Below are 71,744 nucleotides of genomic sequence, written 5' to 3' on the forward strand. Positions count from 1 at the left end.
ATTTAGTGGATTATGAGAGAAGGATGAAATGAAACACCACATTTTTAGACCACAGTAGGGTAAAAAAAAAGAGAGAGAGAGAGGGAGGAAAAAATTACAAAAGGTGGCAGAGGTAACGATCTATTTCTGGAGCAACTGAAGCCGTGCTTCCATTAAGAGAATTATAAATCAATTCTGTTTTGTCTGGGGGCATATACGCGCCGTGTGTGCTAAATTAAAAAGCTTAACATGTCAGCGCAGTTCCTTCTGAGGGCTCCGTGGAACAACGCCGACGGAGGCATTGGGGCCCGAGAGGGGCATGGCGGGGAGCGAGGGGGCGTCGGGGGTGTTCGAGCCCTGCCCCTGAGTCAGGCCGGGCAGGGCACAGGCCGTCCGCAGCACCGACGTCAACAGACAATGCGGCCGAGCCTCGATTCACTGGAACCTGCCCTTAAACTGGAAGGTGGCCCGAGCGGCAGGGCCCCCCTCAATGGTGCCAGTCAGCTATATCGTCACCAATGTGTGCGTGCATTTCCACCCCAAAGCCAGTGCGATTATTCCCCCCTCTCCTAAAAAGCAGCTTCCAACGTTAGCTTTTGTGCTGATCATTTATTCAGTCTAATGTCCCTCACTTCATACCCACTCGTGAACAAGGACAAGGCCTTCAGAAACAATGATCCTGAAATCATGCAAAATCCCAATAAATCCAGAGAGATTTGGTCCCATTCGTCGTAATCCACTTACCCTGGCAGGAAAGGAAAAGGGCACAATTGATAAAGGTCTTGGTAACAGTGCTGGAACCATAAAAACCTCTTTTTCTGCTTAACTCCCAAGTCAGGAGGAAATTCGGAAATCTGGACTTGCCCATTCCTTGGGGCGAAACGGAGGCAGGAGCAGGTCCCGTGCCTGGCTTGCTGTTCTTTCCCCAGGCAGGCCTGGCCCCAAGGTGCTGACCCTCCACACACAGAGTCACCAGTGTGGGGAAGGCAAGAAGCTATGCCAAGTCTCAACCTTGCTTCCCCAATGTTCGGATTCTGTGGCGTGCCCACAAATATCTAAACTTGCCACGCCTCACACAGGGACTCAATAGGGTAGGGAAAACACGAGGCGGGCCGGAAGCTTGCTCAACCACGGTAGGCCCGTGACACGCGTCATTTGGCCGTGCCAAGAGAGGAGAAAAGGACAGGGTAGGGTGTCGGGGGAGGGTGTCGGGGGAGGGTGGCAGGGTAGGGTGGTGGGGCGTGGGGCAGGTGGGAGTCGGTCTGGCAGGCCCGTGGGAGAGGGCATCTGAGGGGCTGGGCGGGCACAGGGCGAGGGAGGGAGCTGGGCTGGAAGTCTGAGTTCAGGGGGGCACTGGGTACCAAGGCCATGTTCAGGGAGCCCTTCCTAAGAATGCACCGTGAGTGCCCCTAGGTGGATTAGAACCTGGGTGTAGACTGAGTTGGATTCACTCGTGAGCCACCGTGGCTCTCACAGGGAACCAGGGCAAAGAAGGAAGGCTGGTTCCCGAGAGCCTGCCTGTGCCGGCGCTGGGCCCCTCGAGGGAGGTACCACGATCTCCACTGGCAGATGACGAAATGGGGGCTCACGGCTTGGAAGTGGATGATCTAGACCTGCACTCAGGACTACCCGCGTGTCCAGGGCTGTGCTTCCGGGCACGTCTCTGCCTTCAGACTCAGGAGCTTGTGTGTGTGTGTGTGTGTGCATGTGCGTGTGTGTGTATGAGTGTGAGAGTATATCTTTGTGTGTGAGAGTGTATGTGAATATGAGTGTGAGTTTGTGTGTATGTGTGCGTGTGTGTGAATGTGTGAGTGTGTGTGAGAGTGTGTGTGAATGTGAGTTTGTGTGTGTGTGAATGTGAGTGCGTGTGAGTTTGTATGTGTGTGAGTTTGTGTGTGTGCGCGTGGGTGAATGTGAGTGTGTGTGAGAGAGTTTGTGTGTATGTGTGCGTGTGTGTATGAGTGGAAGAGTGTGTGTATGTGAATGTGAGTGTGAGTGCACGTGAGAGTGTGTGTGAATGTGAGTCTGAGTATGTGTGAGAGCTTGTGTGTATGTGTGCATGTGAATGTGAGTGTATCAGTGTGAGAGTGTGTATGAGTGTGAGTGTGTCTGTGTATGAGTGTGAGTGTACGTGAGTGTGAGTGTGTGAGAATGTGAGTTTGTGTGTGTGAATGTGTGTGTTTGTATGTGCGTGTGTGTGAATGTGTGTATGAGTGTGAGAGTGTCTATGCATGAGTGTGTATGTGAATGTGAGTGTGTGTGTGTGAGTTTGTGTGATGCATGCATGTGACAGTGTGAGAGTGTGTCTATGCATGAGTGTGTATGTGAATGTGAGTGAGTGTGTGTGTGAGTTTGTGTGTATGCGTGCATGTGACAGTGTGAGTGTGTCTGTGCATGAGTGTAAGAGTGTGTATGTGAATGTGAGTGTGTGTGTTCGTATGTGTGCGTGTGTGTGAATGTGAGTGTATGAGTGTGAGAGTGTGTCTGTGCATGAGTGTATGTGAATGTGAGTGTGTGTGAATGTGTGTGTGAGTTTGTGTGTGTGAATATGACTATATGAGTGTGAGAGTATGTGTGTGAGTGTGAGTGTGTATGAGTGTGAGTGTGTGAGTTTGTGTGTATGTGTGCGTGTGACAGTGTGAGAGTGTGTCTGTGCATCAGTGTGAGAGTGTGTGTGTGAGTGTGAGTGTATGTGTATACGTGCGTGTGACAGTGTGTATGTGTGCACGTGCGCATGTGTGTTGGGGGGGCAATGGGGTCACCCATCGGATCGGCGCGTCCCCCACGCTCTCGAGACCCGAGCGGAGGGGGGAGGACGTCATGCTGCTGTGAGGAAAGGACCGGCTCGGAACGCAGAAGACAAGCTTGGGCCGGCTGTGTGACCTTGGGCAAGAGACTGCCCCTTGGTGGCCCCTCTGTCCTCGGTCAGCTGAGAGGCAGCCGCTGGCAGCCCAGGTGCCCCATCTGAACAGCAGCCCCCAGAAGAGGACTGCGTGACCACCTCCCCAACCCTGCCCAGGACGGGGCGGGACCGGTGCGGCTCTGGGAGCACAAGAGAAAGTCCACCCGCTGCGTGCAGCAGGTGCCTCGGCGCGAGGGCTGCCACCGCCCCTGAAGGAGGACCAGGGGCCTCTGAGGCCCTTTGGCTCAGGCGTGGGGAGCCGGCTGGGGAGGCGTGTGCCCACTGCAGGAGCTGGCTGCAGATGAGCACGCCATCTCAGTGCACGATGTCCTCTGTGTGTATGGGCCTCGTGTCACCCCTTGGCTAACTGCCGTGTCTGAATGAGCCGACCTTGCCTCTGCTGTGCCCTGAGCGACCAAGGAGAGGCTGGGGAGAGGCCCCTGGGCCAGAGAAGCCCCACTCTTCGCTCCCCATTAGGCGGGTGGGGGCAGCAATCCTGGCAAGAGACCTGCACGGGAAAGGCGGGGCTGGGGTCAGCAAGTGAGCACGTGACCCCTGCTCCTCTGCCCTCGGAGGAGGGGGGTATTTTCTCACGGGAGGGGCCGGCTGCCCAGCAAGGTGGAGCAGTGGTCTGTGCCCAGCAGTAAGCAGGGCCGACCCCGACTCCAGACCCCATCCGGAAAACACTCCGATACCTTAAAAAGTGAGAGCACTCCTGGCCCCTCTTAATCTTAAGCTTGGAGCCCCCGAGATGTTGGGATGTGTCCCCAGGCGATGACGAAGGGGCCGGTGGAATTCTGCAGCCGCCTCTGCACGGCTCTCAAAAGACATCCGCCTCAGCAGTAGCCGTGGCAACATCTCTGCATCAAAAAGGACATATCTAGACAGAACAGGCGCCTGCCAGACTCTGGATCGTTCCACAAAGTGGAGAGGAGGATAAAATCACCCCGAGGGAGGAAGGCAGAGGAGACATTTGTTTCAAGCCAATTTCACCCACTGTGGAGCAATCGCTAAAGCCAAATGGGGGAGCCGTGTGTATGTGTATGTACGTCGCAGCGTAGAAATGTGGGAAGAGTGAGTGAGCCGGCGTGACCGCCAGCCTGGCACAGCTGCTAGGGAGGCCCTGCGAGGAGACAGAACGTGCTGACGAGGCTGTCCTTGGCCTCCAAGGGTGGCCTGAGCTGAGCACCCAGCCATGGGCCGGGAGAGACAGGCCAGGGACAGAGAAACCCAGAACAGGGTCTCATGCCCCAGGTCTGCCAATAATTAGCTGCGTGGCCCTAAACGAGTCACTAACCCCTCTCTGGGCTGTCTCCTGAAAAGCAGGAGCTAGAATCACTTCTCAGGTGGACAGTGTCGCCTGAGGAGAGGGCATGGGCTTGAAGGCCTGGGTGCGAGTGCTCCAGCAGCACCCACCAGCCGTGGGACCATCGGAAGAAACTTAACGGCTTCTCTGGGCCTTATTGTCCCCATTTATAAAAGGAGGTTAAGTGACAGTCCTGCAAGTGGAGAGCCAAATTTGGACCCTAGCTAACTAAGCTCCCTTGCGGCTCTAGAAAGTTCTACAGTGATTCACTGCAGCCAGAGCAGAATCGAGAGAAGAGGGGTTTCCCTCCCAGTGCGCTCAGCACCTGCCTCAGCGCCAGATGTCTGTACACATTTGATAACTGGCCTGTGACTGGATCAGAGAACTAATGCACAGGCTCTTGGTTCTGCATGAGAGAACTGAAGGTAGGGGAAGGGACTGGCTGTCTGAGCTGACCCCAAATCCAGTGCCCACCCCACCCCACCATGCCACCGAGAAACGGAGGGGAGGCCCCGGCAGTACCTCCCCCGGGGTGGGCAAGGCCACGGCAGCTGGGGACGGGGCATGGTGAGCCCCAGGGGCATGCAGGATTCGGGCACCTTCAGTCGACCAAGCCCTGAGTCCCCTGTCTTTCCAGCACGTCCACAAAGCCCTTGTCCCAGAGGGCACTTCCTCAGGTGCAAAGGTCTGCCCAGCAGCTAGCCAGGGTCTCTTTCCTGCAGGTATATATTGTCCTCCTTCTAAGATGTGCACAGGTGAGGGCTCAGGCCAGGGGCTGTGGCTTGGATGGGGTGGGAGGGTGGGGGACCCCTTCTACACAGGATACCTAGCCCCCACCCCCAGCACCTATACTACGCCAGTGTGCCCACCTTGGCTGCACGTTGCAATCACCTGAGGAGCACATTGGAACTACTGATGCTTGTGACCTCATTCACAGCCAAGCAGAGCCCAACGTCTGCAGATGGAGCCTGGGCATCTGTAGTTTTTGAAGCACCCCTGGTGATTACAGGGCTGAGAACCACCCACAGGAGCCCCCTGAGGGCAGGGCATCAAGATGAAAGCCCACCAAAAAGATGCCATTGTCCTTTGTCTCTTTGTGCCTTCTCACATCAAAACACAGGTATCCAGCACAGGTACCCCCTTCCTGCCAATGTCCCGGCTCTGTCCTGGAATCTCAGGGCTCCCCTGCCCCATCCAAGTGTCACAGGGTGGCAGAAATGGGGGTCTGCTAAGCTACTAGAGAAGTTGCCTGCCACCTCCAAGAAGCCAGCCAGGCCCAGGAAAAAGGAGAAGGCAAAGTCACTCCGATAGAAACGCCTGCTGACCCTCCCCATAGCAACTATATGGCAACAGACACGGGGCAGAGAGGCTGGGAGCTCCCTGCCCACCCCAAGGCTGGTACAGGCGCCCCAGGTGCCGATCAACACCACCTGAGCCCAACCATAGACGGCCAGTGAGCAAACCCTGCCAGCGGGTGCCCTAGCATCCGCGGCTGTCCCATCTGTGGGGACAACCTGTTCATTCTCCTCTCCACCCATCCATCTACCCAACATCACCTGCAGACCCCTGTGATAGGCCAGGCACGGAGGGTACAGCAGTGAACAAAGCAGACACCGTCTCCCCCAAAGAGCTTATCCACGTAGTGGGCACTCTAAGTCCCACCATGCAGCTGAGGGGATTGGGGCTCAAAGAAGGGGGATGACGGGCCGGGGCTGGACCAGAATTCAAACCCAGGTCCTCTGGCACAGAGATGCCTGCTGTACCACCGCCAGATGCCTCTCCCCCAGCCCACAGTGAAAAGCATCCTGCCCGGATGGGAAAGCAGAGCTCACCTAGCCGAGGCCGGAGCCAAGAGCAGGCCCAGGTCCAAGAGCCCGGAGGTCCCCACGTCTGACTGTGTCTGTCCTCCCCCTACTCCCTCGCCTGCTGATAACTCTGTGAGCTGCAATGCAATTCACCCTAATAAGCGCTCATTAGAAATATGCTAATGGGAGGAAGCTGATATCATATGCCCTGAAACCCAAAGGGAAAAAGAGGCAAAAAAAATTCAATATTGAGTTTTGTCTCATTGCAAAGCCACTTTCAAAGTGGCCATAAATCTTCCATGTGACGTGACACAAGGAGCTGCCAGCGGCTTGGACATTAATAGTTAGCAGTTGCCAGGTGACTCTGGAGTCCCTACGACCAGGAGGGAGGGAAGGTGCAAAGTAGGCCCGATGGGTGGGTGCCATCCCCATCCGTTCACCCTGCCCCCTGGGGGAGGGGACCCGGGCAGAGCTCGTGGCTGCAGAATGTGCCAGAAGGGCCAGGCTCGAAAGCCAGCGAGGCTCACTAGGTGTGTGGCTCTGGGACAAGTGTCCTAACATGGCCAAGCCTCTGCTTCTGTCTGCGGGGTGGGGAGAGCACGGAGCTGCGTGGGGGAGGCAGCCGGCTCCCGGCGAAGGGTTAAGAAAACACACCCTGGCACCCGTGCTGGCCTAGATCAAGAACCAGCTCTGCCAATTAGCAGCTGAGCGACTTCGGACAAATGACTTCATCTTGCTGAGGCCCTGTTTCCTCACTTGCAAATGGAGATAGCAATTGTATCCATTGTGGAAATTAAATGAGATAATTACACGTGGTCTCTGGAACACTGTAAAAACTCACCGAATACAGCTGCCCTCACGCTCGGGCCCACAGTAAAGAGTGGCTACTATTTGTGCTGCTGTCTCCGCAGGTCCCCTCACTCCTCTCTTCCCAGCCACTCACCAAAACCCCTGGGTGTTGTCTCATACCCTTTTATGTTTTTAACTTGCTGGGCAATTTTGGGAAATCGACTTAACTTCTCTGATCTTTAACTGTCTCTTCTACAAAATGAGGATGAGAATTCCTCCTCTGATCTACCTCTAGGGTAGCTGCACAGATCAAAAAAGCAACACAAGTGAAAGTGCTTTGAAATGTACACTGAATGGCACATGGCTGGGGACTGTCCCTGCTCACCGCCGTCGGGAAGGCTGCTCCAGAGGCCAGGGCTTGCCTCCCTCCCTGGCAGGACGGGACCGTCTCTCTCGAGACCTCGCAGGGAGAGGCTCCGTTCTTCCAGACAACGGCAAACCACAGCTTCAGTCCCTGCAGATGTCTTCTTGCTCTCCCCCCGGGGGAGACAGAGACAAGCCGAAGGCTACCATTTGGATGGGAGGGCCTCGTCCTCTAGAACAGTCGGGTTTCAATTTCCATCGAGACGCGGCCCGGGGTGCGTCCTGCTGCTCACGGCTTCACTCGGCCTGCCCCGTGGGACTCGCCACTCGCGCCAATGCCTCCCACAGGGGTCTCCACCCCGATCGACGAGAGGAATCCACTGGCCACACGCTGCTGTCCAGTCCCTAAGCGCTCTCTCCGCTTCTGCACGAGTCTCACTGCAGCCCGACAGCCGTGGGCTGGCGCCCGTCCGTGTCACACGCTCCGAGTGGCCACAGGAGTGGGAGCAGAGGGACCAGTGGGGTCCTCGCCCCGGCCCTGCACTGTTTGCAAAGCTGAGCAGCTCCTCATGGCAGTGGCTGATCTCCTCGCCCTGTGCCCTCCTTGCCCAGCTCCTCCGCCCGTTCGTCTGACCTCTGCCCACGGGTTCCCATAAGCCCCCACTCGCACACTCAGGCCCCTCCCGAAGCCACTCTTTCGAGGCAGGCACACTGTGGACACCCTTCCCCACCTGGCACTGGGGACGGATGGTGGCCCGATCGTAGCTGCTAGGTCCCTGGTTTGTCCCCTGAGTCTCCTCAGCTGCCACCAAGACCCAAAGGTGAACCTCAGGCATCTTACATGTTCTAAAGCCTCGGCCTAACTTGGTCCTCTCCAAACCCCTGCCACCCACGGAGGCTCTGTCCTCATCAGTCTGGCTTCGCCCCGGTTCCTGGTCCTAAATTCTGACTCAGTACCCCTCTCGACTGGCACCTTACATGGTGGCCCAGCCCAGGACCCTCACCGGCCTCCCAGGGACTAAAGCTTTGGCCTTCCTCCAACAATTCACTCAAGACAGAGGCACCTGCTAAGTACCAGACATCGGGCAAGGCCCTGGACACATAACGCACCCAATCACATTCTAACGGGAGCCAGAATAACATGTGACCGGGAAACCTCAGCACCCGTGGGAAGACCTAGACTCCAAGGCCATTGCCAAGGGAGCCGGGAGGAGACATTGGCCAGAAAAAGGGGCTCATATGCTGAGACCTGAAGCAGCCAGACAAACTGACCAGGTAGGGCGGGAGCGCTCAGGGCAGAGCGAGTGCACAGGCCGGGAGGCGAGAAGGAGCAGGTGCCGTGAGGAAGGGAAGGTGGCTTGTTCTGGCTGCAGCGGAGTGTGGGCTGGAGGGGCCGTCAGCCCCAGGACACAGCACGCCCGTGAGCCAGGCCTCTCCTGAGCTAGACCGGCGGCCACTGCAAGGTGTTAAGTAAGGGACTGATCTGACCAGAGTTGTGTTTTCAAAAGATCCTTTACTGATTAAAAAAAAATTAAGTGGAGGGGGGGAGTGAATGCTCATTAAGAGAGGAATAATTTTTCAGTGATGGACGTCCACACTGTAGAATATTTGGCAGCCACTAAAAAGAACAGACGAAAGCAACAGTGGCTGACTTGGAGGGATGCCAGGAGGTACTGAGGAAGGAAAAATGACAGGGCTGATACAGAATCATTGTTTCTATAAAGCAAACAATTGCCTATAAGTGTGTGTGTGTGCGTGTGTGTGTGTGTGTGTGTGTGTGTCTAGTTATATGATATGGAAGGCAGGACTCCCCGAGTGGCAGGGAGTCTTTCCTTCCACATCTGTCCTGTCCCAGCTGTTGACAAGGCAGGACTGGGGGTGGAGAAGGAGTGGGCAGGTCTAGTGTCCGGTCTCTGGTCACCTTCCCTCCCTGCCAGGTCCTGGGGCCTGACACCCCTGTTGGAGCAGCAGTTGCTTAAGGCAGGAACCCTCTCTCCCTCTGCCTGGCAGCCCCACCGCGCCAGGGCACTCAAACCGTGGCTGGTTCTGGACGTGGCTCTGCCGTGGCGTAGCAGGAAGACCTCGGTGAAGCCGCCTCCCCATGAGTTCAGGGCCTCGGCCCCCAGAGCTGCAAGGAGAAGCCGAAAGAGCCGACAAGGAGGGGAGGATGCCCAGGACAGGACAGGGTCAAGGGTCCGTGCCTGGCAGGAGGCACCACTCCAGCCCCCTCCTCACCCTCTGCCCTCGGCTCCCGCTCACCAATGCTTTCCTGCACGTCCGCGGGCAAGATACCCCGGAGCTCCACCGACAGGGAACCTGTGATTAGCAGCATCATAAACTCTCCAGAAATGTCCCAAAAGCCACGTAGGAAAAACCTTCCAAGGCATAGCAAGTCATAATGCCAAACAGTCTAGACGGGCTCTATTTCTGATTCTGCCTTGCCGTGTGTGACCCTGACAATCACTTACTCTCTCCAATCCTCAGCTTCCCCATCTGCAAAGTGGGGACATTAACAGAATCTACTTCAAGGAGTTGTTGGGAGGCCTGAATGAATCAAGGCACCTAATCAGCCCAGCCAGGGGAAGAGTGTTTTTAATGACTGTTGGTGGTGGTGGCCGTGGATCCCTTGAGGCTAAGCCTGTCCTTCCACTCCTGCACCCCACCCCCCACCAGCCACCTGCCTGAGCCCTACAGACCCACTCTTCCCCGGGCCCCACCAGCCTCACTCAGGACACAGCCCCGCCCGCTGGGGTTCAGACAAAACTTAGAGTGGGAAGCTGACTGTCACGCAATTACAAAGGTTAATTGCGGGATTCAACAACAAGAGGGAGGGAACGGGGCCCACTCGTAAATACAGCCGATTAAGAAACAAGCATCACTCAGTAATCACCCCACTGATAGAAACACACCGGCCCACCTGGCAGCTTTACAGCCTGGTAGGGAGGTCCACCTGAGACGCTCCCGATGGTGGCCTCGACAGGACATCACCCGGCACCGGGCTCTTCCAAAGCAGCAAGTGGCGGCGGGCCCAGAAGAACGCCCACCCCGCTGCTCCCCTGAGGCAGTGCCTGCTGGAGCCCCCAAGAAGTCAATTAACAGCAACTGGCTAATTAAGGCGAGATGTTGCATTTCACTCCACCACTCAGCTGGAGCTGTGGGGGGAGCCTGGGAGAAGCAGCCCCCACGTCCCAGCCCGTTCCCCCTTTCATGTGGCTCCGGGGAGACAAAGCTTCTCTGATCCCTTTGAAAGCTGTGGTCCCACCAGCCCCAGGGCAGGGGGCTGGGCCACCCGGGGGGAAGACAGCAGTTCAAAGCCAGCCCGGAGGGCATGGTGGGGTCCGGTTGGGATCAGGAATAATTAGGGCATTCCAGACCATAAGAATCAATAACATAATTAACAAATATTGTGCTATTCCTCAGAATCTTGCTACGAATTATGCTGTCTTTGATCATACAATGTTCCCTGACTGTTAATGACATGTATTATTAATTACCGGAGAAAGGAACTACTCAGAATGAAGACTTCCTTGGAGAATAATTAATATTCTTTGAGGACTCACAGAGCCAGTGAGGGGGCTTCCCCACCCCCAACTGTGATGACACTGGTGCAGTAAGCCCACCCTCCCTGTCCCCTAAGAAGAGTGTGACTTACACATAGTTAGGCGTGCTTCAAAGACTTGCTAGCTAAAGGCAAGAAGGATGAATGAATGAAGTTCCCCTGGGAATCTGTTAGCATCCTAGGATATGAGGGCAATAACTGTCTTTGAATCATAATCTAGTCCAGCCACTCCTTTTTTCAAATGGGGAAACTGAGGCCTAAAGAGAGGAAGGAACTTTCCAAAGACACACCCTTTGTCAGTGACTAAGTCAGGATGAAAACTCATTCTCAGACCATCGTCCCATCCCCTTTCCCACCATCACCCCGCTGAGCTCTTGGGCAGAAGCTGGGAAAGATTCAAGGGACAAGCAAGGAACATCCCGGCGGTTGGGGAGGTACCATGTCTGCCTTGGAAAGCACTGGAAAGCACAGGTGGGGAATGTCCAGCTTCACACTGCTGACCTACTGGGAATTCCCTGGGCAGGAAAGGGTTGTCCTGATCAGCTGAGACACTTCCCTAAACCACAGGCTGCATGCTGGGAACCACAGGGCCCTGACCAAAGTCCCCAGAGGAAGGCCTCCTGCCCCTCAGGCTCCTGCCCAGACCAGAGGGAGGATGGAGAGCAAAGAGAGGAGCCAGCACCAGCCTCCTCCTCTATGTGTGTGTGTGGCACCTGCAGCCCATCACTGCCTTCTTCCTGCACCAACGAGGGTGAGTCCCCTGGGGGGATCTGGGCCGTGCTCCACCAGAGGGAAGGTAGGGACATGGGGAAGAGAGCCCTGGACCGGGCGTCAGGACGCTGGCTCCAAGTCCTGCTCTGCCACTAGGCATGGACAGATCCCTCCCCACCCCAGATAATCACTGCATCTCCTTCCAGGCTGCTATCCCTGGCTTCTGAAAGGAGGGAGAAAACCCAGTCTCCTGGTCTTCTGAGGAGTCCTCAGTTTCCCTTCCTGTTTCCCCAGGTTCCTTATTTCCTACAGCTAATGCCTCTCCCAGGCAGAACAGGTCATTAGGTCTGGTTGACTCCTGTTTCCAGCAGACATGAGCTCATAGTAGCTGCGGAAGTCATCCAGGGAGCCCCAGTCCCCTTACCCCTTCTCCTTGGGGACCAGGAGCAGAGCTTCCTGCTCCATTCACCGCAGGGCAGAGAGCAGGGTCTGGGAGGGTAGTTCTCGAGGGGAACAAGAGCTGGCTGCCTCTCCACCCCATTGCAGCCCAGATGCTCCCAGTCAGTGCCTGGCTCCCAGCCCGAGAGCAATCACAGGCATTGATTGGCACAATGGCCTGCCTGGGGGCGGGGGAGGGGCAAGCAGGCAGATGCTGCTGCCCAGCACCCCTCACCACTCCCACCTGCCCAGCTCTGGGTTCCAAGGCCCCAGCTGTGCAGTCCCCACCCCATTCCCAACCCCAACCCCACCACCTCCTGGATTTTTGTTCCAGAAGTCTCAGCTCTGCAGCACCACCCTGCCGAGCTTGGGCACTGCCAGGTCCCCAGGAAACATGGGGAGGACCTGTCACCAGGGAGGGGGATGTAGTGACTGGTGAGCACGTTCCTATGCTCAACCTCCCCGTTCCATCAATACAAACCCACTTTGGATCCAAGCCTCACCTTTCCCTTCAAAACACTCTTAGTGCCCTCAGGGCATAGGAAGGACATGAAAGAGGGTCCCTGGTTTTCAGAGACAAAGATAAAGAGTGTGACCCCTGACATCTGAGGGGCCTTGCCTAGGGTCCCCAAACCCTCGCTCCTCAGCCCAGAAGAGACAGGACCACGCTTCTCTCTGGACCGTTGCTGCGTTTGAAATCTTCGCAGAGAGAAGCACTGGTCTCCAAACGGCCCCTCCCCAGACAGGGGGACGCGCACTGCCACTAGGGTGCCCACCTGTCCTCCCACAGGTCAGACTGCTGCCTCCGCAGTCCTCCGGGGGACGACCTCTGATGGACACACGGACTGTCCTTGACACTCGGTCCTTGTTGCTTCCCAGCCAGCCCTAAACCCCTCGCACGGGGCCTGGTGTGTGCGGCTCCCACATCCCACACAGATCAGAGCCAAACGGCGACCGATACCAGCTCTTCAGCGGATGGGCTGATGGAAAGAATGAGGCAGGCTCTCCCGGGCTCACCCACTGCCCGTGACAAAGCAGCCCTGACTCGAGGTGTGATCCAAAGAAGCACTTCCTGCTCCCTTTGACCACTGTCTCTGCACCCAGGTGCTCCCAGGCACAGAGGAGCCACTTCTCCCCAGGAGGCACCTGGAGTCTAGTTCCCTGCTCTGCTTCCCGGGTACTCTGCTTCTCTCGAAGCCCCCCATCACCTCACCTGGCAGGGCAGCAGGCGGCGTGACATGGGCTCGTGCATATTAAGTGCCTGGGCCCACGGTGGGTGCTCCCAGGTGCTAGCTGCCCTCATCCTCCCACCGGCTGGCTCTGGGTTCCAATCCCAGCCCAGGTGACAGGTATCAACAGCTCAGGGCAGGGACACACAGGGCTTCCGGGATGACCAAAAGACAGCTGCCAGCGAGCAGCTCTGCATGAGACAGGAAGCCGGGTGGCACTGGCTGCGTGGCCAGAGTAAATGATAGTGTAACCCTTGCTCCCCGAGACAACAACATCATAACTGTCAGAGCAATTTTCCACACCAGTAGTTTAACACCTGAACTGTCGCTGCTCGCCCTCCTCCCCCCGCCCCCACGCTCTCCCTCTTGCTGCACGGGAGCCGGCCTGGCTCCGAGCCATCTCTTCTGGGATCAGTGGCAAACAGTTCTCGCCCCCAAGAGCCAAGGGGCTGCAGAATTAATCAGCACAGCAGATTCTCCAGAGGGGGGCGGGAAGGAAAAACCCAGGGGCTCGAATACCCGACCCGGCATCTGTCAATATCTGGGTTATAAATAATCCAGGGATTTAACAGCGATGCCAGCGTTGGATGCCTCTGACTCCCCTTCGTAAAGATGCAGTTATTAACCTTTATTTACTGGGATTGTATTTGTTTTCCCAGAATGAGAGGCAAAGTGCTGGAGAGACGGAGGATACGGAGGAACGTCTAAGAGGCTGCCCGCCTGCTGCCCGAGAAAGACACGCACGCCTGGGGGCACGGTCGGTCAAAATCTTTAACCACCGGCAGGGCAGAGGAACTGCCCAGTCACCCTCCTGTGGGGCCAGGAGGTAGCCCTTTGCAGTGACCAATCTCGATGTGGTGGTCTCTGGGCGTGGGTCCCAGGAAAGGGCCGCGTGGCGGGGAGGCGGCTATGTACCAACCGACAGGCAAGTATCCACTATTTTAACAACCTCGACACACACGCCATCCTGCCCTGCTTCCCCGGCGGAAACTCCTGCCCCGTCTGTCCCCAGGGAACCACCTGGCTCCCTGACAGCTGACAAGATCCCCCTCGGGGGAAACCGAGGGCCCACTTAGAGTCCCAGAGTCGGGATGTTAGAGCGGGAAGGACGGTTCCAACCATCTTGGCCAACTCTTCAGTTGAGCAACGTGGAAGCTGAAGCCGCTCAAATTCGCCCGGTGACTTACGAGCAGGGCCCGAAGGGGACGGTGGCCCCTGGCTGCACACAAGGTTCGCTGTGCTGGCTCTGCCTGGAGCTCGGCCCAGGGGCGAGGTCACCCCGCTGTGCCACGGTCAGGTTGGGGGAGCAGTCACGGTGACGCCGCCTCTCTTGAGTGAGAGCGCAGGGGCAAGGCACGTGGGGCGGCCCGGCCAGACAAGGTGCCCCGTCTGCCGCAGGGCGAGGGCGGGGAGTGGGGAAGGTGAGCGGTGGGTGGACCCTGAGACTCCAGGCTCTGTGAGCTCGGGAAGAAAACATCCCGAACTCAGGACGTTGATGCAAACACTTACCCAGGGTCAGGGCCGGGTCTTCGCTCCCCTCCTGATTTCCTCCAGTCTCAGGGCCCCAAACAGCCTCTAGGGTTGAGGGACGGCACCCACACCTGGCATTCAGGCGGGTTTTGTGCATGAACTCCACACCCGTGTTTCCACCTTCCCCCTCATCTCTCCACGGGGATGTCTAATAGAAACCTCGACTGGAACACACCCCAAACCCGGTCTCCCCCAAAGCCTGCCCCTCTCCCAACCTCCCACAGTTCACGACTCAGGCCCAGAAACTTAGAGTCACCCTTGATCCTTCTCTCTCTCATCCCCCATCCCAGCCCTCAGAAGTTCTGCTGGCTCTTCCTAGGAAATGACAGAGCCCCCATCTGGGCCCTTCTTCCCACCTCCACAGCTCCCGCCCTGCGCCAACCAACCTGCCATCTGCTCCCACCTGGACTGCCGCCGGGCCTCCTCACAGCCTCTTCGCCGTCACCCTTGTCCCTGACTCATGACTCCTTTCATGGTGATCACAACTCTTCCAAGCAAAGGGTGGACAAGGGAGGTGGTGACCCAGGGTGGCACCAACCACCGAGCCCAAGACCTGCTGGACCTGGGGACCCCGTGGTGCAGCTGCCGGGCCAGTCTTCAAGGAAGGACGTGTGGATGGATCGAAGGGTCTTGATGGCTACGCCTGCCCTTGGGGACACATCTCACGCCCTCAGTGAATGTGGCCTGGACTCCCAGGGTCTCCGTCTTGGAAGGGCCAAATCTCTGCCCAGCACGTGGGGCCTCTCCCAGCAGCTCTGGAAGTGACCCTCCAGCTGCATCAGACACCCCCACTGCTGGCCCTCCGTGCCCCTGGCTGGTTCCGGTTGCTCCCAGCACCTTCCCACACACTGGTTCTACCGTACTCCATGGAATGTTCATGATTAAATACCAGTCCCCCTCTCACAAGCGCAGCCTCCACAGAGGGCTTCAAATTGCAGAATCAGAGCTGCCAGCACCTTGTGAGTCACTGGTCCCACCTGCCCCTCCGTGGAGCCTTGCCTTGCACGTCCCAGCCTGTTCTTGGAGACAGACACAGCTGGGAGTCCAGCGGTGGCCGTGTGCTCTGCCACCTCTCCCCGTGTCAGACTGGGGCAGAGCCAGCCCCCGAGAGGAGGGAGAAGACGCCGCTCCCTGCACAAGGCCCTGCCAGCTCCTCTGGGGCCCGCTGGCCTCAAGGACTGTGCACCCCGTCCCTGTCCCCTTCCAGTTCCCTCGGCCCTCGTTAAACACCACGATAGACTAAAGCAGGAAGTTCAAGTCCAGTGAGCTCACAGAGGACCCGTACCACCTCTGTCCAAGTGGGCGGTGTCCAAGCTGGGACGACCTCACCATCACAGTCCAATTCCCTCTGTCCCAAGAGAGCAGAGTGCAGCCAGACAATGCAGCTCAGATCACAGAGCCCGGCGGAAACCCCTAGACCCCAGCCCCTGTCCCCTCCCACAGGGCCTCAGAGCCCCAAGTCAGAAGCTTCCAGCATGAAGCACCTGCTTCAGGGCTCTCTCTTCTCCACCTGCCACACTTTGGGGGAAAGCCCGGACTCTGAGCCAGACCCTAACTCTTCCTGGACCCTAAGCCTTACGGCTCTCCACCTGTACAAATGGGACCAACACCTCCCTCACAGGTGTCAGAGGCCAGTACACAGGACCAAAGCTGTACCAGCGGCTAGCAGCTCCTGGACCAGACATGTGCAGTATTTATACCCCACACGTAGACAATGGCACCTAGGTCGTATGTAGCGACACCTCCACGGGCAAAGGCGGCCAGCCTCCCTCCTCCCTCCTGCGGGAGCCATCCCATCTGTTGCCCACTTTCCTGATCACACCCGGCAGGAGGCTACTAATCTTTTAATAAGAAAAAAATCAACGCTGTTCTAATTGGACAAAGTGCGCGAGGAAGCACAGGAGTCCTGACCTGCCAACATCACCAGACAGCCCCATGTCACGGCAGCTACACGATCCCACCACTGGATCACACAGGAAACCAGATCCAGGGGGGAGCAGGTGCGTGTACCATGTGCAAAACGTCGCGCCAGGTATCCTCTGCAGCAGCCCTGGGTCCAGAATCTCCTACCATCTTTGTCCCTGTCTCCTGCACTAATGTCACTAAGAGAGGACATTGTTGGAGGCGCTTAAGCAGGACTCCCAGCCCCCTAGCACCTGTCCTGCAGATGCCTGACGGAGGAAGATAAATATATTTATAATGGACAGCAAAGGGAATTACAAAGAGTTTATACAGTTGTTTATGACAAAGCTGACAAGCCAGGGCCGGCGCTTTAATCAGTTCCCAGCTGCGCCCAGGAAATCTACAGGAGCACAGCTCTGACCTTTTGGGCCAATTTCTAAAGGGAAGGTTAAAGTTTTGCTGCAAAGTATTTTTTTTTTTTTAATTTTAAATGAAAGAGGGGGGTGAGGTTGTATATACACGCCAGCCTCCAAGGTGGTAATAGGAACACAGGAACAGGATTTTATTTTAAATTAATCCACGGATGCACCTCCCACCTCGGCCCCTCTGAAATGTTCTGTTCTCTGGGTGAGAGCCGGCATGAAATGCTCGCGTGAGTGACTTGCAAATGGGCTGAAAACGCACGTGGCTGCAGATTCCAAAGATTCAGTTTTGATAAAAAAAAAAAAAAAAAAAAAAAAACATTGCTGGGAAAGGGACTAACTATTTAAAATGTCCCTTTTAAGCTCTGCATCACTTTAACCCCCTAACCAGAAGGACTGCTGGGGACATCCACGCGTCCCGGGTTGGTGTCACCCACAGGCCTTCCTCTTCCTGTGCTCACAGTCAATAGTCAGAAGCTTTGGGTGGAAAGTTAACGCAACCTGGTTCAACAAGAGTCGATCGTGGAAAAGATCTCCCGAGCAAAAGGCAGGCTTCACGCAAACACACACAGCCCCTCTTCCCATCAGACGGAACAGCCTCAGCGCAGCTTCCTCGGAGCTTGCCCGCTCTGCCCCTCGAGCTGGGGACAGTACTGGGGTGCCAGGTCCTGGCAAGAGCTGCTTGCGTAGGGCACTGACAGCCCTTTGCACCTCACCTTTGGATCAGGGTCCCAAACCTGGGGACATGCAGGGGACATGCAGGCTCCTGGGGCCCAGGAAGCGGGGGGTTTGAAAGTTTCTCCAGGCTCCTAATGAGTCCCCAGGCCTGGGAAGCATAGGCCCATCAGCCCTGACAAGGTGAACAGCAGAAAAATCACTGGCTTTAATTTTTCCTTCGCCTTAAGAGGTCTGTTTCCATAGCGCCCACATGAACCCACATTTGAAAACAGGCCAACCAGCCTCTACTGAAACTTCTCCATGCTGAGGAGTCTGAACTCCCCGACTACAGACAAGCCAAATCACACCTCTTCTAAAATGTCCTTACTCTTAAAGGGACAGCACTTTAATCTATTGTGTCCACACAAGTCTGAATGAGAGTTGATCTTGCAGACCTTCCGCACGCCCGAACCGAGCTTCAGTAATAATGATCTGAAATCTGTCAGGTTTACGAAATGTTCTTACAACCACGATCTCATTTGATTTTGAACAATCCTCTCACAGTTGGCGCTGCCTCCACTTTCTAGATGAGAAAACTGAGGCCCAGAGAGCTTCAGGGATTTGCTCCAAGCCTGTGGAAATAGAACTCAGGCTGTGGGCCCGGCAGCCCTGTGCTCTTTACCGTTCCCCACTAGGTACATGACCTGCCCTGCTGCAGTCCAGCCCAGAGCTTGCAGAGTCTCTGCTTGCACATCTCCAGGGACGGGGAGCTCATTAGTTCTGGGGCTGGTCTCACCCTCCTGCTCTCAGGTGGCAGGAGACAGGCAGGGAGCCCAGGAAAGCATTAGCTCTGCGGTGGTGGTGACGGGGACACCGGGGACTAATGCATTAGTGACTCACATAATGCCCAGAGGGTCCTGTCTTCTACCTGATGGCCGGCGTCAGGCTGTGGTGGCACCCGCCGTGCCCATCCTGAAACACCCTCCTTCCCACCCTCCACCCAGACCTGTGTCCAGGGGCCTCAGAGCCCAGGGAGAGACCAAAAACCCCCAGAAAGAGGATGGACACGCTTGAAGCTCTGACTCAGGTGGGGCAAAGGCAATGTATGTAACCGAAACACTTGTACCCCCGTGATATGCTGGAATTAAAAAAAAAAAAAATGAATGACCCATCCCCAGTCCTGAGTTCGGGGGCCATTTCAGATGCTTTGAGCCCATCATTTTGGAGTTTGGAGGGGAGAACCCTTAAGGTTTTTCCGAACCCTGACTTGGTCCACGACAGTTGTCACTCCAGACACACCCTCTGCACAGCCCAGCCCACCACCCCCCGCCACGCAGGACGCTCGGGGACCTCCTGGCATGTGACAGGGGTGAGATTCAGGCGTGAGCACTGAGGCTAGAGAGGCCACGATGGCACTTTCTCCAGACCATGGGGACAGATCTGGGGACACGTTTGGGGACACAGTCCCAGTCTGACAGTGCCCTCTGGGGACCTTTTGGGGAAGGGGAGGTGCTGAGATGGGAGAAGAGCTTGGCAGGAAGGATTGCCAGGCCCTCGCACCTGGGCTGGATTCCAGAAGGGTCAGTTGAGGGAAGCCAGGGAGGCCCTAGAGGAGGGTACATGGTCACCAGGACCTGACACGGGCCCCCCATGGACAAGGCGAGTCAAACTACCCACAAGCCTGCCAGACTAGGAAATGCAGACAACAGCATAAGAGATCTTCTGAAAGACTTTGCGATCTCTCATGGTGCAGTCGTTTCCTCTCCCTCTTTCTCTTTGCTAATGAAACTCCAATTCGTTCTTATGACGAATTGATGGAGCAGCACCAGCCCCAAAGGATGAGTTAAGATTAGAGATCTCATCCTCCCTGGGTAAAGACTGGTATAAGGGTGGTCACGTGTCCCTGTTCTGGTAATAAAGTGTAGGGAGAAGTAGACTAGGATGGGCTTTCTTTCCTAAATAAAGGGACAAAGCCTCCTGAGGAAATGCTCTCCCCCTCTCTCCCACTTTCTGCATGGAACACGAACGTGATATCTGAGGATGCAGCAGCTATCTTGTGACCATGAGGCAACAAGCCAACATGCAAAGGATGGTAGAATCAAAGGACATAAAAAGCCTAGTTCCTCAATGACATGGTGGAACCACCTCACTAGCATCAGAGACTCAACCCCCAGAAATCTTGCAGTGTGAGTAATAAATACCTATATTTCTTTTTTTGGTTTTTTTCTGAGACAGAGTCTCGCTTTGTTGCCCAGGCTAGAGTGAGTGCCGTGGCGTCAGCCTAGCTCACAGCAACCTCAAACTCCTGGGCTCAAGCGATCCTCCTGCCTCAGCCTCCCGAGTAGCTGGGACTGCAGGCATGCGCCACCATGCCCAGCTAATTTTTTCTATATATATTAATTGGCCAATTAATTTCTTTCTATTTATAGTAGAGATGGGGTCTCACTCTTGCTCAGGCTGGTTTTGAACTCCTGACCTCGAGCAATCCGCCCGCCTTGGCCTCCCGGAGTGCTAGGATTACAGGCGTGAGCCACCGCGCCTGGCCTAATACCTATATTTGTTTTAAAATACTCTAGTTGGTGAAGGGTTTTTTTCTCTTGACCTACAGCTGAACTCTGTGCTAACAGATATAATATCCATGTAGGTAAGTTAGAAGTATAAGTTCTAACGTGATCCATTCATTCAATAAGTCTTTGTTGAATGCCTGCTATATGCCAGGCACTGTTCTAGGCACTACAAGAGAATTTATTCCTTCCCTCCTGCACTATTCTAGTGGGGAGGAAGAGGAGATTAAGAAAATAAGCAAGTCAATGATGTATATATTATGTGGTGATAAATGCTATGGAAAAAATTAAGCAGGCAAGGGAACAGGGGATGCCAGAGCTAGGAGAGAGGGTTGCAACCTAGCTAGAGTGGTCTGGAAGGCCTCACTGAGCAGGTGATATGTGAGCACAAGGCGGGGAGGGCAAGCCATGCAGGTGTCAGGGGAGAAGTGTCCCAGGCAGAGGACTGGAACAGTCCAGGTGTGCTGATAAGGACAGCACAGCCATCCTGGAGGCAGGTGTGTGGCTTGTGGCATGTGGTCACAGGGCTTGCCCTCCGCCCTGGGTTCTCCAACTTATTTCTCAAAGACTTGGACAAAAGTCTAGAGTACAGGCTCAAAAGATGCTCAAATATATGGAAGCAGATGGGATTGGACGAGGATCTCAAAACATCCTGGAGCAATGGGCGGACTGGAGTAGACGAAAAGTAGCTCAGGAGTGCTCCAAGGCAGGAAACTCAACAGAAGCACGCGCTGGCTTGGAAAGCTAACAGTGCCGTCTCCACCGGCATCTCCACGAACGCATTTTAACCCTTTGCACTCCCTTGCTTCCTTCTCACTATCCACTCAACATTATCCACACTCGACATCCGAGTGCAAAGGGTTAAGTGGGGAGCGTGTCAGCCCCTCTCTCCCTGCATGGGCCGGACCAGGTGCTGCTGCAGGAAAGAGTCCCACCCGCAGGGACACAGACGATCTGGAATCCGGCTGGGGGTGCAAGGCCAGGCTGTGTGGCCCCGAGACGGCCCCTGAGGAAGGACAGAGGGAGCCGGAGGAGTGGGCCCTAGGAAGGACACACGTCCGTTCTCGTACGTGCAGGTCCTCAGAGAGCACCTACTAGGTGCTAATCATGGCTGATGTTCTGGCAATAGAGAAGTCCCCTCGCAGGCCATCGGGCCAGCAGTGACCCCACCAGGGCCTTGCAAGTCTCTGAAAACGACCTGCACTAAGAAGTAGGCTTTGCGTCATGACCCATCGACAGGGAACGGACGTGCGTGTCTGCGTGGCACTGAGACCCGCGCCCCACAAAGCTCTGTGTCCCACGTGGGAGGCAATCTAATACTGTCTGTTTTCGTAAGGTGAGTCGAGACCCACGGCATCGATTCTATGACCCGTTTATGGCAAAGTGAAAAACACTAAAGAACATGTGACAGGTGCCACAGTATGGGACAAACAGGTGCTGGGGGCCAGAGACAGGGGTCAGGGTCGAGCACCCTGAGAAGTAAGGCCCAGGCTAAGACCAGAGGAAGGACCAGGGGACAACCAGGCAATTTTTTAAAGAGCGTTGGCCAACGGCGGCCACAGTTGTACAACAATGTGAGCGTGCTCACCACCGCTCAACTGTATACTCACAAACGGTCAAGATGGTGCATTTTGTGTTATGTATACTTTCCCACAATAAAACCTTTGTTCGGGTTTTTAAAAAAGAGGGAGAAAAGCCCACGATCACTGCCTTTAGAAAGTGTAGTTGTGTCGCCTTAGGAACACCATGCAACACCGCAAAAGAAGGAACTACCGCAACAACGCGACATTATGACAAGTGCAAGAAGCCAGACACAAAAGAGACTGTGCGATTCCACTCCACTCACGTGAGCTTCGAGAACAGGCAGGACTAACACCCGGCAACAGAAACAAAAAACCCTCGAGCTCGGTGGGATTCACATAGGTGCATCGACTTATAAAAATTCATCAAGCTGTACACTTAAGACTTGTGCACTTCACTGCTTATAAGTTATTCCTCCATAGGAAAGGAAAAAAAATATTTTTTGAAAAGAAAAGCACAGGAAAAGAAAAGAAATGTCATTGAATTACTCCTCGGGTGGAGGTTAAGTTCCAAAGTCAGGGAGACATTGCATAGAGTCAAAATTACCCTTGCAAATCTCTTAGAATCACCCACAGAGATCCGTATGCACGGGTATAATCAACCCTGCGGCACACTGCTTCCGTACTCTGAAGTTTGAAAACCCCAAGATTTGGCCAAAGATGAGAACAAAGGGGGCGTGGGGGCCCAGGTGCCAGGGCCTACAAGCGCCACCTTGGCAGGAAGCGCCACGTCCCTGTTGGGAAGCAGGAGTCGGAGGAGTGTCTGGAGGCTCCTGCCCACCCATGCACGCCTGCTGCACGCTGCTTTGATCTTATAGTAAGCCACTGCGACGTGCCTCGTTATACATACTTGTCTGTTGTAGTGAGAATTAAATGAGCAGGGTTCTAAAACTAGCAGAGAAGCCACACATACTCATCATCCTATCTTTAGGCTCCTTCTATTTGGCTCCAAGGAGAAGAAATGAGATGGACACACACCAGGAGGACGGATTTCAGCTGAGACCAGAAAGAGCTTGGGGACTGAAGTGGGGGAGCTCTCCAAAGATGGACTGGGCTGGTAGATAGTGAGTTCCCCGTCAGCAGGGGGAATGCGCAGGCCGAATATTTGTCCGACCAGGTGCCCTTTATGGGCCCTTTCCCATCTGGAACTCCCGAGCTGGCCAAACCTCCTGCTCCCTGTCCTGGGCATGCCTCCTCGGCTCACAGCTGCCTGGACAGTGACACGCGGAGCTGGAGAGAGGGACCTGCCAGGAACTCCAGGTGTCTGTCCTAGCAGAGGATTGCTCTGTCACCCCTGAGGATTTACGGCCTCCCTCCTGAGTTATGGGAAGGCGGGCGGAGCCTATAAAACGGAGCCGTCCTGGCTGTGCGGCCACCAGGGCATCAATCAGCGACAGCCTGCCCACTGGAGCAGGGTGAAGATCAGTCTGCTGTCCTCACCTATAAATCCTCCCTGCCTGCACAGGAGGAGCAGATGTGTCACATTTAGGAAGAGCTCATGCCATGGTTTTAATTCCAGGGAGGTGGGGGGTGCAGGGGAGAGTAAGGAGAAAGTAGCCCCAAATGTGGCCTTCAGCTGGACTCAACTCTCACTCAAGCTCGCAAACCCACCCCCCTCCGGTCCCATCCCTAAGCAAATGGTGCTGAGCAGATGAGAAAGGCTTGTCCTCCTGGGGGCAGGGCTTTTGGACTGGGGTGGGGGGTGTAACGTGGCCAGAACTAAGCTATAAACAGAGGTGGAGTTGTCACACCTACTTCTGGTACAACTTCTATTGTAGCGGCAGGAAAGGCTGATGGTAAGAGTGCAATGGATGGACAGAGAAGGGCCAGACTACCCTGGACTCGGCGTTGTTGCACTGCACACCTCTGGGAGCAGCTTTCTCATCGCCACCAATGTGAATGGAGTTGTGCAGTGCACGACACAGATAGCTGTACATGGCAGCCCTGCAGGATCTACGTAAGAATTCTTTCTTCTGGAGAGTGGAGAAAACATTAAACCAAGAGTTAGGGGACCTGAGCTCAAGTTCTGGCTTCATCTCTGACTAGCCAAGGACCTTGAGCAAGTACATTACTTCTCTGAGCCTTGTTTTACTTGCCTGGAGAATGGGGTCGATAATTCCTGTCCCACTGGACCTTTCTCACCAGGTCTGGCATGTCTCCTTGTGGGCCCTGTGGAGTTTTGGACAGAGGGCAGCTTCTTCGGTAGATGACCCCTCCAGGGTCCACTCAGACCCCAGTCCCAGTCCTTAACCAGCCTCTGCACATGACCACCCTGCCTCTCTAGGGGCCGCCCCTTTCTAGGACAGAACCGACAAGAGCTGACAGGATTTACAGCCACGCATAAGGTGCTCCATAATTTCTGAACTAAAAAGCAGTACATTTGTCTGACAACCAGAGAACACTGGAAATTGGAACTGTCCCAGAAACGCAGAGCCATCTGTTTGCCGATCCCAGGCAGGTGACTGCAGCTGCCAACAGCTGTGCCCACCGAGGAGGGGCTCCAGGGGCAGGGGGTGCCACAGGGCACAGGCACAGTTTCTGGGGGGGACTGTCCCTAGCTGGCTTGGGGACTCCAGGAGAGCAGCTTGCCCTCTCCCAGCACACCGGGCTCACCCTGCCAAACTAGGGCCACACCCATGGCCTTCCCCTTGCAATGTGTTAGAAACAGTATTTTTAAAAAATAGTCACAATTTTTTAAGAGTTTGGGTTTGGCTGCCGAGAGAAATGAGCCACAAAGAGGGTGGCGTGGCACCGGGGCTTGGACCCGGCCTCTGGGGGACATGGGTTTGAGTCCTACCTCCACCACCCAAGGGCCCCGTGACCTTGGGCAAACTCTATCAACCTCCCAAGCTTCAGCCCTGTCATCCGTGAACCAGAGGTGACGCCACCTTCACGCAGGGTTGGTGTGGGGCTGACTGAGCGAGTGTTAAGTCTCCGGTATAAAGTAGGTGTCCCCAGGGAGGCTGGCCTTGTCAGAAAGCTTCAGACCATTTTGCTTAGGAGATTAGGGGCCAGGTTCACTTCCCCGGTAGGAAGAGGGAACTAGCCGCCAACACCCGCGTGTGACAGAGAAAGGAACATCTTTTCTTAACTCTCTCCGTCCTTCTCTTCCCCCTTCCTTTGATGTTGCCTCTGCCCTGCCCCAGTTCTCTCCGGGTGTCCTCTGGCCCCTCTTGGTCCCTTGGGAGCCCCTCCTGGGCCTTACCTCCCTCTGCCCTTCTCTGTCTCCTCCCTCCTCTATTTCCCATCCTTTCCCTCTGCCCCATCTTCCCCGCCGCCCAGGCTCAGAGCAGCAGGGGACTTACAGGAAGAGGCGGGAAGGACAGCTCCCAGCTCCCCGGAGGCCCCCATGAAGGAAGTGCAGACCCAAGCAGTGGTCTGCCCCTCCGCCCTCCCTGTCCCGCCAGGCCAGAGACACCTTGCCCAGGCTCGGCTGTGCCCAGGGACAGAGGTAGATTCCTGCACCTGGGACACTCGGCGTGGCTGGACCCAGGACGTGCCTTCAGCAAAACTGCTCCAGGTGTGCGGTGGCCACGCCTGGCAGGGTGGCCGGGCTCTGCAGAGCAGGAGGAGGATGCCATGAAGCCCCTCCACCTCTGCACCTGTGCCCCAGCAGCCCCTGGGTGATCTCATCCGTCCCCGGGCTTTAAGCACCATCAGCATGCTGACAACGCCCAGACTGGTGTCAGTGGGGCCCTCGGTCCCTAGCTCCATATCTGTATCGCCTACCGCCTACCGCCTACGCGACTGCTTCCCTTGGATGGCGACAGGCTTCTCAAACTCACCGTGAACAAATCGGAACGGGTGCCCCGCCCTCCCCGCCCCAGGGTTTGCGCCGTGGGGAGCTCACCACCAGTCACAGGAGGCTGGAGCCACGCTGACTCCTCTCCCTGTCCCATCACCCCTCCCCCACACCCAACCCATCAGCAGATCCTGCTGGCCCTGCCTCCCAAGTGCGCCCAGAATCCGGCCACCTCTCACACCCAATGCAGGCACCAGCGCCTCTCACCTGCGGAGCCCCCGACTGGCCTCCGCTTCCCCCCTCTCAGTCTGCTGTCCAGGGAGAGCTTTTAAATCACAGATCAGGGCCAGCGTGGTGGCTCACGCCTGTAATCCCAACACTCGGGGAGGCTGAGTTGAGAGGATTGCTTGAGGCCGGGAGTTTAAGACCAGCCTGTGCAATATAGCAAGACCCCCGTCCCTATAAAATCAAAAAATTAGCAGGATGTGGTAGCATGCACTTGTAGTCCCAGCTACTCAGGAGGCCGAGGCAGGAGGATCGCTTGAGCCCAGGAGTTTGAGGTCGCAGTGAGCTATGATGATGCCACTAAACTCCAGCCAGGCTGAGAGAGTGAGACTATCTCAAAAAAAAAAAAAAAACAAAAAAAAAAAAACCAAATCTGATCACACACTCCATTGTTTAACACTTCCAGTGTCTTCTATTCTCCATCAGAATAACATCCAAATTCTTTGCTAGGCCTGGGTGGCCCTCAATTATCCGGTTCCTGCCCTTCTCTCTGGCTTCACCTTATGTCACTCCTCCCTGCTCCCTTTGCACCAGCCTGATGGGCCTCTGTCTGGTCCTCCAGCAAGCCAGGCTCATGCCCACCTCAGGGCCTTTGCACATGCTTTCTTATGCCCGGAAAGCTTTTTTTTTTTTTTTTACAGATCTTTCCATGGCTGGCTCTTCCTCCTCATTCAAGTCCTCTCCTCTGAAATGCTTCCCCTGGCCCTGTCCACACTCACCTTGGCATCCCAGCCCCTGACAGGCCACCTGGCATAGAGCAATCCTGGATAAGCATCTGCTAAATGAACGTGTAAGTGAAGGAAGGTGTAGACTCTTACAGCCACAGGGTGAACACAGCAGGTGTCTCAAGATGTGGCTTTCAGGTTCCCTGCTAGCCTATCCTCCCTCCCTGGACACAATGCACTTGGTCACAGCCCCTGTGGTCACAGCCAGTGCAGAGGTCTAAGGGCCTCCTCTCTCCTCACACGGACGCTGCCCCGCCCCGCCAGCCCTGCCTTCCACAGACACGTAGCCACAGTGGGCAGAGCCACCGCAGAGCCGGGATCCTGACAAGGGCAAGCAGCTCCAGGGTGACGGACCATGGCTCCTAGCCCTCGGGGTAGAGAAAGCAACTGTCCACGGCCAAGGCCAGCCGGGGAAAAGGAGGTTGTGCCCGGGGACAACCCAGAGGGGAGCCCTATCCTACTCTCATGAGGTTTCAGAAACCCACGGTCCACACATCCTTCTGCCACCTCAATTTCACAGCTGCAGAAGGCTCACGGGGGAGAGAGATCCGAGGCTGCACGGCCAGGAAGAGGAGCTGAAGTAGCCGTGTACAGCCCTGACTTCCCGGCAGGGCAAACTGCACGGACCTGCTCACAACATCAGTGTGTTCTCCCCACACTGGCTGCTCTCGGCCTGTTTACCAGGGAAGGGGGGAAGGGCAGGAAGCAGCCCTGATGAAATCACTGCTGGCCTTGCCTTGGGAGAGGCAGGCTTCCACCCCCTCTGACGCCCCCAGGGCAGGTGGCATGCCAGCAACCTCCAAGGATGGCCCTCCTGATCGCTCTAAGCCGGGTTCCTCTCCCAGCAGCCTGAGTGAGCTTCAGAAAACCCGCATCCGATCCCCTGCTTGCAGCTGTCTCCTGACCACAAGACCAAAATGCTCGCAGGGCCATCCAGACCCTGCCAGCTCCTGCCTGACCCAGCAGCCTCCCCTTGCTCACTGCACTGCGGCCTTGCACATGCAGTTCCCTCTGCCTGGAATGCTTTTCCCTGGACCCCCCTGCCTCGGTCCCTGCTGCCTGTCCTTCAGACTGCAGCTGCAATGGCTACTCCTCTGACGCCCTCCAGCCCCTGCCCAGCTGTCAGCCCGGCCTGCTGGACGCCCTGTGACCCTCTCCGTTGCGGCACACCCAGAGATCAGCGATGACCTGCTCCTGCACTGGCCGCTGTGGTGGCCACCGGCCCCATGTGGTTCCTGAGCACTTCAAGTGTGGCTCGTCCAAACTGAGGTGTGCTGTGTCAGATATCCACTAATATTTTATATAAATCGCATGTTGAAATGATAATATGGCTTTAGATATACCGGGTTAAAGAAGGTATATTAGTAAAAGGAATGTCAATCGTCTGTTTCTTTTCACCTTTTTTAATGTGGCTACCGGAAAATCTTAAACCACACATGTGGCTCAAGGGTGCGGCTGGCACTGTGTTTCCGCCGCGCTGGTCTGGCAGTGCGCCCTCCGCTCCGCACCGCGCAGTCTCACCGGCGTGCACAGCACCCTCGCCCTGCCCGCCCTGGGCGCTCGGTGAACGCCCGCCGAAGGATTCAACGCCAGGCTGCCCACCCTGATTTCAGGAGGGGAAGAAATGCAAATGGCCCACCTGATCTCTCGGCTTCAGCCGCCAGCCCCTCCCTCTGCCCAACAAGGACCCCGGCCCAGGTGTCTGGACTCAAGAGGCTTGGCCGGGACCAGCAGAGCCGACCTGCGAGGAAAGGATGGCCCTGACACGCAGCGAGAGCAGAGTCCGTTGCGCTCTCTCTCTCTCTGAAATATCATTTCTCATGGTTTGGAATGAGACCCATTATTCCCAATTAACCTGCCGTGAACCCGCAGTCCTTGCTGGCTTGCCCATAATTATTCATCCATAGTAATAGCTAAAGTAAATTCCGGCCGTCTCAGCGAACACTGACATCTCCTTTGGGAGAACTTTCAAAGATGCCACGTCCTTGGTTCCTTATCTAAAGCTTCCCTGCCCCGTTTTGTTTCATTTTCTTTTTTGCAGTTAATCCTCGAGAAGAAAGCATCCCAGGTCAGACTAGCTCCCTCCCGACCCTGGCTCTCTGGACAAGACTCCGCCAGCCAGCGCTGCCTGGCACCTTCCCGCCCCCGGGGAGGCGGAGCAGGAGGGCGGTGGGCCGCACCGGCCATCTGGGTGAGCCACGGGCAGAGGCTCTGTGCCCCGTGGGCTGGCCTCCTCCTCCAAGCTCCCCTCGCCCCACCATCCAGGGAGCCAGGCTCCGCAAGTCCACAGAAATTGTGCATCAAGTGTCCTTCTGCACAATTTTTGGGGTTGTCAGATGTAATTTACTAAGAGACCATCTGCCCCCCACCAAAAATGAATAAATAACCCAGAAGGAAACCTACCTTGTCATTTTACCCTGAGTGTGGGTCCTTTTGTTCGTCCTTCTACCTAAAAGGCTGCGTTTAAGGCACAGGGGCCCCTCCCCCATAATCACAATACCAGTGGGAGTAAGGCCCGAGTCAGGAGGGGGGTGACATCAGGGAGAGATATGGCGGAACGCCTGGGGAGTGACAGGGTGCTGGGACGATGCCCCCTCTTGCCACCCTTCGGCCTGTGGAGGTTGTGTCTGGGGAGAAAAGCTCTTCTGGACACTCTGCATTTTGGGTTCCTATTTTCTTCTGCCATTTAAGACAGCAGAGTCCCATGCAGGGAAGCGCAGAGGGTGGTCAACGCCGTCCGAACCCCCACAATGACTGCGATGGCTTGAGGTCCCAGCCTCCCTGCTACAGCTGTGTGACCTCTAGACACAAACTCAGCCTCTCTGGGCTCCAGTTTCCCATCTGTAAAATGGAGATCAAACCTTTCTTGCCAAGTGAGTGGAGTGACATAATTTTTTTTAAAGCAACCAGTGGCTTGTGATGCAACGTGCGATACAAACGTAAGGGGCTCTCATCGTTGTTCTTATAGGATGGGAGGGGTGACCACAAATGCTTTTGCAGTGGGCACGGAGGCAGGCTGCTTCGAGGTGGGCAGCTAGAGACCCCCACTGCCCACCCCCACCTCCCACCCCCCCAAGCTGCCTGCAGCTGACTGGAGCCCCTGCCAGGAGCTGAGAAATTCCCCTTCCCCACAGCTCTCAGGCAATGACTGGCTAACACAACAGGCTGGCCCACCTCCCACCGGGGGACCACTCTGAGGTCCAGCTCAGGATCCAGAACCTTCCACCTTAAGACAGGCCAAGCCTGTCCTCTTCCTACCCTGCTTCCCTCCCTCTCTTTCAGGTTTCTATCTGCAGTGCACCCCAAGAAGAAGTCCCAGGTCTGGGATCCTTGTCTCAGGCTCTGCCTGAGGAAGCCATGGGAGACGCCTGCCTCACAGTGGGGGCTGCTGCTGTGGCTCTCTTGGCGTCACGGTGACCACAGCACCAAGGCAGGATGCCATGGCGCAGGCCCAGTAAGGGAGAGAAGACACCATGCTTCTGCCGGACCTGCAGACTGGGGCAGGCAGACACCTGCTCTGCCAGGGGGGAGTCAAAAAGACAGAGGCACAGGAAAACTGCAACTGGGAGAGAGCTGGGCCCCAGCAACGATGGGCAAGGCCCTCGCCTCTGGGACACTGGTCCCACCCCTGTGAGTGGGATGATGAGAAAGCCCCTGCCACAAGCACCCTGGGGTTCCAAGGACAGAGAGCATGGAGGGTCCCTCACCCGAAATGGGCCGGACTGTGCAGGATGCAGCGCACCCCCCTGCACACTCAAGTGCTCCGCGCAGGGGGGAGGGCCCCTGGAGAAGGGAACGGAGGGGCAGGAGAAGGAGGGGGAGCTCTGGGATGCGGGTCACCTGTCCAAGTCTCCAGACACCCTCTCTACCTTGTCTTTTTCTAGCCTAGTAAGAAGACCATGCTGAGACCCCCCCTGCTGCTCCCCAAAACCGATCTGAGAGACCCTCCACGCCACCCCTTCTCCTCTCCGAGGGGTCAGTCCAGCCCTGAGGATGCTCGACCCTTTGCACTTTCTTCCCGGTCCCCAGCGGCCACCCGCCCTCTCCCAGCTTCACCCTCTGTCAGTCACTCCTTTCACAAGGTCATCATTACCCACTAATTGTCCGAAATTTCAATCCCTCATCCTTCTTCGTTAAGGACTGATTTAAGGAACGGGTGCAATATCCCCGCCGTCTCCGCGTGCTTATTAATCCCGGCGCCTGAAGCCCTGCGCGGGGCCGGGCCCACCTCTCGTGCTTCGCCCGCGCTGACGGGGCAGAGCCCCGCTGCCAGGCCTGAAGGACAGGAGGCCTGATGTGCACTAATCTATCATCGCCTCACAGGGCTGGCAGAGTGACAGATGGCGGCGGCTGGCGTAGAGAGGGAGACGGCCCCCCGCCCACTCCAGGAAGTTTGCTCCTCGGGAAAACGACCACTACCTCTGGGGAGGCACTGTCTTGCCAGGCAAGAGACCCAAAACGCCCCTGCCCCTCGCCCTGCCTCCCTCTGGGCGCTGGAAGGCCACCTAGGGCGTGGCCTGGTGGGCTGCGTATGGCCCGTTCAGCCGGACTTCACTGCAGCCCCCTCCGTGGCCGGCGTGGTGGACCCGCGTGGCCAGCCTTGCCCCTGCTTCTGGGTGCATTCAGCCAACGGGGGCCCTGGCAGCAGATCGGAGGGAGGGGGGAACAGTCCCACGGTCGCCCACCCAGGGCACTGCACCGCCGTGCCTCCCCTGCACTCTGCCACACCCCTGCAATCAGTCCCTTCACTCAACTTCCCTCAAACTGCCCAGCGCGACTGTGCCATGTGTTCCTGCTGGACCCCTGACCGGTATCTCGCATCTCCCCCGCGAGGAAACAGGCTCAGAGAGGACCAGGTCTTGCCGGAGGTCACACGATGAGTTCGCGCCAGGGCTGACTCCAGAGCTCGGGGCTTTGCCCCCGTGTCTAATAAGGGTTCCCAGCCTGGCCGCTCTGCATCCCTTTTCCGCCTCCGCACAGTGTGCACCTCTTTTCCTAGGGCCACCCTGGGAGGAGTGTGTTCCAGGGGCCATCGGGGCTCAGAGGACGCGCCCTGCCCAGAGACAGCAGCGTCAGCGCACCCCTGACACCCCCCCCCCACAGCACCCTCCAGACGCTGGGCCGCCCACCCTGGGCTGCTCTGTGGCCTGGGACACTTTTTCTTACAGTCTTTATACTTGTCCCTCGGGCAACAGTGCACCTCCTGTTGAAAATGCCAAGCCCTGGGCTACCTCTGCCACAATCAAACCCCAACCAAATCAGTAGATTTGGGGTCCAAATTTCCATCCCAGGCTTCTCCTTCTACTTTAGTCCTTCATGACGGAAGGCAATCATTTACTCAATAAACTTCTACCGAGCTTCTCCTGTGGCTGTGAAACTCCCCACCCCACCACCATGCCCCGCCCTCACCCCTAAGAAGGAGGCCAGCGTGGTCCACAGGGACAACTCCGCGCCCTGTGACCTGTTCACGAAAGGGTCCAACCCACCTTCCCGGCAGACCCAGGGGAGACATCCACGGAAGGGGAAAGACTGGCCACCGGCTCCCTGCAGAGAGACCGCCCTTAGTTAGGCACAAAGCAACAGCCCGTCCCAGCAGCTCAAGTCAGAGTTCTCTTGGATGGCTGGGGGCCTCTGCTTCAGAACAGTCCTCAGAGGGGCTGACCATGCCCTCCTCTATGACCTGAGACACACGCTCCCATGAGACAGAACCCTCTCCTGGGGCTTCATGGCACCTGATGACAGGTGCGCAGGGCTTTGTGGTCTATTCTTGACACCTCATTCTAGCTTGGTCTCAATTATGCCATAGGAATTGGGAACCCAAGAAAACTGCCAAGTCCACATACACCTGGCCCAAATCTAAAAGTCATCAGCAAATCCCACTTCCATGACTGCCTTGAGATGGAATAGGCAATCACCCACAAAGGCTCCCCAAGGGGAAAGACATGGCCAGAGATTAAAAAGGGGCTGCAGGGAGAGAGGGATGGGATTGCTCTACTATAGACCTCTGGGAACAACACCATCTCCACCCCTTCCAAGAGGGGCTTCATCAAGAGAAAACTCACCCTGGTGAATGGAGGCATGGTGTATAGGAAAACCTCTGGACTGGGGACTAGGAGACCTGGGCTCTCGTTCAACCCTGCCACTGACCTCGCTCAACCCTCCCCTTTCTGGCCTCTTCTGTAAAATGAGGGATCATATCAGATGAGTTTTAATGCCATAAGTGATGTGACTTTGTGCATTTTTCCAGGGAAAAGGAGAAGCAGTGGTCTTCAATCCTGGTCCTGTGCTTTGGATAACCACAACCGCATAATGCCCTTCCTAAAATAGAGCCACGAGGAGAAAACCCAGCCCACGTCCACCTCTAGGCCTATCTTAGCTGTTGGAAGGAGCTGCTCTGAGGAACCGGCACACCTCATTCCTAAAGGAGTCAAAGCCAACAATCTCTTTGACTCTAGGTTTCTTTGGGTAGCATGGTCATTTTAACAATATTAATTCATTAATTAATGAGCATGGGATGTCTTTCATATTTTGTATCCTCTTCAATTTCTTTCATCAGTGTTTTGTAGTTTTCATTGTAGAGATCTTTCACCTCCTTGGTTAAATTTATTCCTAGGTATTTTATTGTATTTTATTTTTTTGTAGCTACCTTGAATGGGATTGCTTTCTTGTTTTCTTTTTCAGCTAGTTCCTCATAGGTATATAGACATGCTACTGACTTTTATATGTTGATTTTGTAACCTGCAACTTTAGTGAATTTGTTTATGAGCTCTAAGGGAATTTTGGTGCAATATTTAGGTTTTTCATGTAATCTACAAAGAGAAACAATTTGACTTTCTCTTTTCTAATTTGAATGTGCTCTGTTTCTTTCTCTTGTCTAATTGCTCTGGTTAGGACTTCCAATACTATGTTAAATAAGAGTGGTGAGAGCAATCTACAAATTCAATGCAATCTCTATCAAAATACCAATGACATTCTTCACAGAAATAGAAAAAACAATCCTAAAATTCATATGAATTCACAAAAGACCCTGAATAGCCAAAGCAATACTGAGTGAAAAGAACAAAACTGGAGACATTACACTACCCAACTTCAAGATGTACCACAAAGCTATAGTAACCAAAACAGCATGGTATTGGTATAAAAACAGACATGTAGACTGACATGCATGGTATTGGTATAAAAACAGACATGTAAACTGAAATAACAGAACAGAGAACCCAGAAATAAATCCATATATCTACAGCCAATTGATTTTTGACAAAGGCCCAAGAACATACATTGGAGAAATGACACCCTCTTAAATCAATGGTGCTGAGAAAACCAGATATCCATATGTAGAAGAATGAAACTAGAGCTCTATTTCTTACCATACATAAAAATGTACTCAAAAATGGATTAAAGACTTAAATGTAAGACTCAAAACTATAAAACTACTAGGAGAAAACATACAGGAAATGCTTCAGGATATTGGTCTAGGCAAAGATTTTATGGATAAGACTTTAAAAACACAGGCAACAAAAATAAAAATAGACAAAGGGATTATATCAAACTTAAAATCTTCTGCACAGAAAAGGAAACTATCCAGAGAGTTAAGAGGCAACTTGTAGAATTGGAAAAAATATTTGCAAAATATTCATCCTACAAAAAACTAATATTCAGAATATACAAGGAACTCAAACAACTCAGCAACAACAACAAAAAAACCTAATAATCCTATTAAAAAGTGGACAAAGGAACTTAATAGACATTTCTCAAAAAAAAAAGCCATACAAATGGTCAAATCTACGAAAATATGCTCAACATCACTAATCATCAGAGAAATGCAAAGGAAAACCACAAGGAGATATCCCTTCACCCCAGTTAGAATGGCTACTATCAAATAGAAAAAAATAACAAAAACTGGTGAGGATATGGAGAAGAGGAAACTTATACACTGTTGGTGGGAACATCAATTAGTACAGCCATTACGGGAAACAGTATGGAGGCTCTTCAAAAAACTAAAAATAGAACTACCATACGATCCAACAATCTCCCTACTGGGTATTTACCCAAAGGAAAGGAAATCAGCATGTGGAGGAGATATCTACACTCCCAATGTTTACTGCAACACAATAGCCAAGGCACGGAGGGAGATGTGGCATCTGCCAGGCATACCCTCTTTCATACAGTAGCCACATGTGGCTATTTAAACCTAAATTAATCCAAATAAATAAAACTTAAAACTCAGATCCTCAGTCACATTAGTGACTCAGCCATATTTCAAGTGCTCAACAGCCATGCGTGTCTACCGGCTACCATACTGAACAGTGCAGACATAAAACATTTCCATCAGTGCAGAAAGTCTCTTTGGACAGTGCTGGTCTAGAAACCAATCTTTGGTTTTGGAAAGTGCTTCCTCCAACTTCCCTGATTCCTTCCTGCTGCAGAGTCAGCCCACTTTCTCCAGTCCTCTGCTCTAGGGAGGATCCTAGGTGGCTTTAGAATGGAGCTAGGCCACAAATGACCACGGGGTGGAGGTTCTGTCTGCCTGAGAGATGGCCTTGGACACTCGGTCACCCACCAGAACCTGAGAAGGACATGGCCAACCCCATATCATCTAGCACCTGAGAGAGGGTCCTCACAGCCTTATTAAGCTTCCAGCAATGACAGTGTTCGCTGACGACCCCTAGGCCAGCCCCCTTGTTAATTCCCACCTTGCACAGATGCTACACCTTGGGAGGGGGTAGAGGAGAAAAAGACAGAGAGCATTTTAGGGGCCCCAGGATTTAGGAGATTTCTGCCAACATGACCAAAGGGAGCTCAGAAAACCCCAGAGGTCATTTGGTGTCCTCATCTTCCCTAAAGTTATTCATCTATATGGCTGGGGAAATTCCCACTAGTTAAAAGCCAAGAAAATAATTTCTCTAATAGCACAGAAGCATGGCAGGGGCGGGGGAGCGGGCGGTGGGAACCAGGCAGCTAAATGGGTTATCCAGAAATTACAGGAGGCTTTAAAAAGTAGAGAACTTACCATATGTCAAGTCTATAGTGTATAGACAATGATTATTTTCCACTGAATTTTTGTATTTAACTTTGTGGTGACTATCTCCTTTCACATCATGTATTCAGCAATCACTCTTCTCCTTGTTTAATATGCACAGTAATCTTTCTCCTCCTATGTCACACGCTCAATAATTCCTCTCCCCCATTCCAGGGGGTGGGATGAGAGGAATGGCACATTTTAAATTAGTAACAGCTGTGTTTCGGTCTTCTCAACATCACCACCACTGAAGCCCTGGCACTCACGTGAGCTCCAAAAAGCAGCACAGGGCGCCCTGTCTGCCCTGGTCCCCAACTCAGCTGCCTCTTTGAGGGCTTTTCTCTGGGGACAGGATCTGCCTTGGCAACCAAACAGGCCAAAGAAGGGAGCACTGGCCAAGTAAGTGTCCTGTTCCGTCCCAGCCAACACAGGACAGGAGGCCTCCAAATGAATACATGCTCTTCCTAGTAACACCTGTTTGGGGTGGATTCACCCTGGTCTGTTCAGAGCACTGTCCACTCTCTTAGCTGGTATCCATGAGGCCCCTGCATCTGAACTCCCCAGATACTGCCTTTAGCCCTGCTGAATGTGAAAGAGTGCACCGCAGTCAGGAAAGCAAATTTAGGACCTAGGTGAGTCAAGTGGGCACCTAGAGCATAAATATTTAAGGAGGCTCTCACTATTGGGTGCCCACCTTGCACTTGCAGACCCTGAGAGCGAGTGCCTCCTTAAATGTTTCAGCCCTAGTGCCTTGCTTGCCTCACCTGGGTCCTAGGTCCTGGCCCTTCAGAAGGACCAAGCTCTTGCTGGTCTGAAAGTCAGAAGCAAGAGAGAGATTGCGAGGTGGGGCACAACACCAGGAAGAATAAGTGATTCAGGAAGGAAGTTCATTAAAATGCTTTAAAATGCTTCAAGGGACTCCAGACTCCAAGAGTTTAAAAAAAAAAAAAAAAAAAAAAGACAGCTAGGAATTTAGCAGGAAATCAATCAACACACATGCTGATAACTTATTCCATGACAAAATAGAAACAAAAACCCCATAAATTCCTGTAGCCTCTGGGCAGTCAGTGTCTACTGCCACTAATTAATTTTCCAGAACTTTCACTCTCCAGACACCTCGAAACAGGGTCAATCTGTCAGCCCCCGGAAACATCACAGCCCCTGCTCTAGGGGCTGGTGATTCTGGAACCTCTGCCACACGGGAGGAGGGGAGCTTGCTCAGGGTGCTTCAGCAACAAGCACCCCATCCTGAGTCTCCACCACCCCTGCTCTGCTGCCGCATCCCTGAGCCCACTCCAGCCCAGAGGAACAGCACACTAGAATGCACAGTAGTGTATGCAACAGAAAAAAAAGCTGTGTATGCAAAAAAAAAAGTGTATGCAAAAAAAAAAACTCTCCCTGCCTCAGTTTCCCCAAATGCAAAATAAAGAGATTATACTCAATCCAGTTTCAGATTCCCCAACTCATGTTTGGGGAATTCAAGAATTCCCCAAAGAATTAAAGCCATGTGGGTACTTGTCTAATCTATAAGCTCCTTGAGAACAAGGACTGAATCTTACTCATCTCTGCAGCCCTGTACCCCACCCCCAACGCACAGCACCTAGCACCGTGTGACACACGAACTGTGCCCCACAGAGGTCTGCTGGATGTCACTGCCCTACTCTCCTGGTCCCCTCTGTCCACCACCACCAGAGCCAGGCAAGGGTTTCCCAAGCCCTCCCTCACGGGGCCCCTGTGATCTAGCAACCTCGCTCCAAGAGTCCCTTCTTCCCACCAACTGTATAAGCTCGTTGGTATCTCCCCGAAGAAACAAAAAGGACGTGAGATTTGACCCTGTAAAGTTAGCTCCACAGAAGAAAACTCCAAATAGTCTGTGGGTCACAGTCATCTTCTGCAGGCCGAGCCCCAAAGGAACAAGCAAGCCAGTGATAGCCGGGCCCCTTCCCTGACCCCACTGTTCTGAGAGAATGTGGAGGAGCTAGAATATTCCCTGGGTTCCAGCACAGACCAGCAGGCAGACGTTCCAGGCAGCAGCATCCCTGGCTCACGGTCCTGGGCGGCCTCCCTGAGAAGGTGACCTGAGGGGGAAAAGAATGTCGCACAACCCTCCCCGGCCAGCCCCACGGAGAGCAGCGGGGACGCTTTTTCTCCTTCTCAGTGGCTCAGGAGCCCTCACGACACGGGCAGGAGGACGCAGTCTCGTCTTCCTGAGCGTGGCTTGTAGTTTCCGTTTTTATTCATTTATTTTTTTTCTGTTTCCTCAATCTGTATGTGCCTCGAATGAATACCAGGCTCTCTCTGGCAGAAAAAAAAAGGAGCACGAAGGAGAAATGTGAGAGCAGTAATCCATTGTAACACTTTAGGGGAAACTGCAAGCAATTTCCATCCTATTGATCCTCCCTGGGTATCAAACCCACACTGAGTTTATTTGGAAAATTAAATTCTGGAGCATGTAGCATGAGGGGGCTCTAGTTAAGCTGTCTAGCTCTACAGCCACAATTTAATTCCGTTCTCACTCTGCCTCTCCATTTAAATATAGGGAGGCCACCGGAACACCCCAGAACTGCCCTGGTCCCAGCCCCCTGACCGGCCCGGGCTGTGACCCCCTCGCTCAGAGCAGAAGAGCCTCTTGAATCAATTACCCTCAGCTGACCACTCAGCTCCTCCTGGCTGCTGCTCATTTACATTCTAACTTCTGTGATTTTTTAACAGAATATATTCATCAAAATGTAAATGCTTGCTAAATTAACCTAATTTGTGGCATTTGCTCCTTTTCCAGAGGAAGGTTTTTTTTTTTTTTTTTTTTTATCTTAACAAAAATCTGTTGTTATGAGAAACCAAGTAACATACATTAGGCACAAATTGGATACAGTGTGTTAGGTATTCACTGTGGGGAAAAGCTAGGAATCGATGTCTATCTGATTGCAGAGTTGCATGTGGTTCTCGGCTTTGGAGGTTCACAGAATTTGGAGGTTCACAGATAAATAAAATCTATGCACACTTGTGTGCACACACATATGTACACACACACTAGCAGGCCTGGCAGAAATTGCCAAGCTTTTATTTTGCCACATAAGAATTTAGCAGTCATATTGTATTATCTTCTGCTATAACTTCTACTATCATGCCAATCTCATGAACACAAGGGATGTAGGATGTCAATCTTAGAATCAAAAAATAGTCATTAATAGTGAATATGTTTAGCTTCATGAAGAGCTCACCGTACTGTTCTCATTTTCCTAATCTCATCCTTGAAAGCTTGGCTAGAGTCTAGCACAGGTCCGTAGGCTACCCTTGGGAACCACAGACATAGACCAGTTGCTCTTAATTAAAATTTTATTTAGGGCTGATGCTGGGGGAGGGGCACTACATCCGCCTTCCACCAGTCAGCCCTGGTAATTGAGAGCAGAGCTCACTTCGAGGCGTCCAGAGGAACTGACCTCCCACCCTTTCAGTTCCACGAGCACCGACCCATTTCTCCCCCAAACAAGGAAGAGTTCCACTGAAATTCTCCTAGAGGAACGTCCTCTTATGCAACGAGCCGGATCTCCTGCCCTACGCCCCACCAAACTAGCACATGGCAGAGTCTCATTAACTTGCTGAATTCCACTGAAAAGTCATCGGGTGGCCCCTTCACCCACAGCAGAAAGTCCCCCACCGCCCTGTATTCCCAGTGTCTTCTCTGCAAGGCAGCCCCTCCAAGGACAACCAGCAGGTGGATTAGGGAGGGAGGCAGGCAAGCCTTTCGATGGCCTCAGGACCAAAGGCAAACAGAGCCTGGCCGTCCTCATGCCAAGAGCTTGCTCCCCGGACTCACAAGTCCCTAGCTTCCTTTGAAGGAAGTGGCTTTTCCCACCAGCTGTAGGTGCCAGGGGTGAGAAGGAATGGCGGACAGAGCCGCAGCGTCTGGGAGTTTGATCTCGGGGCCCACACCAGAGGGAATGTCAGCAGTATTTGACAAGCTGACCAGCTCTCCCAAGAATAGAACTGTCATTAAGCCAAGAGGGAAATCATTACCTGATCTATAAATGATTACACAGGAGCAGGAACTGTCACCCCCTTCTGAGGAGTCTGCAGAATCGGGATTTTAAACAGACCTGCAAACTGGTGCAACACTCAGCTCTCTGGAGCAGCTGGTGTATTATTCACAGGGAAAAAAATGTTTCAGAAGTTAAGGCACTTCGGGAGCTCAGGGGAACAGAGAAGGTCTCGGGGACTCTGACTATCAAAGGGTTTCAGACCATGCACGATGTCAGCCGCAAACTTAACTCAAAGGAAAACACAACTGTTCAGATCTTCCGCCTGACAGTTTGGAGGCCTGCAACCCTCCGTGGTCGATCCTCTTACAAAATAAGCGACCCAAGTTAGAGCTGCAGGCAACTTGGGTCATTTAGTCCAAGATGCTTCTTTGACAAAGATGGAGACTCAGGTTCAGCCTAGGGGGGCGAAGCTGTTTGTGGTAGAGGGGAGCTGGAGACGTCCTTAGGCTTGCTCACCTACTAGGAGAAACAGGCCGTAGAAACACTGTGGAGAACTGCGCATCAGTAAGAAGCCATGTACTGGATGTACGTACAGCAGTGTGGTAGATCACAAAGAGAGTGTTGAGGCCGGGCGTGGTGGCACGCACCTGTAATCCCAGCTAACTCGGGAGACTGAGGTGGGAGGACTGGTTGAGCACAGGAGTTCCAGTTATATAGCCTGGGCAACATAGCGAGACCCCATCTCTAAAAATAAAAATTATAAAATTTTTAAAAATCCATGGCGTTGAGTGACAAAAGTTGGAAATGGAAGGAGATTTGTAGCACAATAAAATGCATGCGATTTTAAAACACATACACAGAATGACACTACATATTTTACAATGATACAGTGCATGCACATTTTAGAACATATTTCAAAACACATCAGAGTGGGTGCCTGCAGAAGTGAGGATGGGGGAAGGAGAAAATACACAACAGATGCCATGAAACAAAAGAAAGGGCATACACAGGCTGACCGTGACAATGAGCTGTTAATTGAGTGTAATTAACTCAACTCCCTGTACCTACACTCCGAAGACAAGGAAAGACGAGAAAGTGAGGTCCAGAGCACTTAGGACAGGGCTTTTCAAACTTTAAGGTGCATGCACATACCTGGGGATCTTGTTAAAATGCAGATTTTGAGTCAGTAGGTCTGGAGCGTGGGGGGAGCTGGGGTTCTGCATGTCTAACAAGCTCTCAGCTCATGCCCATGTTGCTGCTCCATGGACCTCACTTTGAGCTGCAAGGGCTTAAGAGACTTAAACAAGAGATAAATTGAGCAACAAAGTCCAGATAAGAGGCTACACATCCAATATGGATGAATCTCAAAATAATTATGCTGTATGAAAGAAGACAAGCAAAAAAAAAAATGAGTACATATTCATAAACTATGCTTCCATTTATATAAACTCCTAGAAAATGCATACTAATCTATAATGACAAAAGGCAGACCAGTGGTTGCCTGAATGTGGGGCTTGGGGGACAGATGGATTAACACAGGAACCTTTTGGGGGTAATGGATATATTCACTATCTTGATCATGGTGACATTTTTCTGGGTGTATACATATGTCAAAGCTCATCAAATTGTAACACTTCAAATGTGCAGTTTAATATGCATCAATTATACCTCCACGAAACTGAAAACGAGAAAGGAATCTAGGTGGCCTTCCTCCCCACACATCCCACACGAAAGATGCCTGTGTGCCTTTCAAGCTGAGCTGCACCGTTTTCTAGCTAGTCTCTACTCTCCAGGGCTGGAACCCATCCCCCTGTCTCCTCCACAGCTCCCACCTCGGGCCGGGGGCCGCCATCTCCCCCGGGCCTGCCCCAGGAATCATGCCCTGTTTCCACCCTCATGCTCCTCTCCTCGCCCACTCCTGCAAAGTGCTCGGGGTGATCTCTTTAAATTACAGATCTGACTGTGCCACTGCCAGCTCCCGCCTCCCCACTCTACCCTCCCACCACTACCTGCCCAGCCCCCACCTCGGAATTCTTCCAGATGGACAGGGATAAAGACCTAAAGGCACACCCTGCCCTGGGTGCCTCTCATCTACTCACCCCATCCCAGGCCCCCTTAGCGCCCTCTCCTCTTACCCTCCACCCCTGCCTTGCTGACTTTCTAGCAGTCCTGCTGCCAAAGCACAGCATGTTTTCACCTGCCCAGGATCTGTCTGTAACTCCCACCCCACCCCCAACCTGGTAAACTCCTACACATCTCCCAGGCCCAGCTCAGGTGTCCCTTCCTCAAGGGTCTCCCCAGCTGCTCATCAGCCCACCCAAACTGAGTCAAGCTCCTTTGCTCTACAACACTTTCCTAGAACCATGTTCCTTCCCTTCCAGGCACTTACTCCATCACATGCATCTGTCGCCATGCATTCGCCAGCGAGTGTCTGATGCTCCCGGGTGTCACTATGCTCCTGGGAGGGGCACCACGCCTGCTCTGCTCACCTCTATACAAGCCCAGCACCCAGCACAGCACCTGGCACACGGGAGGTACCCGACAAATACTCGTTTGTTGAGAGAATGTTTAGCGAGCCCTGCAAAAGGGGCTTTGGCCAACTGTAGGCAAAGACAGTTCTAGGATTTGGGGACAGCAGCTCATTTACACCGCCACTCCCTGCGCCCCACTCTCATCCTGTGCTGCCCAGCCAGCCCACACCCCTGTTCCACCAGGAACTCGTCTCCCTCCGTCCAACCTGATCCTTAACATTCCTTCCAAAGCACACTTTGCATAAAGTAAACAGCACATTTGCTTTTGTGGGGCTTTTTCCTTTTCACAATTTCAACACGGCTGTGTTTGGATATAATCATTTCCTTTCTGGGCTTGTATCCCAGGCTCTGGCAGTGCCAGAAAAGTAGGAAGACGAGTGTCAGAGGACAGTCAGGATTTAGACAAAAGTCCCCTCAGGTGAGGCGCGCCCGCTGGCCTGCGGAGTGAGTCAGCCAAGCCCCAGGACTTGCGCCCCAGACGCTGTCAGAGACTCGGGGGACGGGAGGAGGTCACCTCAAAAAAGAGGGAGAGGTAGTGTGGGAGTCCAGAGACACCAGCAAAGGTCAGGGGCGGGTGTCCGGCCGGCAGCAGGCACCAGGCAGGCCAGGTCAGGAGAAGCAGAGCCAGGCGGGGGTCTCGGGGGCTCAGTGCCCTGGGGAGCCCCAGGAGTTACAGGGACAGGGCCAGCAGGGCTCAAAGGGCTGAGCACAGGGCCAGCATCCAGAGGCCAGGGGGTCTAGGCAGACCTCCACGCAGGCCCCGGCCGCCGCCGCCACTCCTGCCCATCTCTGGGCCATGGCACCTCCGTCAGCATCCAGGCCGTCCCTGCCTGAGTCCCCCCCAGGCATCAGGACCCCCTCAGCAGCTACCAGGGCAGATGGGGCCGCAGCCCTCCGGACCTTCGTCACCAAGTTCGCCTCCGCCGGGGCATATGGGAACACGGAAATAAATGGATATACACGAGCTCCGGACCCAGGCTGACAAGTCCCCATAATTTTCCGGCTTCTTATTTGCTTGAGATGTCACAGGGAAGAGAAGGGGTTTAACAGCACAGACCCTCCGGGAAGCAGAGGGAGTGATTCACGGTGAGCTGTCCCCAAGGTCTGGAGCGTGGCCCCGGATGGAGCCCAGAGTTTTCAGAGGAGGAGCAGCCAGTGTGACTGCAGTCGGCTCTGCCCCGGCCCCCGGCAGCCCTCCCTCTCCGGGGCCAGGAGCTGCAGGGTGGGGTGCTGCAGGAATCCCTGCTCTGCCAAAGCCACAGGAACTGGCCCCTGTGGGGAAGGAGCTGGCATCATTCTCTGAGGGCACAGAGGTCACTGACGGAAGCTTCCAGAAAGGGGGCTGGAGGCAGGGAACAGGCCAGCCACCCACATGGGGAGATCATCCTCGAGAAAAGGCACTGACCACCTGCACTCTCTCTTCATCTCGAGAGCACTGGCTGTGTCTGTCACTGGCTGGTCCTGACCCTGCCAAGCCAGTGACCCTTGCCGAGCCTCCACCCACTCAGCCAGTGGACGGGGCATCGAACCCAAAGCCGAATCCTCCTCGTGCTTAAAACAAAAGGCCAACAGACAGTTTATGCAGCACTTTCTCTCTGTCCTACTTGGCAAGCCAGGACAGACATGATTATTCTCGTTTACAAAAGAGGAAACTAAGGCTCAGGGAGGTTAGGAAACTTGCCCAGGGTCACAGAGCTGGTGACGGCTGAGCCACGCCTTAAACCAGAGGCAGCACTGGCTTTAAAGTAAGTCCCATCTACATTTTAACTTTTGCTCTGCACCTTGCCAGCTGTGTGACCTTAGGTGAGTTACTTAACCTCTCTGAGCCCCAGCTTCCTCTCCTAACAAATGTATTAACTACTGTCTCTCAAGGTACAAAGAAGAATGAAATAAGATGAAATATATGAGAGTGTTGATGCATAGAAAGCAGTTAATAAATGTTTGTTGCTTCTTTCCAATTCCAATCCTAAAACATATTGTCTTGGGACAATTCCAACGTGGAGGTCACAAAGGACTTTTCAGTGAAAAACGAAGCATTGCTTGAGAGAAACTGGAATCTAGGAACATGTCTGGGCAACCACTTCTCTGTTTCCAGTGGCACCAGCTCCTTCGTTCCTGTCCCTCTGTCTATGACAGGACAGAAAGAGCAAGCCTTCCCAGGTCCCTGTCACCTCCTTCCCGTGCATGGAGCTCACTGTCTGCTGGGGCACACCCACCTGCCATCATGGTTCGGTGGGAGCCCTGGCAATATCCCCAAGACTGGCCGCAGCTAGAGCCTTACAGCCAAGGACCAGCCGGGGTGGGGGGCGGCTGCCCTCATACTTGGCTCCTTCCTGCATTCAGGCAGGAAGGCTCCAGGTGGGGCGGGTGGCGTGACAGCAACGCTGTGTCCTCACCTGCACAGCACTTTCTCTCCCCGAGTTACTCACTTCCCCTCATCCACAACCCTCGGAGCAGGGCAGTGGGGCAGGGAGAAAAATGACAATAGATTGTACACGGTCACGGGGCCCGATCCTGACAGAACAGAGCCCAAGCTTCTGTCCACTTCCACGTCTGAGTCCATTAGCAACGCGGCCCGTGTGCTCCCTGCGGACTCCCCACCGGCATCGAGCCTGGCCTCCCCCTTGGCGTCAGCTCCGCGATTTGATAACCGAGCCGTGGTTATGCAAGAGGACGCCCTTGCTTTTAGGAAATGCACACTGAAATACTCCGGGGTGAGGGGGCATCGTGTCTGCAACTATGATGCCGCTCAGACATACACGTATGCACGCGCACACACACACACACACACACACGTGCACGTACACTCTCTCTCAAGCTGGCCACCATGGGCGCTCAGGGCTGGACGATCCCGTGTTGGGGCGGGAGGGAGGGCCGTCCCCTGCACTGCAGCTCTGGCCTCTACCCACCCGCCAGCCCCCAGCCCATGCAGTGTGACAACAAAGTTGTTCCAGAGATTGCCTAATGTCCCCTGGGGGGCAAAAATTGTTTCTTGTGGAGAACAACTGGAGATTTTATGTGTGTGTATATATCTATTTATATACAGAGAGGGAGAGTCAGAGACAGAGAAAGGTAAAAAGATAAAGAAATTCTTGGTACTATTTTTGCAACTTTCCTGTAAGTCTGAAATGATTTCCAAATAAAAAAAAAATTTTAATAAAATGTTATGAACACTTACGACCTGAAAAGAGAGAAAGGAGGAAAGACAAAGACCCTGGCAGGGCGCCAGCCGCCTCTCTGCCCTGGAAGCCCTGACTCCCTTTGCTCACGGTCACAGACCCCACTCGGGGAGCATTTACTGTGGCCGGACCCTCCGACACCTGCGCTCACTGCAGCCTCAGCCGGGAGCTCGGCTGCCCCGTCCCCGCTTGCTGGGCAGCACAGGGAGGGTCCGACTGGCCGGGGGCCCTGCAGCTGGGAGCACCGGTGGGTGCCGGGACCTGAACCCAGTGCACAGACTCAGGGCCCTTCCTCCTGCCCCCAGGGACCGGGCCCTCGTCTACCCAAGGCGCCCACGCAGCCATCTGGGGGTTTTCCCAGCCGCCACCGAGAGAGCACCAAGTGAACATCCTTGCAGAAAATCCAAAGTTACCCGCATGTACATTTTTTTCTTTATCTTCCCTTCCCAAAGGGGGTTGCGGGGCTGGGCAAAGTTGCCTTTCAGATGTTCCCAAGTCAGCAGATTTTGCCTCCTGCCTTCGCCTTACAATCTGTGCTTATTCTGAGTCGAGCTGGCTAGTTGCCATTCTGAGCAAATTGGTTATCCAGGAAAAAAAAAAAACAACAACAACTTTAAACAAACAAATAATACAAGGCAGGCAGTGGGGGGTTGGGGGAGAAAGGATGGGGAGAGAAGAAAAGTAAATTGCGTGAATGCAAATTAGAATTATTTAAAAATTAAAAGTTACTTTAAATTATTTAACCTAATTACGGGCCCGCTCTCCCAGGGAGACAGTCACTTGTGTTCTGTGGAGCATGGAGGATTAAGTGGAATCCTCCGGCACGGAGGGGAGACCAAAGGAATCCAAGTTTCAAAACCCCTCAGTTGTCAGGGTGGGTGGGGGGTTGGGGAGGTGGACAGTGGCACCCTCGCCAGGGGACGGGGAAATACAATAAACAGGATTAATACAGGTGTCATGCTCCACAGTTTGCAGAGCGCCCTCTCATTTTTATTTCATCCTGGCAACCATTGCTACCGCCATGGTTCGTGTGGAGAAGCTGACGCGGGAGGTTTAGGCTCAAGGCCACAAAGCCGACAAGCAGTAAAACCAGGCCCGGACCCATGGCCTGCAGAGGTCCCTTCTCCTCCCAGCTCTGCTGGACAAAACACCCAGGAAGGACAGCGGGAGGAACAGCAGGAGCAGGAAGCCTCTGGAATCGCACAGACCTGGTTCTAATCCTGCCTCTGCTGCCTCCCTGCTGAGTGTCTTGGGAAAGAAGCCTCACTTCCCTCACGGGAAAGATGGAGCTGGAACTTCCCTGGCAGGGCTGTTGAGAGGATTGCAGGAGACAATGCATCTAAGGCCCCTGGCACTTAGTAGGAGCTCAGTGAATGGGGCCTTAGAAGTGCAAGGAGCAACGGGAAGACGCAGGGCATTAAATCCCTGCTGTAAAGTAGGCGCATGAAGCCCGTGGCCTGTGAGGCCAGCAGCTCCCACGCAGGCTGCACGCTGGAGTCCTCAGGAAGCTCTCAACATCCTGAAGGCCGTGTGAGCCCCAGAGCAACCGAATCCGACTCTCAGCGTGTCTAAGGCCGTCTGGGTGAGTCCAGTGTGCAACCGCGGCTAAGGACCCCTGAGAGCTCATCCGTCTCCATTTAGGATGGTAACACAATGACATAGACTACGCTGCAGCTAGAAGGATTTAGGGTAGACACGAAGTGGGCCTTTTCTAAAGCACTGGAGAAAGTCAGGTCCCGGGAAAGATGCTGAATGTCCGTGGGGAGTGGAAAGAACAGAACCGTGCCCTTTGTGACCAAGGAGGGAATGTGGGGGGTGGGGAGCGAGGATCCCACCCCCAACGCATTTGAAACTAAACCAAGCAGAGTCCCTGGTAGGTACCAAAGGCAAAGAGTAGGGGAAGAAGGGTTGTGGGTGACCATGAGGGATGTGATAGCATCCCTCAAAGGCCAGACCTGTCCGAGATTCTTGCCCACTTGAGACCTCCAGAGCCACACTCCATATGACCTGACAGTCCCCTGACCCCGGACCTCAGGACACACACCATCCCCAGTGACTCCGTGCACCCCACCCTCCACAGCACACAGAGATTCACAGCACACCTCTGCCCGGCCCTGGGCACTACCCAGAGCTTCAATTTCCTTTCTATTAGTCCAGGAAGGCTCTAATTTGCATGTGATTTGCATAAATTTGCTTGTTTCAATTCAAAAAAGACCCCCCAACACCAAGCAGGTGAGATAAAATAAATTGGCTTATTTATTGTCCCTCCTGCTGCAATTGTATTGCAACCCAACATCAGGCTTCCCGGAGTGTTCACAGGGGAGATTTTACACCGCAGCCTGCAGAGGACCTGCTGCAGATGAGGGGTAGCCTGGTCGGACTTCCAGGGGTGGAGGAAAAGCAGTTTTCTTCCCCCAAATGCGGCTGGATGCAAGGTGGAGGGGCTGCCTCTGAAGGAGGGACAGAGCAATTTCACTGTTTTAGCTGTTCCCCAGCTCCCCAAACAATGAACAACAAAAACTCTATTTTGTTGTCCCATCTCGCAGAGGGGACCACAGGCATGTCTGCACCCAGGCTGCAGGAGGCCCGCTCCTCGGAAGGGCCATTTAATTGATTATAGACACACTCTCAAGGCCAAAGCACAGAGGATTCAGCTGACTTTTAGGTCCCTCCTGACTCCAAGCTCCTACACAGGGGTTTCAATGGATGCTTTGCATCACACAGTTGAGTGGAAAAATCCATTATCTTAACTGCCGGCACCAGAATTCCTCTTAGGGAGGGAACTGTCTCTAGGGGAAGAAAAGCCTTTGATAAATTGCTTGGGGGACCTGGACTCTGAGGGTCCAGGGCACTAAGGCCGGGCAAACACAGAGGGGCACCACTGGGACAGTGCCAGGCAGGGAGCAGTTGTCTGATTCATTCTCGGGAAGGGACAGGAAGGCAAGATGGGTCAAGGCCCAGGAGTGATGAGGGGCGGGTGAGGTGACAGTGAGAGCCCCTGGGGTCAAGACAGCCTCAGACCAAGCCATCAACCCAGTTCAGAGGACCCTCAAACCACTGTCCATTTCTAGAAACCTTGGGGAGGACGTGGGAATGACACAGGGGCATGCCTTATCCAGATTTCGAGGGCCTGGGGGACCCCAGCTGATGCCTGGGCTAGGATCTTAATAAGAAGGTCTACTAAACAGTAGCTCCACCAATGTTGAAGGCTTACTCTGGACAAGGCATGATACTAAAATCTTCATAAAGATCCTAGGACATCGGTTTTATAATTATCCCAATGCACAAATGAGAAAAACTAAGGTTCAGAAAGGCTACATAATTTGCCCAAGGTCACAGGGCTAGAAGGTAACAGAGATGGGATTTGCCCTCCAGTCTACAGGGCTCTTAACCACCACTGTATACAACACCAGGTAGGCCTGGTCCTTTGAACCTAAGTGACTCACCTAAAATCATCAGCCAACAGGTAAAATCTTCTGATTCCTGGTGTGTGTGGTGCCCTTTTCACTATACCATCCTGCCTCCTTAAATATCACAAATATCCAATGATTCTATGATTTGGTACTAGGGATCCACTTGGCAAAATGGCACTTGGAGGTGGCGTGATGGAGAGGAAAGGGTGTGGGCTTTGGATTACCCTGTGTTCTGATGCCAGCTCTGTCCCTTCCTAGCTGTGTAGACCACGGGGCGAGTTATGGAACCTCCCTGGCCGTCAGTTTCTCCATCTGCAAAATGGGAGGATGCGTCCTGCCCATGCCTTCAGGGCTGGTGAGTGTGCAAGGGCTTGGATGCAGGACAAAGCTGAGCCCGCGGCCACAGGAGCAGCACACGCAGGTTCAAACGAGAAGGAGGAAAGGGAACGGCTGGAGTGTGACACCCCCCCAGCCAGCCTGGCTCACGGAACAGTTCCAGCTCTCTCAGCGGACAGTCCCTGGACCCCCATCGTTGCCAGGCAGAGACCGGCTAAAGAAAGCCATTCTCTATCACTGGAGGGACCAGGTCCTAATCTCTCTCCTCCGCGTGCAGAACTGCACCCCTCGTGCCGAGCCAGAGCGCCCTGCCCGGCAGGCGGCCTCCACGGCCCATTCGTAGCCCCTGGTCACCAAAGGATACCGTGAACTTCTGTTTGTTTTCTCCTCTGCTTCCTGATCCAACAAAAGACCCAAAGGCTAAAAAAAATGCTGCTTCTTAAAACCGTTAAATGGCTCACAGCTTCCCTCACCCAGAAAGGAGCTGGCTTTGGAAATGAGCATCTCTGCTTTTCATATCCTGATGAAAGGACAATGGCAATCGGTCCCCACCAGCACCAACGGGCCGCTTCACAGAGGAGGAGCCAGACAGCTTTGCCTAGCCAGAGACGCCAGCCTAACAGGGGGACACAGCTCCTACCCCCAGGGAGCTCGCTCTCTGATGGGGGACACGCAGCCCCTGTTCCGGGGAGCTCCCAGCCTGAAAGGAGAGACAGACTCTGCCTTCAGGGAGCCCCCTGTCTGATGGGAGAGAGGCAGACTTTCCTTGCCAGACACACGAGACTGATGAGAAAGACACAGCCCCTACCTACATGGGCGCGCCCCCTGCCAGGTCCTGCCCCCGACAGAGCTACCAGCCTGAAGAAGGAGCCTCAGTCCTGCCTCCTCGGGTCCCCACTCTAAGGGAGGTCCCTATCCCCGAAGATAGCACCCTCCAGGGACGTTAGCAGCACATCGGTCAAACCAGAAGTGCAGAAGGAGAGTGTTTGGGGTTTTGTTTTGCTTTAGAAAGCAGAAAGGTAGACAGTGAAAGAGAAAGAGAGGGCAATGATAAAACTCCTCGCTAAACTGTAACCCAGCTTCTCTGGAGGGAGACGAGGCCCCCAGGCTCTCCCTGTGTTGTTCCTGCTAAATGCTTCAAACTGGCACATGGACCAGTGTCCCGCCAAATGAGTCCGGTCAGGGAGGAACAGGCACTCACTTGAGTGGACAAGTGTCAGTGCTCATCTGAAAAATAAAACCGAGCCCCTCTGCTCGACTGGCATGGTCACTCCGCACACGGGGATGCACGCACACGCACATGCACACGCAAGCCCTGCCTAGACACACACCTTCGAAGTTCAAAGAGTTGGGACACTTGCGAGTGGCAGGTGCCACCTGGTTCTGAACATGGGAGGAGCACGCAAGAGTGGCGCTCTTCAGTTCTCCCCAAAGCGCTCCACACACTTCACGCGGACCCAGGCGCCTGGTCCCATGAGGACCTCACTGTGCCGTGCCCACCATTCTTCCAACCCTTTATCGTACGTGTGGCCTTCCCAGGTCTCCTGGAGTCCCTTTTGCCATCCACTATGTCCGCCCCCTGCTGCTGTCTGCTCTGCAGGACCGTCCTCAGGTCATGGAAGGTGCCTTTAATGGAGGCTCTTGGAAGCCCATCCCATGTGGCCAAGAACTGACAAGGACCAGGCACGAACGCCCAGCTCCCGTGTTTCAAGACGCAGACTACAGTGCAATTTCCACTGCGGAGCTCCCTCCCATCAGGCTGGATCAGACTCCAACTTCGTCCCTCCCGCTCCTCCCAAGAGCAGTGACTCGCTCAGTGAATCACCTGCTGGCAGATCCTGTCTCTGGCTCTGCTTCTGGGGAACGTCCCCCCCCCAGACACCAAGGAAATAAAATGTGGAATCAGAAAACCAGCCTTCTAATACTTCCTTCTTAACCGGCTACCTAGGAGACACAGGGCAAGTTACTTAACCTCTCCAAGCCTCAGTTTCCTCATCTTTAAAATGGGAGCGATGATAATAATGAGGTGTGAAAATGTTAAATAAAATAATGTATGTGAAAGTATTTTTCACCTGCTAAAAAGCCCTATTGGCAAGACTGGGGAGTGACTATCACCGGAGCTTTGGAGCAGTGCTGGTCTTCAGGACAGGCAGGGGCAGAAATCACTCCAAAGCAGCCTCCTCCTATGGCCCGTTAATTATTCTGCAGCCAGAGGGGCTGTCCCATGGGTCAGCACCAAGGCAATGCCAAGGACATTCCCAAACATCCCAATCTTCCTGCAACTGGGAAATACTCACTGGAGTGAACCAAACAATCCCTGAATCAACGTGAGTCTTTAAATGCATTTCTATTTCAGATTAGTATCATGTGTTAACAAACTGCCAGTATACAAAGGTAGGATCCCTGCTAAATATACCATTTTAACATTTCATGAAGACCCTTGGGTACTTCTGGTAATGGCAAAAACTCTGTTCTTTGACTTTCAACCCCTTGTGATTCTGTATGCCGTGACCATATCCTCGCTCAGCTATTCGCGGGCCCAGACTGAAGCAGACTCACTTGTGCTAATACGGCTGCCCCATTTGATACTCAATGACTGCCTCAATCCTTTCAAAATCTTCCCACTTCATTCATGCGAGAGAAATCTGTTAAGCACCTACTATGTGCCAGACACTGTTAAGAACGTGAGAGGTACAATGTTAAGCAAAGTAGGTGCAGACCCTAAATTCAGGAGTTTACAGTCCTCTAGAACAATACAATAGAATAATTATGTAAGTATTTAATGGCTAACTATAATCCATTTACAGTTGACCCTGGAATAGCAAGAGTAAATAACAGGGACTTGACTTATCTGAGCAGTTCTTGAAGGCCTCCCTAAGGAAGTGACACTTGAGTTGTGCCTTTGCCTGGGTTCCCCTAAAGCACAAGCTGAGACAAAGGCATGCATGTGGGTAGTTTATTGGGGAGGCGATCCCACAGGGCAAGAGCGAGGTTCAGGGGAGAGAAGCGGAGGAGGAGGGAGAGCTACTCAAGGACACACTGTGGAGGAGGCTGGTGCTACAGCAACTGGGCTCAATTCTCCTGGGACTTCCAAGGAGGGTCCCCAAAGTGTCCACCTAGGAAATGAAACGGGGAAGCGTTACCCATCACTGTTGTCCCCACTGGCTAAGGACAGCCACACTGGTGTTAACTTCCCTGCACGCCTGTATCAGTGTATGGGTTTGCTCAAGGGTCCCTGTGCAGAAAAGCCCTGGGACAGGAAGCAAGAATATGTACGGCAGGGCAAGGTGGGGCCCTGTCAGGTTACATCTGTGCAAAGCTGGTCAAAGCCTATACAGGATTAGTCACCACAGCAGGGGCTGGGGTAGACGAGGGGGTGAGAGGATGTGACGTGAGGCTAAAGAGATGTTGCTATAAGCTGTGACCTCCAAGAGGAGGAGGAGAAGAGTAAGTGGCAGAAATAAGCTTTCCAAGCTGAGGAAACGGTATGTGCAAAGGCCCTGAGGCAGGAGGGAACACAGACCGTTCAGAACACTATAAGAAGGCCCTGGAGCTCAGGGAAAATCAGTGGGGGGGTGGGGGGGTGAGGCTGGGAAGGCAAGCAGGCAGAAGACCATGTGGGCCCATATCAAGGATTGGGGACATTATCCCAAGAGTGATAGGAGCTGTTGAAGTGTTTTAAGCAGGGGTAGGAAGAGACTTGCAATAGATTTGTGTTTGAAAAGTTCCCTCTACCTACCTGTTCCCTCTGGGTGCAGACAGGTTTAGAGTGGAAAGCATGGCTATTTTGTGACTTCCCTGAAATGTAGCATTCACCCCATCTACTCTCAACCAGGAATTAAGGTGACTACGACCAAAAACTATTGCCTGTAGCAACTGTAGATGGACATGGATTGATGGGGCTTCCTGGAAAGGACATGGCTAAGCTGCGGCAGGCAAGTCCTAAGAATGAAAGAAGGTGACTGGTCAAACCTAGTAAACATGCAAACGACAGATCTCTGGAAATAAACCAACGCTGTTTGCTAACCGTAAGTCCTTCTCTATGGAATGGGTGTCTAGGATTGCTTACGGTAAATACATATGGAAACCTACGCACTTATGGAGCATGGATCCCTCTGTCGCATGCGCTACGTAAGTATCTGAGTATAAACTGGAGATTTTTCAAAACCAAAAGCTCCTTTCTGTGTAAGTGATGTAGCCACACACCGTTCCTAAAGACCTCACATGTAAATCTGGGCAGAGGTGGTCCGGGAGTAGGGGGAAAGGCCCTGGAGAGACGCTTCGTGGTCCCAGACCTCTGTCTATTTCATTTGTACTTCCTGATTACTTGTATTCTGGAAAGTATTAGTAAATCTTAATACTGGGCAAGATCTGATTCATGAGAGTCTGATCTGACAATCCAATGCTTTGGGACATCTCAGTAGGGCAATATATTCAGTCTCATCTCCAGGTTCATTAAATGCAAATTTTCTCAGCCTGTGGGGACATTGCCTCTCACAGAGCTGATGTTTTTAGGTTTCAACTACATTTATAAAGTCTCCAAAATTCCTTTGTCCTTCCTGTGTCTTAATCGGTAGCTCAGAGTCTCACATCCCAGCTGGAGTCCAACAATTCCTCCAAAAAACACCCCATTAATGAATTCTCCCTTAGCTAACCCCCTTCCCCAAGGCCCCCAGGTTTCAAGAAATCTTGCCCACAGAACAAGTTACATTTATCAAAAGATAACTGAAATACTTTTTCCAACTTTAATCAAAAATATTCATAACTACCAGTTAAGAGCTCTGACCAGCGTGAAAACTCCCTACCATGTGAACTTGACAGCATTCAAATAAAAGCAGAGAAAAACGGTCTCTTAACATAGATAAACGTTCAATGGTGGGGCAGGGGGGAGATTCTTTTTGAAATTCTGGGTATACTTCTTAAAGGGACCCCAGGTTGGAAACCGCTGGCTGCTCTATACATCACTCGCTTTGCTCCTGATCCACCATTTCTCTGATCATCCACAAAGCTCTTCACGTTCCCCCATAGCTGGTTTTCTCTCTCTCACCTTAGCTTTCCCACCCATGGGATCTCAATGTCATCAGCAACCCTGAAGCTTCATTCACTGAAGTCACTGAATATTGACTTTCAAATCAATTTAACTAAAAATGTTAAATAATCATCTCTGGAGTAGCCCACTGGGTGAGACTCTGAATCCACCCAGGGGCCCCTTTCTCTCCCCCTGGATGTCCCCCGGACAGCACAGGGGCCTGGCACCCTCTGCCTGCTCTGAGCTCAGCCTCCCACCCTCTACAGCAGGTGTTCTCCAAAGGCGTGTGAGCAAGGAATCCATGGCACACAGGGGGGGAAAGTTAAATCTCCTATTTGCATATCTAAAAAAGAGAAAAATAATTTTTATTAAATATTTAGTGTGCATTGATTAAGTAGTACATGTATATACTTCATTGATAAATTTACATATACTGGAGGAGAGCTCAAAACTTGTTTTATAACGAGCAATGGATAATCCAAAAAATGTGGATGTCATTGCTGAAAATATTCTCCTCATCTCGTACCCTTCTCTCCTGTCACTCCCAGTCCTATAGCCCTATTTTTCTAGCCTCCACTTCCCTGAAATCTCTGCTCTAGTGTGGTCTGCTTCAGGCCTCTGCTTGCTCCCCACCCAGTCTCCTGGCTGGATGTTTCAGAGGCCCCTGCACACTGGCTGGCCTCCCCCTACGCCTGGACCATTCTAACCCCAGCGGGTCTAGAGCCTCCTACAGCCCAGGCCCAGGCGCTGGGCCTCTACTTATGATGGTAGTTTTATAGTTAAGACACACCAACAATGCAAAAAAGTCCCTTGAAATGTTATATAATGTAGCCCAAACTAGAAACAATCTAAATATCTATCAGCAGGGGGTTGGCAAAAAATAATAATAATGAATTGGTATATCTATAATATCGTCTATTATGCAGCTATTAAAAATTATATCCGGCTGGGTGCAGTGGCTCATGCCTGTAATCCTAGCACTCTGGGAGGACCACTTGAGTTCAGGAGTTTGAGACAAGCCTGAGCAAGAGTGAGACCCCATCTCTACTAAAAATAGAAAAAAATTAGCCAGGTGTTGATGGTGAGCGCCTGTAGTCCCAGCTACTTGGGAGGCTGAGGCAGGAGGATTGCTTGAGCCCAGGAGTTTGAGGTTGCAGTTGCGGTGAGCTAGGCTGATGCCATGGCACTCTAGCCTGCTCTAGCCCAGGTAACAGAGAGGACTCTGTCTCAGAAAAAAGAAAATTATATCCTCCAGAAATTCCTAATAACATAGGGAAATTCTCAAGCTACATGATCAAATGCAAAAGCAAGCCTATATACCAATCTATATACAGTATAATCTCAACTATGAATATGTAAATATGCATAGAAAAAAAAAAGCCTGGAAAGAAACACACCAAAATGTCCCCAGAGGCTTTCTCTGCCTCATTGACCCGCCCGGCAAGTCTTCGCTGACGCTCCGGAAGTGTCCGGCACTAAGCCAGACCCTGCTTCATGGGATCACGGCCGATTAGGGTTGTCTGTTTTATACATTTCTGTGTTTGTCTAGTTTTCTACAAAGAACAACTTTTACTTCTACATTTACAAAAACAACCAGTGTTTTTCTTGTTAAAGCTTATACTGTGAACCCAAAGATTGCTTTGAAATCTGAATTGCAAGTATCGATTCCAGTTTGCTTACAACATTTTTCTACTCCTTGTAAAAATCCCTAGGGGATAATCAGGTATGGTTTCTCCTAGAGAAATGACGGTGCTTTTCCTGGGTAGCTATTTTCCCTAGTAATTCAGGGGTTTTACTTCTTATCATCAGTTACCCTTACCCCTCTTAGTTCCAGGGCCCCCTGGACCATGAGTGACAGACAGAGCCTGGGCTAGGCAGCAAAGGGGCTGTGACAGTGGCAGCCAGTCCCTACCTCCACCAGCATCCAGACATAAAAAGGGATTGTACTGCAACAGGAAGGAGTTAGACTTAAGGTAGAACTTTCCTTTAAGCATGGCAGTTAAACCACAAAGAAGGGAGACTCCTTACTCCAGGGGGCTCGGTGGGGGGGGGGGCGTGGAGTAAGAGCAGGCCCAGTTGGAGGTAGGGGGCTGGTGGATCACCTCTAAAGGTTCCTTCTAGCCCCAGCATCCCAACATGCTTCTATGGAGTCTTGGGTGAGGCCAGGTTGTGCCTAGGGATACTGCTACTATGCTCCCAGGCATCCTTCAACCCTCCCCACTGCCGGACAGAAGTGTTTAGACATAAACCCAGGCTGCCCCTGCAGCTACGCCTCATCTGGGGAGGGGGCCAGTCAGGACCAGATGACCTCCACATGACTCAGGGTCAGAAGGAAAGGGTCTCAAAGGAGCAGGCCCAGGTGTGTGATATGGGCCCAGAATAGAAGCCCTCCCAGCTTGGGTAACCGGCATCCATGACGCCTTGGACCCCAGTGAGTGCAAGGTCCACACTCTCTCCCATGCCACCCCAACGCTGGCTCCCCGTGCCTCTCACCCCCTCTTCCTCCAGGCCTTAGCCTCGGGATCACAGCCCCTTCTCCACTGCTACCTTTCCCTGCTCCCTGGGCTGGAGAGGCTGTTCCCAGGCTGCAGAGGGAGCCCCCCACACCCAGTCACTCTCAGACAGGTGGGGACAGGGGAGGATGTCCCCAGAGAGGGTAGAGACACCAGGGAGAAAAGGGCAGGTGAGGCACACAGCACTTGGGGTACGGAGGCCCAGCAGCAGCACCGTGGGGTGCCATTTACAGGATGAGGGGCCGGCCACACAGCAGGTGGAGGGTCCTACAAAAGGGCCACTGCCACTCTGCCATGCTGCCTCTCCCTGCCCCGACACTATTGTCCCTTGTGATGTCTTAACCCCCTGAAATGTTTCCTGTGGTTGAAAACCTGCATCCAGACCTTCTTCCCAGTGGGGTGGCTCTTCCCAGGTTCCCAGGAGAAGAGAACTCCAGAAAAAACGAAGGGCAGATGGGGGGCTGAACCAGGGTAAGGACTGATTCCCTGATGTCACACGCTCACACACACTGCAGACACACACCACAAACAAGCACACGTGCACACGCACGTGCACTCCCCACCATGCACACACAAATACCACATATGTGCACACCCACCATGCACGTGCACACGTATACACATACACAGCGCACACATACCCCACATACACCCTCTGCACGGCCATCAGCCATTAGCGTAATCAATGCCCAGTGCCTCCTTGGCAGCCCATTGGCCCCCTGTGCTTTTACAATGAAATATTTAACGGCTGTGGAGAGCAATCGTGCCCGTGGTGAGTGGCCACGATGGCCTCCGTGCTAAGGTCAAGCTCCGTTCTCCTTGGTAACAGCCACTCAGACATAATGAGGAAGCAGGGAGTGCCCTGGCCCCTCCGGAGGGAAAGAGCAGGCTGCCGTTGGCCCCGCACACTGCTCCCGGGTCCCCACACCCTCGAGGGCAGCCCTGGCCCCGGCGCCCCTCCTCCACCTCCCCACATCCTGCCCACCCCACCCTCTCTCCTTCCTCGTGTCTCTGAGCAACAGCATCCCCGATCCCCACTGTCCACCCAGCACAGAATTCTGAGGAAGTCCTTCCCTTTCTGGAAGCTTCCTTTGTGCCTGTGGCTGCATTTCCCTCAGGACTGACTGCCCAGCAGGGCGGCGGTCCCTCTCCCGGAGCTCTGGCCCCCGAGGGGAGGCAAGTGCCCTGTCGCAGGAGATGGCCCGGCCCCGCTGGCACTGAGGCGGACACATAGAGAGCACGCGTGAACAGTCACAGAAAGACGCCACTTTCTTTCAGCCTTGCCGACCTGGTCCTTCCACCCTCAAGGGCCTGAAGGAACTGCCCTGAGGCATCGAGCCATGTCAGACAGTTGCCAACCCCCACCCACAGCCCACACCCTCTCTTGGCTAAAGAAAGCCCCACACTGAGGAGCCTCCTCATCCTCCTCATCCTCAGGTCACCGTCCGAGGAGAGGGGCTTCAGGACCCTTAACTCACAAACGCCAGCCCCAAAACCCACATACCTTAACCCCCTGCCTCTCTGCCCACCCCCAGCACCCCCAAAGCTCCTTCCACAATCCCCCCTGCCGGAGCCTGAGCATCCCGCCATCCCCGCTCGGGGCAGGGGCTGAGGCCTCCGTGGAGATCAGACAGCACGGATCCAGCGATTCCACGGGCCGGCCTCAGGTGCAGGACACTGTGCAGTATTTACGGAGCAGGATGCATCCTTTGTGGCAAAAGGGAAAAGTCACTTTGCATTGCACCCACCACCCTGGTTTCTCAAGGAGCAGCCTGAGTCAATTTTTGTTCTTTCATTTGTAACTGGCAACCGGACCTTCTAGTCAGACTCGGGGGGCCCCAGGGCAGGAGCTGGTACACAAGGTCTAAGCTGTCCTAAATGTAAACTGTGAGTACATGAAGGTGACCTCTCAGGCCCTCTCCTGTGCCACAACTTGCATGCTTGCAAGAAGGATATGACCCCAAGGAGAACTCTGACCAGAAGACCCCAGAGGGAAACTGAGTCAGGCAGTCGCAGCTTTGACCCCAAGCACCTCTGCTCCTTCCTCCCTTCCTCACCAAAATTAACCAAAACAAGACTCTTCAAAGGTTGGAAACAATCTACCCAGATTAGATAGAGCAAAACGACCAAATAACCAATGCAGTAACACATGCTTCTTAATTGGAGTTTGGTTTTGGGGGAAAAACAGCTATAAGAGACATTTGGGGGACAATAAAGAAAACTTCAATATGGACTGTAAATGAGAAGATATTAGGAGATTCTTAATTTTGTTAGTTGCAATAACATCCTTATGATCATATAGAAAAATGTGTGGGTTTTTGCAATGTATGCTGACAAAGGAGTAAATATCATGATGTTGCAATTTACCTTAAAATGATTCTGCAAAAAATATAGATGAAGCAAATATGGAAAAATGTTAACAACTGTTGAATGTAGATTGCGGGTATATAAATGTTTATTGTACTATTCTTTCTACTTTTCCATCCCTTTGAAGATTTTCATAATAAAAAGTTAAAACAAAAATGAACATTTTTTAGAGGAGGAGGAAAGTTATAAAGAATGCTTCTAGGCCTGATGGTGCCAGTAGCAAACCCAGATTTTAGCTGCTGAGTGACTTCTAGTACAAAAGACATGTGCCCTGAAGTCAGAAAGCCAGGGCTCAAGGCCAGTCCAGCCCCTCCTACCTGCCTGAATTTATTTTCTCGGAGCCTCAAGTTTTTCTTATCTGTAACGTGGGAGTAACAAAACCATCCTCACCAAGTTGTGAGACCTCAATGAACTTGCACGTGTGGACACACACAGCACCCAGTGGGCCCGCAATAAACATTCATTCGTATCCTTTCTTTGCATCTTTCTACCTTGTGATGACGGTCAGTCTAGGATGAGACAATGAGACTCAAAATCTAAGGATTTCCATTTCTATGAAGATAAAGTAAACACACTTTTCCCTATTCCTCCTGCTTAGTACAACTAACATCCCTGGACATCATATGTAAAACAAACATAAGAAGCCTGTGAAATGTGGGGTGAAGAAGGCAGAACCAACTAGGAAACTTAAGACCTGAAGAACAATATGATGGCATGTCCCTTGGATTGGGTTGGGTTGGGTTGGGTTTTGTTTTGGGCTTCACATATCCCAGACCTGGGAGCTGAAGACAGCAGCAACTCAGAAATGCCAATGGGCACGTACACAAAAAGCACCAACAAAATCATGCTCCCTCTAGCCAAAGGACTAGGAGGGACAGCTTAGCAAGACAAGAATCTTTTAGATAATAGCCACTCTACTGCAGCCAAACACCAACTATGGCCCCACCAGCAAAGGCCAAGTGGGAAGCCCAGACCTCTGTCCTCATAAAGCTGTACAAGGCACCCCCACATGCCCACTGGGGTGGTATCAGAGAAGGCCAGGAAAGGAACTGGGACTCTCACCCCCTGGAGCTGGTAACACCTTGTCCCCTGCAGCGTCAGTGGAGATCATGTGGTGAGGCAGTTCTCCTACCCCTGCTCAGCAGAAACAAGTAGGTACCCTCACTCTTTGGTGTCAGCAGAGGACAAGTGGGAATCTAGATTTCCACCTCTACCTGACAGTAATGAGGCAGCCCCACTCCCTTCCTGCCAGAGAGTTGTCAGAGAATGAAAAAGGATAATCAATAGATGCCAACCCCAAAATAATGGAGATGTTAGAGCTATCTGACAAAGATTTTAAAGCAACCATTATAAAAATGTTTCTTTGAGCACTTACAAACACACTTGATACAAATGATAAAAACAAAGAATCTTAGCAAATAGAAGACCTAAAGAATGAAATGGAAATATTAGATTTGGAAAGTATAATAACTGAAATAAAAAACTCAGTAGGTGGATTCAGCAGCAGAATGGAGGGGGCACAAGAAAGAACCAGTGAACTGGATGATAAAACAATAGAAATCACCCAATCTGAACAACTGAGAGGAAATTTAAAAAGAAATGGAGCCTCAGGGGCCTGTGTGTGAGACTATAATAAATGATATAACATGCAGGTCATTAGGAAAAGTGGAAGAGGAAAGAGAAGAAAAGAAAGAAAGCAGGGCTAAAAAAGTACTCAAAGAAATAATGACTGAGAACTCCACAAATTTGGCAAAAGATATACACTTACAGATTCAGGAACAAACCCCAAACGAAATAAACCCAAAGAAATCCCTTCAAAGACACATAGTAATTGCACTTCTGAAAACCAAAGACAAAGAAAAAATCTAGAAACCAGCCAAAAAAAAAAAAAAAAAAAAAGAACTAAATAAAAATTCTGGAGTTAAAAAAGTACAATAACTCTAGAATGAAAAATTCACGACAGGGGGGCTCAACAGCACATTTGAGCAGTCAGAAGAAAAAATCAGTAAACCTGAAGATAGTTCAGTTGAAATGATCCTGTCTGAATGGAACAGAAATAAAAATGAATGAAGAAAAATGACAGAGCCTCAGAGACCTATAATACACCTTGAAGCATGCTAATATACACACAATGGGAGTCCCAGAAGGAGAGATGAGAAAAAGGCAGGAGGAATATATAGAGAAATAATAGCTGAAAACTTCCCAACTGTAATGAAAAATATTAATCTACGCATCCAAGAAGCCCAGTGAACTCAAAGTAGGATAACCTCAAAGAGATTCATACTTAGACACATCATTATCAAACTGTTGAAAGACAAAGACCAATAGAGACTCTTGAAAGCAGCAAGAAAAAAGCAACTTATCACATATAAGGGAACCTCAGTGAGGTTAACAGCTGTTTTCTCATCAAAACCATGGAGGTCAGAAGGAAGTAGGATGATGTATTCAAAATGATGAATGAAAAAACTATCAACCTAGAATTCTATACCCTGCAAATCTATCCCTCAAAAACAAAGAAAATAAGACATTTCAGATAAACAAAAACTGAGAAAACTCATAACTAGCAAATCTTCTCTACAAGAAATATTAAAGGGACTTTTTCAGGCTGAAATGGAATAACACTAGACAGTAACTTGAATCCACAAAAAAATAAGAGCCAGGTGCAGTGGCTCATGCCTGTAATCCCAAGCAACTCAGAATACTGAGTTAGGAGGATCCCTTCAGTCCAGGAGTTCAAGGCTGCAGTGAGCTATGATTATGCCATTGCATTCCAGCCTCCTGAGTGACAGAGCAAGACCCTGTCTCTAAAAAAGAAAAAAAATTAAACAAATAAAGAACATCACTAAATGTAACTACACACGTAAATAAGAAACAGTGTATAAATCTATTTTTGTTGTCACTCTCTCACCTATATGATCTAAAAGACAACTACATAAAGCAATAATTGTGTTGATGGGCACACAATGTATGATGTAATTTGTATGACAACAGTATAAAGAAGGGGGAGATAATAGAACTTTATAGGAACAAAGTTTTGTATACTATTGAAATTAAACTATATTAAATACATAGAGGAAATATTTAAGACAATTATATTATAAATGAGGAAGATTAAAGGGATGTAGAAAGAGGTAAGGTTTCTATATTTCATTCAAACTCATGAAATGACAACACCAGAAAACTGTGATAAGATATATATATAAATATATATTTACATGTAAAATGAAATACCTAAAGCAATCACTAAAAAGGCTATGCAAAGAAATACTAAAAAACATTATAATAAATTAAAACGTAACTTAAAAACTATTTAGGCCACGTGCAGTGGCTCACACCTGTAATCCTAGCACTCTGGGAGGCCAAGGCAGGCAGATCACTCAAGGTCAGGAGTTCAAAACCAGCCTGAGCAAGAGCGAGACCCCATCTCTACTAAAAATAGAAAGAAGTTAATGGGCCAACTAAAAACGTATAGAAAAAATTAGCTGGGCATGGTGGCACATGCCTGTGGTCCCAGCTACTCAGGAGGCTGAGGCAGGAGGATCGCTTGAGCCTAGGAGTTTGAGGTTGCTGTGAACTAGGCTGACGCCATGGCACTCTAGCCCGGGAAACAGAGTGAGACTCTGTCTCAAAAAAAAGAAAAATTAAATAACTCACCAAAAGGCAGAAAAGATAAAAAAAAACCAGAAACAGAAAGAACAAAACAGAAACAAAAATAAAACAGCAGACGTAAGACCTAATATATCAATAATTACATTAAATGTAAATGTTCTATATATACCAATTAAAAGAGAGACTGATTGGCCAGGCGTGGGGCTCACACCTGTAATCTCAGTACTTTGGGAAGCTGAAGTGAGAGGATCACTTGAAGCCAAGAGTTTAAGGCAGCCTCAGCAACAAAGAAAGATCCTGTCTTTACAAAAAAATAAATAAATAAAATTAGCCAGTCATGGTCGTACACGTCCATAGTCCTAGCTATTCAGGGGGCTGAGGTGGGAGGATAGCTTAAGCCCAGAAGTTCGAGGTTGTTATGATTGTACCATTGTTCTCTAGCCTAGGCAACAGATCGAGACCTTGTCTCAGAAAAAACCCAGAGAGATTGAAAAAAAAAAAAAATCAGAGGAGGAGTTTAGGAGAGATTGAAATTGGCAAAGTAAATTTTAAAACATGCCCCCAGTTAGAATGGCTAAAAGACAAAAACAAAACAGTGACAACACCAAATGCTAGCAAGAGCATGGAGAAACTGCATCATTCCTACATTGCTGACAGGAACCCAAAAGGGTACAGCTACTCTGGAAAAAAGTTTGGCAATTTCTTTAAAAACTAAACATGTAAGTACCATATGATCCAGCAATTACACTCCTGAGCATTTATCCCAGAGAAATGAAGACACGTGTTCGTGCAAAAACCTATATAATTATGTTGATAGCAGCCTTATTTGTAATAGCCCAAAACTAGAAACCACCCAGATGCCCTTCAACGGGTGAATAAACAAACTGTGACACACACATACTATGGAATACTATTGGGCAATAAAAAGGAACAAACTATGGATAAACCAGCAACCTGGATGAATCTCCAGAGAATGTGCTAAGTGGAAAGAGCCACTCATAGAAGGTTACATACTATAGGGTCACATTAATAGAACAGTCTAGAAATTGGAAAACAGTGGTTGCCTTGGGCTAAGGAAGGAGGGCAGTGGGTGTGGCTATAAAAGAGCAACAGGAAGCATCTTTATGCTGATGGAAATGTTCTTTATCTTGACTACACTGGTGTCAACATCCTGGTCATGATACTACACTTTTTGCAAGATGTTACCATTGGAGGAGACGGAGTAAAGGGAATTATTTCTTACAAATATCTCAAAATAGAAGTCTGATTCAAACAGATCTCAGGAGGCGCTCACCCTCAGGGTTGTGCAAGGACAGGGCCAGCCCCGGAGCGTGAGGGCTTCCTTAAGTGTTGACCCTGGCTGCCTTGCTTGCCTCACTCTAGTCCCAGCCCTGCCTGGGAATGAAGCCTTCTTAGGCCCACTTATCAGGATTCTAGAACCAGAGGACAAAAAGTTTGATCCCTGAGGGGGGCAGGCATCATGATGTTCCACCACCATCCACCTCCCACATACTCCAGGCCAAGTATCTTGTAACGTGCAACCTCGGTTGCATGGGGGAAGCTGGGTAAGGAAGCAGGCACGACCCACTGCACTCAAGGGGAAATCAGCTGTATTCTATAAAAACAGAATTTTAACATGGGGAGGAACTGTCAAGATCATCTGATTTTATATATGGGTAAACTGAGGCCCCGGGAAGAGAGGTCACTCTCCCAAGGCTCCACGGCCTGGGATTCTTGCCACAACACCATGTCCTCCTCTCATGAGCAGGAAGGACATCAGAATGAAAGGCAAACATGGCAACATCTTTATCTTCTAGATAATTCCAGCAACAAACATCTCCAGGGCCACATCCTCCAGTTCCAAGAAGAACTGGACTTGAACTCCCAGAACAAGGGGAAGGGGTGATTCACGGGTGGGGAGAAAGGACTGGCAGTCAAGGATGGCTTTGGTACACAATGTGAGCTCTGCCACCCCCATTCCTACTTCTAGCCTCGTCTGAACCCAGCCACTCTCCTGGACGACCAGTTGCCCACCTTCCAGAAGTAAGAAGAGATGGGGTCTGGCCCTCCCAAGGACCCCTGCAAGGCATGCCTCACCAGAAACCTCCTGGGCACCTCCTCTCCCAACAGCCACCAGCTGTTTCCCTGGAGAGATTGCACACACATTGATTCATTGTCTTCAGACTTTTTTTTTTTCTCTAAGACCAGCTTCTGCCATTGGGCCATAAGAAAGGAAATCATACCATGTGAGCTGCACTCGAGGAAGTCAAAGGTCTCCCGGCCAGCTGGCATTCTCTCCCCAGGGGCCACACGCAAGCAGAATGTGGGCCCAAGTAGAAGCCCATCTAATTGGGCTAAACCAGCCCAATTAGATGGGTCAGTTCTTCATTCTGATTGGTCAGTGCTATGACATCCTAATTGTCAAGTAATTTAACTATGGCCTCGAGTAAGACACTCTCCTGACCCACGTGGTATAAGAAGAAGCCTCATGGAAGCTCCTCACCCTCCTCTGAGTACCTTCAAAATGCTAAGAAAAGTCCCACTTCACGTTCCCATCCCGACATGGAGAAGTCAGAGACAAACACACTGATTCGCTACCCTGAGGACCCAAATCACTAACATAGACCCGCAGCGCAGACCTAAAGACACAAAATCAGAAATCCCAAGACTCAAAGAGACCGTCACATTCCTCTCAAGAGCGTTTAACTGTGCAGGGTTCACTGAAAGGGCTTTTACAGGGTGGTATGGGCAGGACTGAGGGACTCCAGGGCCACATGAAAACCCTTGGGGACTGCAGGGCGGGAAGACGTTATAAAGGGAAGAGAGAAGGGTCTCAGGAGCTGGAACTGAGGGAGTGGGAGCTATGAGGGGTGCTGCCCCTGCCAAGCAGGGAGGAAACACCCCAACCTCCCTCCCCTTGCACTCCAACGTCCCACAGGGCCCCCCACTGGCCAAACCCAACCCACAGGTGGCAAACAGGGGCACCCACAGGAAACCGAGCTTCTCCAGGGCGTGGAAGGGCAAAGGCGGGGCGGGCGCAGTAGAGCAAGCAGCATGAGAGGGGCTCCGAGAGGCAGTGGGGACGGGAAAGATGGAGGCCATCATCACACCACCACTCACCCACCCAGGGCCACGGGCCTGGCACACAGACGCGGGACTCGGGACCCACCCGCCGTCTCACCGCTGCCCTCTGCATTCTGCCATCCCTCTCGGCACATGCGTGCTGTGTCCTGGGGGGCTGCAAAGGGGAGGCCGGGGTGCCCCCCCAGCCCTGCCCCTGCCCTGGGGCTCCGGGAAAGAGAGAAGGTGAGGGAGGGCCTCTCTTCCCATCATCGCCAGACCCTGCGCCCGCGGAGCCCTGCGGCCAGCCAGGCCGGCCCTTCTCCCTCTGCCGAGAGCCCGGTCCTGAAGGCAATTCAATTTCCCTTACTCCTCCTGGCACAGAGCCCCAGCAACGCAGGCATGCACGTCTCCACCCCACCGCCAGCGCTGTGCCGGGCCCTCACCCGCAAAGCGGCATCCCCACGTCAGGGCCTGTCCCCGGAGGCTTGCTGGCGGACGTACTGAGGCAGCAGCCAGCACACAGTCCCCGCTGCCAGGGACTCCCTGCCAGGGACTCCCCTCAGGCACAGGGGGAGCACCAACACGTGGGACCGAAGTCGAAGGCTCCTGCAGTTCATCTCGCTCAAGCCACAGAACACAGAAGAGAGCCAGAGGGAGAACGAGCTGCAGGCTGCAGACGGCTGGAGGGACGCAAGGCCAGGCTCCGAGAGTGGGGTGAGCCCCTCACGCCCCTGCAGGCCTCCCCGCTGTGCAGACCTGCCGGGGAGGGCCAAGAAGCTGTTGGGTGATATCGGGAAATTTGGGATAAAGGACGGGCAGAAAGGAAAGGTCGCAAGAGGTGAGGCCTGCAAATGCCCGCATCGGGGGCGTGCTGGAGACGACAGCTAACTCAGACCTGAAATTGAAAATCAAAGCTGCCACCTCATCCTCTCCTGCTCTCTCTGACCCCTCCTTGTGAATAAAATAAATGAAATCAGCCAACTAGATACTTAAGACCATAGCTCATTAAAACTGAAAGGGATCCCAGAGACGAGGCCAGCCCTCCGATTCATGGGATTCATGGACGGAGAGACCCAGAGAGGGAAGCAACGTGTCCAAGGTCACACAGAAGGACGGTGGCAGAGGCTGGGCTAGAACTCCTCAAATTTCCAACACTGAACACCTACTATGTGCCAGCGACTCTTCCAGATGGTGAGAGTACAGCAGTGGACAAAACAGACAAATTTCTCCCCTTGTGGAGTTGACAATCTAGAGCAACACCGCCCGGTAGAACTTTCTGCAACGTTGGTATCCTGATGTCCAGTACAGCAGCCACTAACCACACGTGGCTTCTGAGCACTTGAAATATGGCTGGTGTGAATAATGGGCTGAATTTTTGCTTCAAGTGTTTTGCAGCTGTGTTGTTTGGTGCACAGACAGATCTTTAGGACTGCTATGTCTTCCTGGTGGAGTGGCAGTTTCATGATTATGTAATATCCTCCTCTCTCCCTGGTAATTTTCTTTGCTCTGAAGCCCAATTTTGTCTGATATTGATATAGCCATTCCTGTTTTCTGCTAATTAGTCTTTGCATGGTGTATCTTCTTCCATCCAGGAACTGAATTTTTTATTTATTTTTAATTAATTTTTTAAATAACCACATGTGGCTAGTAGCTAGAAGATTGGACAGTGGCGTTTTAGAGAATTCACTTCAGCAAGCTCTGCCTCCAGCCTGCCAGGAGCTAAGCAGACCTGCTCCTCCACCCAGGGAAACACTGCCAATGAGTGTCCCATGGAACTTTCGGGGCCCTAGCCAGGGAAACCCGCCCTCCTCACTATCTAAGGTGGAGAAAGGGACCCTGGCTCTTCCCCTCTTCCTAAACCAAGATGGGTATGCCCAAGGAACAGAGGAGACTGAGAATGGGCTGGCCACCTCTGAGGACAAAATTCGTCCCTGTCCTTGCTTCAGGTAAGTCCTCCCTCCCAGCCTGACCCCTTCCAGTTCTGGTCCTCACACTGCAGGGGCGGGGGGTAAGCCCTTGCTTTCCTGGGTTGGCCGAGGCCTCTTCCCCGGCAACTGGAAATGACACGGCAGAAGGAAGGGGGCAGGCCTCAGGGAGGGCAGAAGCGGCGGCTTGATTAGTTGAGCTGACTTCTAGGTAAAGCCGGCCAGGGAGAATCCACGGCTGCCAAGGCCCGCTCAGGCAGAGCCACCTCCCCTCTCCTGGGACTCCCACACACCCTCCTTCTCGCTGCATTGTGCTGTCTGTGTTCATCTGCCATCTCACCCAAGCCTGGCCTCTCCTCAAGGGAGCCACGAAGCTGTGGGCATCCTCACGACACCGAGCCCAAGGCCCAGCTCAGAGCCGGTGAGAAAAACGAGTGTTGTGTTTGGAAGGAAGAAGGGGAGAGGAGGGGAGGGGTGGGGTTCAGAGAAGGAAAAAGGAAAGGATTGCTACCCTGCCTGAGTCAGCAACAGTCCTGCACCAGGGCAGGGGAGCAGGAGGGAGGCCGAAGTGCACAGGATGCACCGGGAAAGGGTCCGAAGTCCTGCTAACCACTGACCTCCAGCCTGGGGCTCTAAAGCCTCCTCCCACACGCTCACACACGCTCTCTACAGTCCCTCCGCCAAGACTATAAAGCTCAATCTGAGTTCTAGTCTCAATGCATTGTGACTTTTCCCTGCTTGTCTCTTGGCAGTATCCCAGCACTCACCTCCCCCCAGCCACCGCTTAGTGTCCTTGCATCGGGTCTCTGCCCTGGGCGTGGAGGGCAGCAGGGCCGGGAGCCCCACGTCGGGAGTAGGGCAGAGGGGAGGAGAAAGAACAGAGAATGGAAATGTCCCACAGGGGCCACCTGAGCCCCGGGAACCTCCATGTTGCACAGAGCACACCTCCACTTTAATTCACACAACTTATTTCATTTCTTACCAAATAAACTGTCACAATAATACAGGAGCTGATTCAATTCAGGCAGAGCTGCATAGATCGCATCAGAAAATGACTGATAGTCTTGATGCGGAAATTGCATTTATCATACAGGCAAATAAAGTGGGAAGACGCACACGCAGGATCAAGGTTTGTCGGTACTGGAGTGTCTGACTGACCCGAGGCCCCCACAAATGAGGCATCGGCACAGGTTCAAGACGAGGTTGGAATGGAGAGCAGGGGGGGATGCGGAGTCAGGGCCCGGCGAAGGCCGGAGGGCCGGTGTGGACGTGGGCCAGCGGCCGAGGAGAGGAGGGGCTCCCCAGACACCCGGCCACAGCCCACACCTCCACGGGGAACGAGGGAGGGAGGGCTGCCGTCCCGAGAAGACCTGGCAATGGCTCCACGTTGGAAGCTCATGGCAAATTGCTCCCGTAATTTACTGGTCCAGCTGGAGAGATGCATCTTTAAACTCTAGCATGAGACTTTGAAAATCATTCTCGACCCGGGCTCTCCAACCCCCGCCTGAGATGAATTAAAGGGAATTACGCACGTCAACCCCACAGATCAAGGGGACACTGCTCTCCTTCAGCCGCCTGCAAGGTGATTAGACAGAGAGAGTTCACAGCCGAACAGGCACTCAGGCTGGAAAAATAAAATAAAATAAATTTGAAATGCAGAGATTGATGGCTTCTGTCACAAAGTCTCTCCAAAGCCACAGTCCATAAATTGAAATTCCCACTGATGCAAAGGCAAAGACGGTAGCTCAGTGGCAGCTGGTGGCCTGGAAGGGTCTTTGGGGGAAGGACTCCAGGTCCCCTTTAGAATCATGCACCGTCCGAGCGAGGGGAGACTGCAGCCATCATGTAGGGGAGCCACGTGCCAGAGGAACAGCTTTGGCTCTAAAGCAGCGGCCCCCAACCTTTTGGGCACCAGGGACGGGTTTCATGGAAGACAATTTTCCCGTGGAAGGTGGAGGGCAGAGTTCAGGCAGCGATGCGAGCCATGGGGGGCAGCTGTAAATCACATGGAGCTTTGCTCCTTGCCTGCCGCTCATCTCCTGCTGTGTGCCCCGACACCTCCCGCCCCCTGTCCCTAAGTCTCATGGAAGACAACTTTCCCATGGATTGGGGGGTGGGGTAGGGCAGCAGAGCTCTGTGACCCAGTCCCTAACAGGCCATGGACCGGTACCAGTCCACAGCCCAGGGGTTAGGGATCCCAGTTCTAAAGGATACCCTATTATCACCCCAAGAAGGAGACACTGAGGAACAGAAGTACAGAAGAATGAGGTCACATACAGACCTCCTGCACCCAGAGAGCTTCCCAATCGGGGCCCCGCACGCCCCCAATAGCGCTGTGCCCAGTGCCCGGCACACAGCTGGTGTGCAGGTATGCTTGTGGAAGGCAAGACAAGAAGCTGCCTGCCTTCCAGGGCCCTGCTGAGCAGCTCACCCCAACCTCCTCCTTCTCGGGCACAGCACAGGTCTCAGGCAAGCCAAGAGGGGAGGCGGTGGACAGGCAAGTCCTAGCTCTGCTCAGACCCTCGTCCAACCTGGAGGCAGCTGACAGCCAGAAGGTCAGAACTCTGGGCTAGGTTTTCTAACCCAGAAATGCATGCATCTCAGATTACTGTACTCAGAAAGGCAGGAAGGGGTTAGGCTGAAGTCTCTGGTGGGCCACCCAGATCCCCCCTTTGGGACAGAGGCACTCATTCCCAAGTCGCTGTCTAGAATTACCCCCAGCCAGAGGGGGCCACCTGGCTCAAGGTCACACCTCAAGCCTGGGGACAGCCGCCTCCAATGCCTGGCTTGTTGGCCAAAGGGAGAGTGCTTACGAAGGCCTGGCCCCCTTGCCTCAAGGTGGGACACGCGTATTTCTGCGGGGCCGTCTGTGCTGCCGTGTACTCTGCTGTCACTGCACCACAGCCCAACTCTCCTCGGCCCACGAGGCTGCCCGCACTCCCTACAGGTGCGGGCACAAGGGCCCGGAACACCTTCCTGCAGGAGGTCTCCATCTCAGCGCCTGCTTCCCAGCGAACGTGCCCTAAGTCTGGGGAGACGTCGAGAAGAAGACAGACAGTCATAAGCTACCCGCGGGCGGCAGGCAGGTGGCAGCTGGTCCAAGTCCTCACCTCACAGAGAAGGAGCCGAGGCCCAGGGAGGGGAAGTGACACGGCTCACTCGGCTTGGAGAGAGGGCCCAGCCTGCTCAGCGATGGCCACCAGCCCCTCCTCACACACTTCCTTCCATCCGGCAGGAAGAAGATGAGTGAGGAGATGGGGCCCCTCTGGACGTGGGCTTTTTTTTTTTTTTTTTTTTGAGACAGAGTCTCGCTTTTGTTGCCCAGGCTAGAGTGAGTGCCGTGGCGTCAGCCTAGCTCACAGCAAGCTCAAACTCCTGGGCTCAAGCAATCCTACTGCCTCAGCCTCCCGAGTAGCTGGGACTACGGGCATGCGCCACCATGCCCGGCTAATTTTTTCTCTATATATTAGTTGGCCAATTAATTTCTTTCTATTTATAGTAGAGACGGGTCTCGCTCTTGCTCAGGCTGGTTTCGAACTCCTGACCTTGAGCAATCCGCCTGCCTCAGCCTCCCAGAGTGCTAGGATTACAGGCGGTATTCAATCAACATCTGTGTCACAGAAGGACAGCAATGCAGCTGAGGCCTGTGACGGACAGTGAGCTCCCCACTCCTCCCAGGTACACAGAACCCGTTAACTGAGGTAAGTAAAGGCCGTCTGCAGCCCCTAAAGCTCGGGCTTTGGTGCAGAGGCCGCCTACATGCAAATATGTGCTCCTCCCAGTGTGTTCACGCCTTCCAGGGCAGAGTGCCTGGTCGGGGGAGGAATGCAGAAGCAAGGGAGGTTTCGTGGCCACAAGGGGGACCAGCCTGATGTAGCAGGTGCCACAGAACTTGAGGTGACAGGAGACCCCTCATCCAGTCTAGTCCCTCATGTCAGACCCAGGAAACCCCAGAGAGGGGAGGAGACTTGCTGGCGTCCCTGGCAGAGCTGCCCTAGAACTCGGGCCTCCCGCCTCCACACTTCCTCCGGAACCATCCAGAAAGGCCAGGCCCCAAGCATCCCTCCCCAGAAGGAGGCCCAGGCCTCAGAGGAGTAACTGAGAAAGGTCAAGTCCCAGTCCCCTACCCGCCCCAGCTTTCGCTCTGTTATTCTGTGGGAAATTCAGTGCCCTCGAGCCAAAAACACGCTGGGCCATCTCTCGGCAGCTCCTGGCATGTCTCGCCAGCGTCCTTCTCAGAACAGGGCGCAGGCTCGGCCACCGTACAAGGTTTACGGGGAGCCGCCTTCAAC

Source organism: Microcebus murinus, chromosome 6, assembly GCF_040939455.1.
Source record: "Microcebus murinus isolate Inina chromosome 6, M.murinus_Inina_mat1.0, whole genome shotgun sequence".
Lineage (NCBI taxonomy): Eukaryota > Metazoa > Chordata > Mammalia > Primates > Cheirogaleidae > Microcebus > Microcebus murinus.